Source organism: Arachis ipaensis, chromosome B10, assembly GCF_059453495.1.
Source record: "Arachis ipaensis isolate K30076 ecotype BB chromosome B10, ASM5945349v1, whole genome shotgun sequence".
NCBI lineage: Eukaryota > Viridiplantae > Streptophyta > Magnoliopsida > Fabales > Fabaceae > Arachis > Arachis ipaensis.
In genome coordinates, this window is record NC_142435.1 from 17,919,776 (window position 1) to 17,991,864 (window position 72,089).

At 35.3% G+C, this 72,089-nt stretch overlaps 4 protein-coding genes and 1 non-coding gene across 7 annotated transcripts in view; 2 read left to right on the forward strand and 3 right to left on the reverse strand.

The window, feature by feature from the left end:
* The window catches only part of LOC107620253 (uncharacterized), a 2,283-nt gene extending 1,812 nt beyond the window's left edge, over positions 1–471 (reverse strand). Inside the window, exon 1 of the mRNA XM_088489389.1 lies at positions 1–471. This exon is cut by the window's left edge and continues 200 nt beyond it. Coding sequence (XP_088345515.1) covers positions 1–471 — 471 coding nt within the window.
* Positions 472–4,717: 4,246 nt separating this feature from the next.
* On the forward strand, positions 4,718–4,790 carry TRNAE-CUC (transfer RNA glutamic acid (anticodon CUC)). Its single transcript has one exon. It is a non-coding gene; the product is annotated as a tRNA-Glu (tRNA).
* A 21,843-nt stretch (positions 4,791–26,633) lies between these two features.
* LOC107624171 (ENTH/ANTH/VHS superfamily protein) lies at positions 26,634–36,576 on the reverse strand. 3 transcript variants are annotated; one of them, XM_088506520.1, is made up of 2 exons: positions 35,403–36,558; positions 26,634–27,021 (listed from the first exon to the last, which is right to left on the reverse strand). In XM_088506520.1, exon 1 carries the CDS (start codon positions 36,464–36,466, stop codon positions 35,417–35,419), a length of 1,050 nt encoding a protein of 349 aa, XP_088362646.1. In that variant the 5' UTR covers positions 36,467–36,558; the 3' UTR covers positions 26,634–27,021; positions 35,403–35,416. The 3 variants fall into 3 exon arrangements, with proteins under 3 accessions (XP_088362646.1, XP_016182132.1, XP_088362641.1); XM_016326646.3 differs by lacking the exon at positions 26,634–27,021 and adding an exon at positions 33,811–34,270 and having other exon boundaries at positions 35,403–36,576; XM_088506515.1 differs by lacking the exon at positions 26,634–27,021 and adding an exon at positions 33,811–34,628.
* Positions 31,067–32,862, reverse strand: LOC148579292 (uncharacterized). The gene has a single exon (XM_088507113.1). It carries the CDS (start codon positions 32,860–32,862, stop codon positions 31,093–31,095), a length of 1,770 nt encoding a protein of 589 aa, XP_088363239.1. The 3' UTR covers positions 31,067–31,092.
* A 30,522-nt stretch (positions 36,577–67,098) lies between the features above and the next one.
* Positions 67,099–72,089, forward strand: part of LOC148579293 (uncharacterized) — a 5,138-nt gene continuing 147 nt past the window's right edge. Inside the window, exons 1-4 of the mRNA XM_088489408.1 lie at positions 67,099–67,150; positions 67,204–67,315; positions 67,422–67,540; positions 71,821–72,089. The exon at positions 71,821–72,089 is cut by the window's right edge and continues 147 nt beyond it. Of these exons, the coding sequence (XP_088345534.1) occupies positions 67,099–67,150; positions 67,204–67,315; positions 67,422–67,540; positions 71,821–72,089 (552 nt within the window). The remainder of the gene's footprint in view (positions 67,151–67,203; positions 67,316–67,421; positions 67,541–71,820) is intronic.

Here is a 72,089-nt window from a genome sequence, read left to right on the forward strand (position 1 = left end):
TGTATTTTTTCCATCATTGCGAGCACCATAATGTTTACCAAACAAGTAGCAAGACAAACAATAAGCAGCATCTTTTTCTGGTGAATATTCTAACCAACTTGAAAATTTCTTAAACCAAGAAGATTGAAAATATCGACAGTGATTGTTATTACCAGAAGCTGGATAGCAAATATTTGTTGGTTGGTATAGCCCAGCTATTATGTATGCTCTACAAATCTTATCACGTTCATTGACATTATACTGCCAAATTGGACGTCGCTTTCTTGGATCCCTTTCTAGTAAAGAGATATCAACATCTCTTTCTAATCTTGGTACTTTGATTTCATGTTGATATGTATTTTGAGTAAGATTAGAGAGCTCACTTACTTGACCTTCTTGTGAAATAGGATTAGAGGGTTGACTTGTTTCAACTCCAACATTATCAGTAACATTTCTCTTAAAAATTGCATTAATTTTACTTTGCTTTTTCATCATAAAATGTTCTAATTTCTTTTTACCTGAAAAAAAAACTCAAATAATTATATAATTACATGAATAAACAAAGTCTAAGTATATTTTATTAATTAAACATCAATAATAATAATTTTTTTACTAAATCACTATCAATTTCATTAAAAAATAAAATAAAAAAATAAAAGAGAATAAATCTTAAAAATAAGCCAATAATTTGTCTATGTAAATACAAAAGAATAAAATTATTCCATACCATAATAAAATAATGTACTTTATTAATTAATAATTTTATGTAATTATATAAAAAAATAAAAAATAAAATAAATACCTTGATTTCACTAGAGAGTAGAGACTGGGCAATGGCTCAATGATATGACCCAGCGAGGATAAAGGAGTGAGGACGCCGCGTGTAGGAAACAAAAGAATTAGAAAAGAATAGAAAACGTGAAGAGAATTAGTTTTAGGGATTTAAAAAATTTTAATATTTTATTTGTGTTAGGTTGGGCACTTGGGCTTCTGACTAGTATTACTATTTTTTTTTTAAAAACTGGGGCCAGGCCTTTACTTGTCCCCCATGTATCCGTCCCTGGTGGCAATTTTATTCTCATGTGCTTCCATTCCTGTATTTTTGAAAAGTAAAATATAATTATTAAGAACTAATTCAATTCATAACAAAGAAATTTAAATTTAGTTGTCGTATTATCTGTAGTAAATTGATGATAGGTGGTAGCTCTGGCCATTTGTCTGATTGTAGTCAATCTGATACTTCAACCAGTATTTGGAATTGGAGTTCTATCAGGATGGCAATTTATTTTCCTTGTCGAATCATCTCCTGATAACTTGCACGTCTTCTAGTTCGGTATTGTTATCTTTGTTCTTCGGTCATGTTCTGCCTTCTTCGCCTAGCATTATCTGTCCAAGTAGGTCGACGTTGACGTGGCTTTTTATTCCGTGAAATTTTCATTTCTATTTGTCAGAAAGATAACAATGATATGCAAAGAAGAAAAACTTTTGTGAGACCAAAATTGAAAGAGAATGAGTAATTTAATTCTATTAAGTATGATTGAAGGTGAAACAGTTTTTATTGAAAGTGAGTTAGTTTTTAAAGTGAGTACGTAGTAGTAGCAGTTTTTTTTTTTTCATTTTTAAAATACGTCGTGGATTGATGGTGAATCAGTTTGGTACTCTGTCGTGGGTAAATTCTTTCCTTGATTAAAAAATAATAAATATAGAGGATTGTAGTAAAACGTTTGTTATATTGAATCCAATGTTTAACAAAAAAAAAGAAGTAAAATAGTAAGAAAAAATTGGATACCAAATTTTCTTATTCCCATTATACATTGGTATAGTCCATTATATATTGGTATAGTCCATTATATATTGTATATTGTATTAGTATAAATTTAATTAATGAGTACACTTTTACGTGTAATTTTTAAAAAAAATAAATATTGGACATCAAATATTTGTAAACCATATGTTGTAGATTCAATTATTCTAATGACTTTAGTTAATAATGATTTATTTTTCTTTATACTTTAAATACTATTGTCCCATTGAAATAACTATTAATAAAATAAATATATTTTATATACTATCAGTTATTATACTATAATAATATATTGATCACTTATATACTATTATATTATGGGGTACTATGTATAAAAAATACTTATAAAAAATAGTAAATAATTAATATTTTGTTGACGTAATTTTATTTATATTATTAATTAAAAATAATATAATTAATAAAAAATAATAAATAATTTTATTTGTATTATGGGCTATTTTATTTATATTTTATTTTTATTTTGTTATTTATATTAATTAGTTATATTTTAATAATTTTTAAAAAATATCATGAAAAATTAAAGATAAAAATATAATTAATAAATTTAATTTTAAACTATCATGTATCTTGAGTATGTAGTGTCAGTTTTTTCTATTAGGAGTGGTTAAGTTTTTAAATTTTATTGTAGGTAAACCAAATTTTTAATAAAAAAGAAACAAAAACAAAAAAAGAAGAAAGAATTGGACACCAAACCTGTGTATCTCATTATATATTGGTATAGATTAATATGAGATGATTTAACATATAGAGTAATATGAGCACCTGTCTTTCAAAAAAAAATATATGAGCACCTGAGTAAAATTACTGTTCATCATGCTTATGTATTAGTTTTTAATGTATACTTCCTAACTAAATCTCTAACTAAAATAGTCATCCTATATTAAAATTATTTTTGAAATTTAAATTATATCAATTATATTTTTAAAATTGATAAAAATATATCACATTAATTTTTTATTTTTTTTACATACTAACATCGCTTGATAATGTGAATTATATATCATATTATGATTTGACCACGTGTAATTATATAATAACTTAATGATAATTGACACATGATATACTGATCTAGACTGTTATATCGCATGTCACAATATTATTTGTTTGTGTGTCAATTTATGTCTTATATTATAAATACATTCAATTAATTCCTAACTTTACACTAAATAACTCATTTTAATTTTTAAATCTAAACCTAATTTATTATTTGTTGAAGGCTTTACAGTTGACCTGACTTAGCCTATATAAAGAAAAATATTAGTGAGAATGATAAAAATCTCTCAAATCTTATTATTAAAAGAATAATAATAAGAGATGGTTAGTAGAGTTAATCATTGTGAACAAAATATTATATAAATTAAATCATTATACTACTATATAGTAATATTATAACCTTCAGAAATCTATATAAGTCATTATATAATTACGTTGCCATGGCAATTCAAAAATCTGCAAATTAGTAAAAGTTAGCATGACCCATCTATCATTCACATCTTAACTTATAGTTATAAGTCATTATTACATATGTTTAGCAATAACCATTTCAAAACCTAATATCCAATGTTTCAAAACCCGCAATTCTTTAACCATATAAAATAAACAACCAGCATGAGTCCATCAAAAAAAGATAGATACCGGGATACCACATATGAAAGACGAGTCCAATGCCAACAAGACCAAAAAAAAAGAGACAAGCCATATGTTAAACTATATCCAATATATCAACTAATTTCAAATCTTCAAGATGATTTCTTCTTCTCTTTCTTCAAGGCAAGCTCAAAAACCTTCCAGGAAAAAATGTATATTATTATATAATGATACAATTTAAAAATATATGAAAAAAAGTGATATTGTAATATGAAAATTTATAACTTCCATTTTTCAAATTATATTTGTTGGAAGTCAATTTCCTCTGATCTACAAATAAATATTACAATAAACAAATTTAAATTCAAATTCAACAAACATAACTATATGTTAAACTATATATAAACTAATAGCAATTTTAATAAAAAAAAATCCTAATCTTAATCTAAATTATCTAACTAGTAAAAAACAATCATAACCAATTCTACTTACTAACTAAAAATTAACATATAACTAAATCCTAAATTAACCAAAACAGAAAAAAAAATGATCATGAACTTGAACTTCAAAACCAGCTGCTGTTGGTGGAGCGTTATAGCAGTGCTGGAGGAAGTTCTGATAGTGCTAGAGGAAGCTCTGATAAACAGAGAGGAAGAGAAGATTTTGTGGCTGACACTGAATTGCAAAAGGGAGAGAATAAAAGAAGGTATTGGTTTCAAGAGAATGTGAAAGAAGAGAGGATAGAGAGAGAAGGGGATTCGAAATGAAAAGGGAAAGGATTTGTGCTTTGAATTTTAAGGCTAGTTACCGACAGATTTATTGGCAGATAAATCCGACGGTAACATTTTACGGGTGACTAAAACACTGCATCACACTAAATTAAGTTACTGTTGGATTTATCCGCCGGTAAATCCGACAGTTACTAATCCATACCAAGTTTCTCATTTTTTCTTTAATTATATATTATTAGCGACTTCATTGTCGAAATAGTGAATCTAATGGCAAAAATTTAATATGATGAAATAGTTCTTATTTCTGTCTATAAATCTAACGATAAATCTAATAATAACATGTAACACTAAATTTACCGATAAATTTAATGGTACTCATCGCTTTTCTTATCGTGATAAAATATTTAATTTATGACTTTACTACCATTTATAAATTCTTGGTACTAGGAAATTAAAGTTCTCTTTGCGCGACACTTAATTCGAATGTTTATCCAACCGAACCTCCTTAATTATGTTTTAGGGCACAATTTCTGTTTTCTAATGATAAAGCCAAATATTATACTAATTAAAAGATGTTTACATCTTGTAACATTAATCCGTTGTAGTCTAGTTGGTCAGGATATTCGGCTCTCACCCGAAAGACCCGGGTTCAAGTCCCGGCAACGGAATTTTTATGGTATTCCCCGAAAAATTGTATGGTGACAATACTAGTCCAATTCTTTTAGGTTGAATTAGATTAAATAAAGGAACCAATAGCATTGCATGATTACGATGGATACAAAAAAAAATGTTTAATGGTAAAATAAACTTTTGAAGAATTGAAGTCTTTATTATTTCATGATATGTCAAATTAAAGTACCATGATTAGCTTCGTAAAAGATGTGAGAATTTATCATCACCTCAAATATTCATACAATATGGTAATAGAAACATAAGGGGAAAAAAACAAAAAAGATTCACAATAACTTAGATGCTTATCATTACTAAAGTATTAGTTATGCTTATATTCGCAATTACTAAGGCATGACATCCTCCTACGGAGATCAAGAGGAAAGAGTCGCTCACATCTCGCGAGACAACTTTGAAGATTTGATGAAATATGATAAAATGGAGTCCAATGTTGTTCAAAATTAGCCTCGTGGAGTTCAGCAACAACCAAATAAATAACCATTCCGATCATCAATATTTCTAGTGTATATGCCACAATGTTCCCGGCCATAAGGATCTCTCTCTCTCTCTCGCAATTACATGTTTATGATGAATTGGGTTTTATACAAGTTTAAAATGTTCCTTACTATTTTTCTATTCAATATAATTCAAAAATTAAGATACCCCTCGATATGCTAAGAGTCATATAGAAAAAAAATGAAAAATTCTCATTATATATAGCAAAGTATTATTTAAAAATAGTTTACTTTTTTATAATTAAACTTATTTGCCTCTTTAGTTCACTGAATCCGTAATAGTCATTATATAATAATGGTAATTGAATTTTGTAACAACTTATTAAACAATATATTAGCCATAAGTTAATATTATAAACTAGCTAGATAACTATAGATGCCCCATCCATGGCCTATCCATGCATGAAAATCAATTTATCAATGACAAGACCTGTAATGGTGTCAAAAGAAAAAGTATAAATAAATATATTTATATGGCACGCAGTAAATTGGTTAATCTGGTGGCTAAATTTTTAAAAAGTTTAAAAATTTTAAAAATTTAGAATTGCACTTAAAAGACATGCGTCATCTCACTTCAACCTTTTATGGTGAGATTTCTCTTTCCAACTCTTTATGCCGTGACGTCGTGTCTTTCCCCTGAAACTCTTTACGTTGCGCCGCCACGCCTTCACCTTTAAACTCTTCTCGCTGTGCCTTCCGCGTGCAACTCTGCTCGTCGTGACGTTGTACCACCCCCTCTAAATTCTCTCGCCATGATACCTTCAAATCCTTCGGTGTCTTCCATCTCTCCTCCAACGACGAAGTTTGTACGTCTTCTTCTTCTGTCTATATCATGTTTTTTATTTTTTTTTTATTAAGTTCTATATGTTTTTTTGTATGTTTTCTTCTTTTTAGGTTTTGGATGATTTTTTGATAATTTAGATGTTTCTTTTTTTAGTTTTCGGATGCTTTTTTTTCTTTTTAATAATTTTGGATGTTTTCTTTTGTTATGTTTCGAATGTTCTTTTTTCAATAATTTTGAATGTTTCGTTTTGTTAGGTTTTGGATGTTTTTAAAATGATTTTAGATATTTCTTTTTTGCCTCTGGAGTTCACTGAATCCGTAATACTCATTATATAATAATGGTAATTGAATTTTATAACAACTTATTAAACGATATACTAGGCATAAGTTAATACTATAAACTAGATAATTATAGATGCCATCTGTAACACCCTACCACACAGAGTCCTATGCTTAAATCGTAAAACAAGGTGGCAAGATATTACGACCTCTAAAAGAAAAGACGTATCAAAATATAGTTGAAGGAAATTATAACTAGGAACCTTAATAAGAAGCTAAGCAAAGTCGAAATAGAAAGTCGCATCACACTCGTCTGGATAAACATAAATCAGATAAACAAGATCGAAAAGAAGGCTAAAATATATACATAAAGATCAGAGTTCCGAAAGATACAAATATCGAGCTCTAGACACAACGTGCGAAGCTAAGGCCGGCCAGAGTATAAATACATATATTTATACAACCCAAAATGTATCCCAAACTACAAAATAAACACTTGTTTCTCCAAGTCAACCTCTAAGAGGAACAAAATACAATATATACAATGATATATATATATATATATACACACACACACACATAAGAAAAATACAAAACACCAACTCCCAAAATAGTTCTTCGCTTCCAAAGAAACTCCAGAATGCTTAACGAGGTGCCTCTCGACCTGCATCTGAAAAACAACAACAACAATATATATATATATATATATATATATATATATATATATATATATATATATATATATATATATATATATATATATATATATATATATATATATATATATACGGAATGAGAATTGGGGGTTCTTAGTATGGTAAAGGTGTCTACATAGACAATATATAAGTTTCCAAAAAAGCCAGAGGCATTCCTAGAACTCCAACACTCAGATTTAACAGATTATACTAAACTAGAAATTCGGTATTCTATCTAAGGGATTCTAGTTCTAGTCTAACTCTGCACCTTCTGTTTCCTTCAAACCTCCTAATCACAGGATGGAACAACCTTCACACCTCCGCCAAGAGAGGGTATCTTAGATACATACACATACAAATCAAACAAAGAAAGCACAGATAAGTTACACATACCGCAGGTAGAGCAATTAGTAGATAAACATAGTTAAGTAGTTAGGCAAACCAAAACAATGCCGATCAAGCAAAACATACCAATGTATATGATGTATGCCTGTCCTACGGATGATGAGTCTCGTCTGTTGGTTATATAGCCAAATTTGACATGTCCGGTAGCTAACCTTGGATAGTTCCTCTGTGCGTGCATCCCCAAGCTAAAAAATATCCATGGAAAAATTCCAAGCTCAAATTTATATATATATATGCATGCCCATGGGAGAATTCGCCTAGTTAAAGTGCCCGATCACATCTTGCGATAGAGGTTCAACAGAGTATCGAATCTCAACTTGGAGCAAGTTGTGGCAAGCCACTGCGTCTACCAGGGAAACTCGTGTCTCAGATAATTTCAAATGCTCATCCCAAATAGATTTTAATTCATCATTTATCAATGTCATTATCACCATTAATTCATATCTCATTCAATCATAATTCATCATTATTATCATCATCTTTATCAATCACTTCTTATTCAGCATTACCAACACCTCATTACTTAGTTATCACTTCGCAAATTCTTCTCAATATCCCCTTAACTCATTTAATATATTAACCCTTGTTCCAAAGCTTAAAAAGTCGCAAACAAACCCTAAACAAGTATTAAAGAGGTTTGAAAAGTTAGAGAATATGTTTAATTCAGTTACTTCCTCAATCTTTGAAGGATCCACAACTATTCCTTGCTTACTCACCATATGACCCAAGAACTTCACCTCCTCTTTCTAGAATTCACACTTAGACAATTTTACGTAGAGCTTTCTCTCCTTTAGAATCTGTAAGACGATCCACAAGTGTTTCGCATGCTCCTCCTCAGTCTTAGAGTATATTAGAATGTCATCAATGAAGACAACGATGAATTTATCTAGAAAAGAATAGAATATTCGGTTCATATAGTGCATGAACACCGCAGGCCAAGGGCATTTGTCAACCCAAAAGACATTACAGTATACTCATAATGACTATAATGAATTTTGAAAGCAGTCTTAGGGATATCTTCATCTCTTACCCTTATCTTGTGATAACCAGACCTCAAATCAATCTTAAACAAGACTCCAGCTCCTTGCAATTGATCCATTAGATCATCAATTCTCGGCAGTGGGTATTTGTTCTTCATGGTTACTTTGTTCAGTTGTCTATAATCTACGCACAACCGCATGCTTCCATCCTTTTTTTTCACCAACAACACCGGTGCTCCCCACAGAGAAACGCTTAGACGAATAAAATTCTTACTCATTAACTCCTCCATCTGAGCTTTAAGTTCAGCCAGATCCAAAGGCGACATTCGATAGAGTGCAATTGAAATTGGTCCGGCTACAGTCACCAGTTCAATCGCAAACTCAATTTCTCAAGAAGGAGAAAATTCAAGTATGTCTTCGGGGAATATCTCAGAAAATTCACTTACAACCAGAATCTAATTCAAACTATGTTCATCGCCCGACACACTTGCAGCTAAAAGCATAAATCCTTAAATAGAACTTGCTGACAACCTAACCTAGTCACGACAGCCTCAGAGGCAGGAGTATGTACTTAAAAATCATATGCTAACATGGATATTCTCAATCCTAGCTCACTAGCTTTCTCAAATGATATAAATGAATGTGATGTCCCAGTATCAAACAAAGCAATTAAGGTTTATCACTAATTTCACAATTACCTCCGATCAGAGTGTTCGATCTCTTAGCACCATCCACCGTCGTAATGAATACGCATCCTACTGTTGAGCTCTCCCAGTTTTCTGACTCTTCCTCTCCGGACAATTCCAGGACAGATGCCTAGCTCCACCACAGTAACAGCATACACCCAAACTAGCTCTGCACAGAGTATTTGGATGACATGCTCCACATCTCCTACACGTCAAGTTGTTAGGAGGATTCTGAGTTTGCTTTCCCTTGTCTCATCCTTGGTTGTTGTTATTATTATTGAACCTCCAAAAATTATTCTAACCCTGATGTGGTTGTGGAACATAGCCTCCTCGCTTCAAATTCTGACCTCTAGGTGCAAAGTTCCTCCCTTGATCTCTCCTAAATATAGCTCGGTGATTACCTTTGTCTAAGGCTTCCTTCTTCAAATAATCTTCAGTAACTCTGCTTTTGTTTACCAGTTCAGAGAAGGTTCTAATCTCTATTGGTCCTACTGTACTCAGAATATCACTCCGAAGTCCACCTTTGTACTTTGTGCACTTCCACTCTTCAAAATTCCTCAGAGCACTCTGACACACCCTAGAAAACTGACACAATTCCTCAAATCGACTGGTGTACTCTGCCACTGACATTGAACCCTACTTCAACTGTAGCAACTCGAGTTCCTTTGCCGTCCTGACTAAGTTGGGAAAATATTTCTTGTAGAATTAAGATTGAAAGGCGTCCCAGGGTAACACAGCATTGTCTCACTGCAGAAGATGTCAACTTTTCTGCCACCAATATTGAGCTTCACCCATTAGTTGATAAGTAACAAACTCAACACACTGGTCTTCAGGAACTTGTTGTGCTTGCAAGGCTCGTTCCATTGCCTGAAACCAATTGTCAGCTTTCGTCAGATTTATGGTTACACTAAAGATTGGTGGGTTTATCTTCAAGAAGGTCGCTAAGGTCATCGGCCCATTTCCGCCGTTACCCCCATTTTTGTTATTAACCTGCTGACCGAGTACTTCAGCTGTGGCCTGCATAGCAGCAGCCATACTCTCCAGGGCAATCATAAAGTTCACGAGATTATTCGCAGTCATTTTGGGTTCCTCATTACCACTCCGACCTGTCCCTTGACCATATCAGCATCCACAAGACGTCATCTGGTTCCTGTTCACACCAAACAATCGATATCAAGGTGATCAGTATCAATATCTCAAGTCTAGTTTTTCGAAGTTCCAAATGCATGCTCATGAATAAGTATGCCATATATATCAACTAGATATCCTAATTAGCATATACACACATCCATAGTATGCCTAGAAGCATAGTCAGTCTGTCCCTTAGGCTTTACAGGAGTGAATTGCTCTGATACCATAATATAACACCCTACTACACAAAGCCTTACGCTTAAGTCATAAAGTAGAGGTGGCGAGGTATTACGACCTCTAAAAGAAAAGACGTATATACATATAGTTGAAGAAAATTATAACTAGGATCCTTGAAGAAGCTAAGCAAAGTCAAAACAGAAAGTCACATCACACTTGTCCGGATAAATGTAAATCAGATAAACAAGACCGAAAAGAAGGCTAAAACATATACATAAATATCAAAGTTCCGAAAGATAAAAATAACGAGATCTAGAATATATATATAAGCAAAATACAAAACACTAAGTCCCAAAATAGTTCTTCACTTCCAAAGAAACTCCAAAATACTCAGCAAGGTGTCTCTCCACTTGCATCTGGAAAACAATAATATATGTATGGAATGAGAATCGGGGGTTTCTTAGTATGGTAATGGTGCCCACATAGATAATATATAAGGTCTCGGAAAAGCCAGAGGCATTTCTAGAACTCCGACATTCAAATTTAACTTAAAGATTATACTAAACCAGAAATTCGGTATTCTATCTAAGGAATTCTAGTTCTAGTCTAACTCTACACCTTCTGTTTTCTTCAAACCTCCTAATCACTGGGTGCAACAACCCTCATCACACCTCCGCCAAGAAAGGGTCTCTTAGATACATACACATACAAATCAAACAAAGAACGCACAGATAGGTTATAGATACAACAAGTAGAGCAAGTAGCAGATAAGCATAGTTAAAGAGTTAGGCAAACCAAAACAATGCACGCTCAAGCAAAACATACAAATGCATATTATGTATGCCTGTCCTATGGCTGATGAGTCTCATCTATCGGTCATATAGCCAAACCCGACATGTCCGGTAGCTAACTTTGGACAGTCTCTCTGTGCGCGCATCCCCAAGCTCAAAAATATCCATGAGAAAATCCCAAACTCAAATATATATATATATATATATGCCTATGGGGGAATCCGAAAAGTTAAAGTGTCCAGTCACATCTTGTGACAAAGGGTCAACAGAGTATCGAATCTCAACCTGGAGCAAGTAGTGACAAACCACTGCGTCTACCTAGGGAAAATTGTGTCTCAGATAATTTCAAATACTCATGCCAAATAGATTTTAATTCATTATTTATCAATGTCATTATCACCATCAATTTATATCACATTCAATCATAATTCATCATTATTATCATCATCTTTATCAATCACTTCTTATTCAGCATTACCAACACCTTATTACTTAGTTATCACTTCGTAAATCCTTTTCAATATCCCCTTAACTCATTAAACATATTCACTCTTGTTCCAAAGCTTAAAAACTCGTTAATGGACCCTAAACAGGTATTAAAGAGGTTTGAAACATTAGAGAATAAATCTCAAAAATGTAACTTTTTCAAAATAGGGTGGTTAGGCGTATGCATACCGCCCGCGTACGCAGGTTTTCAAAATAGGGGGTCACTTGCGTATGCATGCACACCGCCGTGTACACACACGTTCAATATTGGCCATTTCCGCATACGCATGCCTCATGCATACGCGAGTGTGTTGAATAGAAGAGAAGTCTCGTATACGCATGCATGTTTCCGTGTACGCATGCCTTGTGTTTTTTCAAAAAGCTGTTAAGTTGCAGAAATTAATTTTACATACCCAACTTCGAATGCACATAACTTTTTTATTAAAATTTGTTTTTAGTCCATTTTTCAAATGTGGTAAACTTCATGGACCCAATTTTTATTCAAGATAAATTTTACAAAATTTGGGAGTCTGGAAGCCAAGTTATGGCCCATCAAAGTTGGTCAAAAATCAATTATTACTAAAGTTTACAAAATCTCTAACTTTCTAAAATTCTCAATTCCAAACCAATAATTTTACACCAAAACAGTCCAAAATATTTCTAATCATGTTCATACACTTCTCACTCAAGCTATAACATGCCAACATACAAAATTCATCCAATCTATTCAACAATTTTCAACAATAGTCATTAATCCTCAACAATTCATAATTCAACTTATCCTACAGTCAACTAGCCTAAGTTTTCACGTGACATTATACATTAACTACGAGAAACGAAAAGCATACATTGGCCAATTCCTTCTTAAACTCGAAACACCTCAAAATCCTCCCTTCCACACGCTCCAAGTCTCCAACTCCTCACCAATTGAATTCTTAGCTTCTAAGGCTCAAATCAGGCATCCAACATCCACAATTTGATTTCAATTCATACGATTTAATCTAATACCATACAATTTCACTATAATCAACATAGAATTACCAATTTCAATAATTTACAAGGGTTTAAATAGTTCTTACCGTACCCACGGATGTATTAGACGAAATTCAATGATTTTCCACTACTAGAATTTACCTAAACCATCAAAATCATCTAATTCCTTAATACTAAAATCCAAAAATTTCGAAATTAAAAAGAAAAAGGCTGGGTGAAAAATTGTCAATTCCTTACCACTTTATTTTGATGGTTTTGAACAGATCGATGCGGTGGTCGCGTGGCCGCAAACGATACGGTGATAGAAACTTCGGATTGGAAGATATGTGGAATTGAAGTTGAGCTAGGGCTTAGGTTTTGCTTTCTCCCCTCACCCCAAAGTTTCAGCATGTTCTTTGTGATTTGAGGGAGGAAATGGCTGAGTCAAGATTCTTATATGTTGGATCTTGGGTCCGGTTTGGGTTTAATTTGGCCGGTTCGGTCCGTTAGTCCGGTTTTGGGCTAAAATATTTTAAATTAGTGTTAAAATTCGTATTTTAAATACTTTTACTTTTCTAAACTATCAAATTTAATTTTCTAATTTCTTTGAATAATAATTAATTTATTAACTAATTATTTATTAATTTCCCGGAGTTTACACCCTCATCGATCGATGGCCTATCCATGAACGACAGTCAATTTATCAAGGATTAAGTACAATTTTGTTCCCTAAAGTATAGTAAAAAATTTTATTTGTCCCCAACCTTTTTTTTGCATACAAAATCCTCCCTAAGGTTCAGTCTGATTTTAAAATTATCATTTCTCTAATTTTTTAACAAAATTACCCTTCCACAATTTACACACACTGACTCCTACTCTCTCAAATCCACCATTGTTGAAGGATCACCATGTTCTCACACCCAACAACACTAATTTTCACAATTTCTCACATATACTCCAAGAATCAACAACACCAATTTCTCACACAAATTTCACAAATTTTCAGAGACCAATTCCAAAAGAGAAAAGGATGAACAAACAGAATCACCAACAACAAGAACAAAAACTAACAGAAGCTGAAGAAGAAGAATCAGCAACAAGTAACAACAAAAATCATCACCATATACTCAGAAAATTATGCAACGAGAGGCTGAAGAACAAAGCTTGAGGGAGCACAAATGGAGGGCAACTACCGCGATGAGAAGAGGACGACTCAGACCACCGCGAGTGTCTGTGCCCGCTCGCATCGCTGCCACCTGCGTGTGTGCCTGCCCGAGTCGCTATTGCCTGCATCTCTGCCCGCCCGCGTCGCTGTCGCCTGCATTTTTTGCGCCCGCGTCGCTGCCGCCAATGTGTCTTCCTGCCTGCATTGCTGCCGCCGACATCTCTGCCTGTCAGCATCGCTGCCACCCACCTATCTGCTCACGTCTCTGCTCTCCTTTCGTTGTAGTAAATAGGAAAGATGAGGGATTGGGATAAATTGGGGAACAATGGTATTTTTGTTTAAAATGATGATTTTAAAATCAAGTGAACTTTAGGGATAATTTTATATGCAAAAAAAAGTTGGAGAAGAATAAAATTCTTTGCCTATACCTTACGAACCAATATCATATTTAACCCATTTATCAATGGCAAGACCAGTAGTGGTGTCAAAAGTTGACAAAAAGGAAGGTATAGATAACCAACTATATACGGCATAAAGCTAGCTAATTGGTTAATGTAGCAATTAACTTTTTAAAAAGCATGATTTTTAAATTTTAAAAAATTAGGATTGTGCTCAAAAGACACGCACCCTCCCACTTCAACTTCTCCTGGTGCAACCTCCCCCTCCAACTCTTTTCGCCGCGACGTCGCACCTTTTCCCTCAAACTCTTCTTGCTGCACCGTTGCGCCCTCCCCCTTGAACTCCTCTTGTTGTGCCTTTTCACGCCCTCTGCGTGCAACTCTGCTCATCGTGACGTCGCACAACCCCGTCTAACTCCTCTCGCTGCAACACCAAGCTCTTCGCTTGCAATTCCTCTCACCGCGACGTCTTCTAATATTTTGGCATCTCCCTTCTCTCGTCCAATGACAACGTTTGTACGTCTTCTTCTTCTGTCTATATTTTATTTTTTTGAATGTTTCTTTTTATTAAGTTTTGGATTTTTTTTGTTATTATTTTTTAGGTTTTGAATGATTTTTTTTTAATAATTTTAGATCATTTTTAAATATTTTTTTTTAATAATTTTAGATGTTTTCTTTTGTTATGTTTAGGATTTTTTTAATAATTTTAAATATATTTTTTTAGACTTGGAACATTTTTTGTTAAGTTCGGATGTTTGTTTCTCAATAATCTTGAATTTTTTTTCGTTTGGCTTTAGATTTTTTTTTAATATTTTGGATATTTATTAATAATGAGAGAAAAAAAGGAAGAGAAAGTTTCGTATTTTTTATTTTGAAGGGTGTGTCAAACTTACTTTAGATGATGAGTTTAAAAATTTTTTTGTTTTTTAATTGACTTTCTTACGGTTCAACTAATAATTGACTGTAATTGGCTGCCACCTTAATTGGTTAATCAGTATGATTAATATTTGTACATAGATAATAATATCTAACATTAAAATCGGTTGGAAGATTTAAATGGATAGCCAATTCAGCTTGCTTGCATGCAATGCACTTGGAACAAATTAAATCTTCTCGACAATAATATCTCTTCATGTACCTGAGGCGAATAAGAGTTAAGTCTTAAAATAGTCCCTAAACATACACTCAAATTTTAAAGTAATTCCTAAAATTAATAATTACTCAAATTCGTCTCTGAACTTGTACTCCAAGACTCATAATAGTTCTTGAAACATTTTTCATTTATCGGAACTTTAAAACGATGTCGTTTTGAACAAAAAACAAACAAAAAGAAAGAAAACAGAAGCCTAAGAAAACGTCATCGTTCTTCTTTTTCTTCTTCAACACTGTTCTTCTTCTTCAACAGATCACAAAAATGAAAATCAACAACACAAAATGTCACAAAAAAATCTATTAATAAAAAAAGATCAATCAACTTAAATAGCAAGTATCAATCAACCTAAACAGCAACAAGCACAAAAAATAGCAACAACAAAAAAATAGGAATAATTACAGAATAGAAAATAACTAAAATTAACCATTGTTGTTATATTTAAACAGGATCAGCGGCAACAATCACCCAGAATATTAAAAAATAATGATTGAATAACTAAAAAAATTAAAGAAAAAAATCACCGTGGCTGAGAGAGAGAACCGTGCCAGAGGAGAGAAGAGGGAGACCAAGCGGAGATGGAGGCTAGCGAGCAACGGCGGCATCGAAACAGAGGCCACTGAAAGGCAGCGGCAGCAAAGGTTGAGGAGAGCTCTTGTGAATGTGAGAATATGGTTGGGGAGGAAGAGGGGGAAGGCATTGATAAACCCCAATTTTGTGGTTTATCTTGTGCTTATTTTAGGGGATTTTATCACCTTTTCCCACATTTATTCAATGAAATAGCATGGTTTTGTAATTTCCCCTTAATTTGTGCTTAAGTGTAAAAATATGCTTTTTAGGCCCTTAAATTGGTGATTTTAATTCACTTTAATTTCATTCGATGCCTTTATGTGTTTGTTGAGTGATTTCAGGTTCATAAGACAAGTATCAGATGGAAGAAATAAAGAAAAAAGTATGCAAAATGTAGAATTCATGAAGAAATGAGCTTTTGGAGAATTGAGGGCCACGCGCACGCGTCATGCACGCATACGCGTGCATTGGAGATTTTGCAAGCAACGCGCACGCGTCACCCACGCGTACGCATGACGCTTGGCACATGACCCACTTAAAAGTGAAATCGCTAGGGGCGATTTTTGAGCTGCCTAGACCCAATTCCAACTCATTTCTGAGTTGAAGATTGAGCAAGGGGGGAGCACTTAGTTGTAGAATAGCATCATGTAGTTTAGTTTCTAGAGAGAGAAGCTCCCTCTTCTCTCTAGAATTAGGGTTCTTAGGCTTATTTCTATCTTAGATCTAGGTTTTGATTATTGTTCTCATCTTGCTTTCTTTACAATTTCATACTTCTACACTTTGATTCTCTTAGTTTCCATGTTAATTTCCTTTTTTTTTTTGCCTCTTTTATGTTAATGAACTCTTGTTGGATTTGGTTTACATTTGATGAAATTTGATGTTTGATGTTTCTTTTATTGATGATTTGAGTTGTGAATTTACTTCCTTGCAATTGGTAGTTGTTAGATTTTAGTATTTTTGCACATTTTCTATGCTTTCCATTTATACCCACTAAGTGTTTGACAAATACTTGGTTGGGTTTTAGAGTAGATTTTGAACATTCTTGGCTTGGAAAGAGTAATTAGGTAATCTTAAGTCATGAATACCCAATTCATGTTGGTGATCTAGAGCTATTAGTTAATATGATTTCCATTGACTCTAATCTCTTACTAATTCCATTAGTAAGTCAATTAGGACCTTTGGATTGAGATTAACTAGTCTTGTTTGACTTTCTCTCACGGAAGATAACTTACACCTTCTTCCAACATTGGAGATGACGAAATAAGATAAATTCTTGTTAATTATTGTTATTAGTGACTAGGATAGAAAGCCTATATTCTCAATCCTTTTCATGAATGTCTCTCTTTATTACTTGCTTTCTTTACTTGTTTGATTTACTTTTTTGTCATTTAATTTCTTGAATCCTTTTATCAATCAAACCCCTTTGCACCTTCATAGCCAATAATTGACCACTTCATTATAATTCCTTGTGAGACGACCCGAGGTTTAAATATTTCGGTTAACTTTTCATTGGGGTTTGTACTTGTGACAAAACCAAATTAAATTTGATGTGAGAATTGTTTGTTGGTTTGTAGCTATGCTTACAACGAAGTTCTTATTTCTATAAGAGAAATTCTAAACCGACACTAAATTCTTCGCCCATCAAATTTATGGCGCCGTTGCCGGAGAAGTTGCAATGGTGCTATGTTATTGACTGTTGTATATACTGTGAATAGTTTGATTTTTGGTTTGTTTGTTAGTTTTTTCTAGTTTTAGGATTTGGTTTCTTTGTTTCTTGTTAGAATTTGTTTTTGCTTTCTTTTATCACCATGAATTCTCATCACTTTGGCTATGAGTTTGGTTCAAACTATGTTGTAGAAAATAGAAGCTTTAATGAGGACATGCATCAAGGATTTGAAAATCAAAACTTGACAAGAGTGCTAGGGGACATGACTACCCTCCTCACGGAGATGCGTAAGGACCAAAAGGCATTTTATGCCACCCAAGCCGTTCAAGCGCCACCCCAACATGACTACTCTTGGAACTCTTTCGGGTATAATTCTAATCCTAATGCATACCAATCTAATGTATGTGATGACCCCTATTGTGATTGTCAACCACAACCACCACATACATATGACCCCTTCCCTCAACATAGCCCTCAACAACCATACTCACAAGTCTCATACCACCATTCACCTCCACATGATCCTAAGCCATACCCATCATACCGACCACCATATGAACCATATCTAGAGCCATCACCATTCCAACACCAATACTCCCATGAACCACAATTTTCTCATACACTACCTCAAGACTCTCACCAATGTGAACCACCTTCCGACTATAATACCTTTCCCTCAGACATTGAACCCTCTCTTTCACCACCGCCCCGTAATGAAGTCCTTGCACAAGAACTAAGAGACCTTGACTCTCATATCCGAAAGCAACAAGAGGGGACGAAAAAGGAGTTTAAAGAGCTAGAAGCCAAAATGGCTATCATGGTAGAAGCCGTTAGCAACATGGTCTCATCCCGCCTAAGTCTATGCGATCAAGACACTCCCATTGTTAAATGTGGAGAAGCATCCAAGGAGCTTAGTGAGGAAGTGAACTTGAAGCTCCAAGGTGAGGAAGAGGAGTTAAAGCAAGAAGTGCAACAAGAGGAGAAGGTAGAGATTATTGGACAAAAGGAAGTAGTGGTTGGATATTTAGGATATATTGAATACATAGAGGAATCTCAAGTTAACGATAAAGAGGAGAGTGATGTCAAGGAAGTGGATAGAGAATTGAGAAAAATTGATCAAGAATTGGATTCCATCATTAGTGATTTTTTGTCCACATTGATCAATCCCCTCGATGATCTTGTTGAGCCTTCTTCCATTGGATTAGAAAGCAATGTTGAGGAGAATGTGCAACCTCCAAGGCATATTGTGAGTGAAGAATTGGAAGAATTGTGAGTGAGCCTTCTTCCTATATATGATGATTCCGCATCAACATATGATCCTTTTGAGCTTGATGAGTCCTTCTCCGTTATGCTTGGAATTGATATTGAGGTAGACTTCACTAAACCTCCTATTTATGATTTGAGTGATGGGGAAGAGATAGAAGAAGTTGGTGAGCGAGAAACTAAATTTAAAAAAGCTTGCAAAGAGGTGGAAGTTGCAAGGGAAGACCACAGGGGAATGGGTCGAGGTCACCCTCCCTAAACCACCATCATTCAACACAATATTCAAGTGGGTAAAATTTCTCTCCCTAAGCTTTACTTTCTCGTTTGAATATGGTTTGCTTGAAAATGATGGTCAACTTAGAGCCCTTTGTGGAGTTAAGAGTAGGGAAGAGTAATTGGACAACCTTGAGGCATTAATACCCAATTTGGATTGGTGATCTAGAGTTGTTAGTTAATATCATCTCCGTTGACTCCAATCTTTTGCTAATTTAATTAGTGAGTTGATTAGGATTTTTAGATTGAGATTAGCTAGTCTTGTTTGATTTTCTCTCATGGAAGATAATTCACACCTTCTTCCAATATTGGAGATGACGAAATAAGATAAATTCTTGTTAAGTATCGTTGTGATTAATGACTAGGATAGAAAGCCTATGATCTCAACCTTTGCTATGAATGTCTCTCCTTATTAATTGCTTCTCTTTATTACTTGTCTTCCTTAAATACTTGCTTGATTTACTCTTCTTGTCATTTGTTTTATTGCCCCTTTATAAATCAAACCCCTTGCATCTTCATAGCCAATAATCATTCACTTCATTGCAATTCTTTGTGAGACGACCCGAAGTTTAAATACTTCGGTTAATTCTTATTGGGGATTGTACATGTGACAAAACCAATCTAAATTTGATGTGAGAGTTGTTTGTTGGTTTGGAGCTATGCTTACAACGAAGTTCTTGCTTGTTTCTATAAGAGAAATTCTAGACCGACAATAATCATCGCTTTATCAGGCATCAAATTAAAAAGGAGAAGGGGAAGGGGAATGATCTCAGGTTGGAGAAGCAGAAGGGGAAGGGAAAGGGTTGGAGGAGAGAAAGGGGACGGATTGGGGATGGAGAAAGGAAAGGGAAAGGTTGGGGGAGGGAAAGGGGTTGGGAATGGGATGGGGAAGGGAACAGATTGGGAATTGGGAGGAGGGGTGGGCTTCTACGCTATGCTTCTTTCTTTTTTCTTTTTTATTTTTTTCTTTTTTATTTTTTTCAAATTGGGGGGTTCTACGCTACATTCTTTTTTCTTTTTTTTTTTTTATTTTTTTTTGTTCAAAACAACGTTGTTTTAAGGTTCCGATGAACGGAAAATGATTCAGGGACTATTATGAGTCCTGGAGTACAAGTTCAGGGACGAATTTGAGTAGTTATTAACTTCAAGGATTACTTTGAGGCTCGAGTGTAAGTTCAGGGACTACTTTGAGACTTAACTCGACCAATAAATGTGTTTAAGCAATGACTCCAAAGTTTCTACACCCAAAATTGGATTTTTCTTTTTAAATAAATAAAATAAAAAATAAATACTTAAATAGATTCTTATGTAATTTTAAATTTAATATTTTATTTTTTAATTAATTTATCTTATAATAATATATAAAAAAAATTCACTTCTCTCCCTTGAGAAATGTTAAAATAACACTCTCTTTTCCTCTATTTGTAAAATGTATGTTCTCCTGTCTTATAATTTTTAAAAAAAAATTCTTTAATTAATTTTAAATTTTTTGTATTTACTAATGTTAACTTTATCTATATTTTAAGAAAAAATAAATTATTTTTACAAAAATATCCTTTAATAAAAATTTTATTTTTTTGTCATTAAATTTTGCTTACCAAGATATCTGTTAATAACTTATTTTTTTATTGATTAAATTGTATTTTTACCAGGAGTGGAATGTAATGGATAAATTTTTATTGATTAAATTTTTATTGATAAATTATTATTAAAGGGTATTTTGGTAAGCAAAATTTAATGACAAAAAAAATAAAATTTTTGCTAAAAGGTATTTTTGTAAAAAATAATTTATTTTTTCTTGAAAAATAGATAAAGTTAACATTAGTTAATACAAAAAAAATTAAAATGAATTAAAGAAGAAGTTTTTTAAAAGTTATATAAAAAAGAAAATGTATATTGTACAAATATAGAGGAGAAGAGTGTCATTTTAACATCTCTCAAAAAAAGTAAATTTTTTTCTAATATATATTATTAAAAATTTAATTATCTTATAATAAAATTTATCCAACACATGTGTTAAACAATTGATAATAAGTAATAGAAGAACTAAATTATGTGACAATAATTTTCAGAAATTTTCAAAGTAATAAATCTCATTTATTTGCTTTTCAGAAATGAAAGAGACTCCATTTCAAATATTTCAGCGTGCGAAGCAAATTCATATTTTGGAGCCAAAATTTTACCATTGCATTCTGCATGATTTCTCTAAAACTCAGCTACACCCTACAACTTTATATGTTTGCAATATTCAAAGACGACAATCTCTTCTTTTGAGAGATTTTTTTATTAAGTATCCATCCTTCTGAGGTGGTCAGTATAGCTCATCATATATTCTATCAGAGTAAATTACCAATTTCGTCTTCGAATTATCAGAACGCTGACAAAAATAACCTTCACTTTTATTAACGACAAAAATACACTTAAAATATTAGAAAACGCTACAAAAATATCTGATCGTAAATAAAAATCTATTTCGTTAACAGAGTTGGCTGAACGGTCAAACAGATTCCATTACACCCATTTTTCTCCTTCTCTTTCATTCTCCCTCACTTCCTCCCTTCCTAAAGCAATTACAACAACAATAAACAGCATCTCAGTCACTCTTCCCTCCCCCAAACCTCCTAGAAACCGCTGCAAGCTGCAACAACAACAACATATTTCAGTCACCCAGAAATTGCAATAACGACAACAACATCATCTTCCTAGCTAGCTGAAACTCCTACAACAACAACGTCTTCCTCACTATTTCTCTCCTTAAATACGATTTCGCTTCTTCTTCCACAGTTTCTCTCCCTCAAATACGACAATGGTCTTACTCTTTGCTAGTGTCATCTTGCTCATCCACTTTTCCTTCTTCAATTCTTCTCTCTTGTTGCCTCTCTCTTTCTCTCTCCTTGTTGTTTTTCTTCTCTCTCTTCTTAACGATGGCGCCTGTAGTGATGTTGCCATCTCCTCCCATCCTCCTTCACTTTCCAAAGCAAGTACAACAACAATAAGCAACATCTGAGTGACTCCCTCCCTCCTCCAAATCTCCCAAAATAGACCTTATGTCTCACCATCTTCATCTCAACCACAACAATAATCAGCCATAATCAATAATAATCATCTATAATAAGCAAATTCACAATTTCTCATTATGCTTTTTTAATAATCTAATAAAAATAGAATCTAAAGAAAAAAAATGACAAAGAGAGGAGCTAAAAAGATATCTTCTCATCGCCTTGGAGAGAGGGAGTGTCCGCTGCTGGCTTACTACAAGAGAGGAGAGTAAGGCGCTCCAAGACAGGTTTCTAACAGTGATGGAGAGGTGGCGAGCAAACAGCAATGGCGATGGCGAATCTGGTAGAAAAGATCGGGAGATCTGCTGCGAGAGTGAAGAGGGTAAGGAACTGCGAGATCCGCTTCTGACGACAACGGAGGGGCGGCGAGCAAGAAGCAGCAGCGACAATAAGGTTCTGCCGTTGAAGACAAAGAGAAAGTGGCGTGGGTTGATGAGCAACTGTTCTGTGTGTTGGAGAAATGAAAGTGAGAAGAAGGGAGAAGAAAAAAGGAGAGAGGAATGGACTGTGAGAGTGTGAGACAGAGAAGATCCGAAGACAGCAGCCATAGATTCAGAGTGAGAGTGAAGAGGGTGAGGCGTAAGCTCTTTCTGGGAGGTTTAGGGGAGGGAGGGAGTGAGGACAAATGTCTTTAATGATTGGAAACACCATTTCTCATATCTCATATGATTGCTTGTAACAGAGAAAAAATTCTTATTTTCAATTACACTCTTAATTAATCAAATATGTTTTAATGAAATTTTTAAATTATATTTAAATTCGATAATTAAAAAAATCAATTTGAGAAGTATTTTTAAAATTATTACTCCAACAAATCTAATAATAATAATAATAATAATAATAATAATAATAATAATAATAATAATAAAATTATTATTATTATTATTATTATTATTATTATTATTATTATTATTATTAATAGCTGTTGAAATGTCATTTGAAATTAACAATTCTATCATGATAAAAATAATTAAACACCTATTTTAATTGGCCAAACCAAAAATGTATATTTTTTTATTCTCAAAAAAATATAAAAAAAAATAAGCAAAGAATTTATTTAAATATAACTAGCTCAACTCAATTTAATAAAAAAAAAGAGTATATAATTATTTATACTAATATAGAAAGAAAAATCTTTCTTATGACTTAGACTAATATATAACAAAAAAAGAGTATATGAGACTTGTATTATATTTTTTTATTATAATTAACTAATATACTTAATTTATTAATTCTATTTGTTTTTGCATTAGTAATAATCAGTGACGGATCCAGAAAATATTGATAGTGGGGTAAAATATATATAATATGATAATAATTTTTATAATAAAAATATTGCGTTTACATAAAAAATTAGCTATCAAATTATCTACTATAAATTTAAGTATAAATACATATATCATTTAACTTATTTTTAATGTATATTTTATATTTTAAAATTTGTATTTTTAGATTTATTCTGTACAAGTGATTATTTTATGTATACATAGCATAATTGTTGTTATAATTATATTTTATTATTGTAAAATATGATTAGGTTTCAAAATATCTAATTACAAATTAAAATACTAAAATAGTAATTTAAATAATAAAATTTAATTTAAAATTTAATTTTTTATATTTCATATTTTAAAACCTTGACAATATAATTAAAATGTCTTTTTTTTTATATATGCCGTTAAACAATTATTTAAAACTCAACTTTCATACAATTAGCTCTTGATGATATTATTCATAGTTGAAAAAGTTCATTTAATTAGTGTAGTTATTATGAAAAAAACTAAAGCTAATTTTAAAAGAAGAAATACAAATGAATAGATAATATTCTTTCGAGTCGATTTCTAAGAAAGAATATCAATCTTATTTAAATTTAAAACTTGATAATTATAATGGACATCTAATATGAAGTTCTTAAATTGGCTATCAAATATCGAAAGTTGAATAAAAAATTATTGTAAGGTCAAATTTAATAATTTAGTATGGACAAATAAATATTATTATTATTATATACTACTCAATAAAATTTCAAATTGTAGTGGGAGCGCTTGCCCCCACACCCTAAAGAGTAGATCCGTCCCTGGTAATAATAATAGTAAAATGACAATTAAATCTTTGAAGATTTCGACCTCGAATTAATTAATTCTTAAAGAAAAAAAAATACTAATTAGATCATTCACTATAATAAATGATGGAAATGTATGTTCTTCTATCAATAGATTATTGTATAAAACGAAACGAAATTATCTATGTATTTTATTATCTACTATAAAATATGTCCCATTACCGCCACATGAATATAACAATAATATAATTTTAGACAATAAAATAGTTACTATTTTTTAAATTTTTATATAATATTTATTAATTATTTTTTATTTATCATGAATTCTATTAAAATAGATAAAATTTTACTTTAAAAATTATTATTTACATGACAATTTTTTATAAATAAATACATAATAATAAATAACGGTATATATAAATAATACCTTTAAATTTTATACGATGAATTGATAGAAAAATATCACATAATTACTATATGCTATTATAAAGAACTAAATTAATACATTTTGTTCTTTAAAATTTAATTAGTCGAAGATCAAAATTTTTAGGAATCTGATTGTTACTCTAATACTAATTTATATATGAACCAAATGCACCGATAATAATGATCTCTAGTCTGTGCAACCGGCGGGCGGATCCTGAATTTTGTTGTTTCATTACAATAATATAAACTATTTTTAAGGATTATTATGTGGTAAAAAAAATTAAAATTTGTCAAAAAAATAAATTTAAATATTATTTTAATTATGAAAATATGTTAATAAAAGTTTTGTCAAAAATAGTATTTTTAACATATAAATAATTGTAAAAAAAATTTAAATTTTATTTTGATAAATATTGGCCATAAAAAATAATATTAGAAAAATTTGATAATATATTTTTTGTGATACTTATTAACTGTCAAAAATACTATTTATTTTGATACTTATTGACCATAAAAAATTCTCAACAAAAATTTTTTAACAAATAATGAGATGAGATCTTGAAACTGAAGAATAAACGGAGATTTTGAAGATGAAGAATGAGTAGTATGATCCCAAACTGAGAACAGTGTGATGCCAAAATTAACGGAGCTCAAGAAAAAAAAAGAATAATGGAGCATGTTGAAAACAAATAAGTGTCAAAATTGAGGAATAATTTTCTACAATCAAATTATAAAAAAAAAACACACTACAAAAAAAGAGAGCTATTTTAACATGATTTTTTTTAACAGCCATAGTTAAGTATAAAAGTTAATATATATTTTTGACAAATATTATAAATGTCAAATTCTTTATATTTTTTTGATGAATAATTTGATTGTAGAGACACTTATTTGTTTTCAACTTACTCTTTATTCCTTTTTTTTCGTTGAGTTCCGTCAATTTTGGCATCACACTGCTCTCAGTTTAGGATCATACTACTCATTCTTTATCTTCAAAATCTCAGTTTATTCTTCAGTTTCAAGATCTCATCTCATTCGTTGTTAAAAATTTTTGTTGAGAATTTTTTATGGTCAATAAGTGTCAAAATAAATAACATTTTTGACGGTTAATAAGTATAAAAAAATATATTCTCAAATTTTTTTAACAAATTATTTTTGACGGCCAATATTTATCAAAATAAGATTTAAATTTTTTTTTACAATTACTTATATGTTAAAAATACTATTTTTGACAAAACTTTTATTAACATATTTTCATAGTTAAAATAATGTCAAAATTTATTTTTTTGATAAATTTTAATTTTTTTTATATATAATAATTCTAAAAAATAATTTATACTGTTGTAATGATAAAGAAAATTTGATATTTGTGATATTTATTAAAAAATATATATTAATTTTTATACTTAACTATGATTGTTAAAAAAAATCATGTTAAAATAGTTTTTTTTTTTTTTTGTAATGTTTGTATCTGTCAATAATAGTGTTAGAATGTTAGGTCCTTGATTAATTAATTAATTAAAAGCGTCGTTTGTATCTGTAAACTGTAGAGAGAAATTAAATGCAGTAGTAGCCAGGTCATGTTTTTGGTGGTGCCAATTAATAAAACAAATTAAAGAAGAGATAATTATTTAATCCACCAATGATCGTTGATGCTGAAACGTGAAGGGCTTTGTGAACAGGACCGTTGTGCTTACATTTGGTGGATCCGGAAATTAGTAATTAGGAGTAGGAGGTGATGCCAACAATCAATTAATTTGCATTGTTGATATACTTATGTAAATGCGATTGATAACCAGATATACTATGCATGCATTAATCATTTCATAATCCATTTTTTGACCCCTTCCGATCTCCACCATTCCTAGCTATCCATTCCTAGCTAGCTAGCACAAAACTTCAACTAACTATTTTTTTTTTTTTTTTTTGAAATAAAGAGCTCAACACATAAGGTGGAACATTAAAAGACCAAACAGTATAGACCAATAACACCAAGTACGTGATAATTCCTAGTCCTCTACGGCATTGTCATCAACAACCATAGGGTTCACCACCAAACTATTCATCAGAGAACTCGAACGACCTGCTGATAATTCCCTCCACACTAGTAGCTTGATTTCTGAAGATCCTCACATTCCTTTCAACCCAAATTGTCCATATAACAGCATAAAAATCCATGAACCACCGCCTGCTGTCCTTCTTCCTCACTGAATCACTTGTCCAACTTTAAAAGTGCTCCTTTAGTGAACCTGCCATTGTCCAGAGCCTCCCAAGAGCAAACAGTCAAGCACTCCACACCTGCCAAGTGATCTCACACCCAATAAACAAATGAAACGCAGACTCTATAGACTTACAGCACAACACACACATGTTATCATTCGCTTCAATAACGCCTAGTCTATACAATCTATCCTTGGTATTTACTCTGCCGACTAACACAAACCAAGAAAACAGCTTGATCTTGGGAGGTACGAAACCTCTCCAAATAGCACTAGTGAAACTATATCTCGTGATGTCCGCCGGAAGAATTTCTGCTTGCATCACCTGCACAAAGGAGTTAGTCGAAAATAAACCAGATTTATCAAAATTCCATATCACACTATCCTCTCTCTCACTTGTGAGCTTAACTGTTTGTATCCTCTCATGAAGCTAGTTTAGTAGCTCCAACTCCCATTGGAATAACTTTCTCTTCCATTGAAAGCTCCAACTCCACTCTAACTCATCCCAAAACCCACAATTCCCTATAATAGATCCTTTCAGGTTTGAGACCGAGAACAGTCTTGGAAACACATCTTTCAACAGACCGCCAGGTAACCAGTTATCCTCCCAAAACCGGGTTGTTCCACCATTCTCTACCTCCATGGACAAGCCTCTGATCATCCTTTCTCTAACATGCGGCTCTCTGATTTGTAATTGGCAGACCTCCTTCCATTGACCCCTTTTGTAGGTATCGACTGGCCACTCAGCATCTCAGATGGTTTTATATTATTACAGGAGCAGACAACTTTCTTCCATAACAGACAGTCCTCTTTCAAAAATCTCCACCACCACTCAAAAAGTAAGGCTGTATTTCGAACCACTGTATCCCCAACTCGCAAGCCTCCTGCCTTTTTTGGAGCCATAACTATTTTCCATTTTACCAGCGGTATCCCATACCTTCCATCCTCTTTACTCCATAAGAACCGTCTTTGTAGAGAGATCAACTTTTTCGCCACTGCCTTAGGCATCTTGTACAAGCTGAGATAGTAAACGGGCAGGCTATTAAGAACCGATTTAATGAGGACCAGCTTGCCCACCTTATTGAGCGTCTTAGCCTTCCACAGACTCAGCTTTTCTTCCACCTTGTCTATCACAGGTTGCCAGGTCTTAACGAGCCTCGGATTTGCCCCCAGAGAAATGCCCAGGTGTCTGACTGGGAGAGATGCCTCCTTGCATTCCAGCAAATGACACATCCGCCGTGTCCAGCGCCGCTCACAATTAACCGGGACAAATCTAGACTTCTCAAAGTTGATACTCAATCCAGACATCAGCTTAAAACATCTCAACAACTGTTTGTAATTTCTGATAGTCGCCTCCTCAGCAGGACAGAACAGGATAGTATCATCAGCAAACTGCAGGTGTGACAGCTCAATGTTGTCCCGCCCAACCAAAAGTGGGGAAAGACGCTCATTCCTCACAGCCTCTCTAATCATCCTGTGGAGAACATCTACAACTAGAACAAACAGAAAGGGAGACAGAGGGTTTCCTTGTCTTAGGCCCCTTTCCATCTTGAAAGGCTTAGAAGGGGAGCCATTGATAAGAATCGCCATAGATGCGGAGCAGACACATTCCTTTATCCAAGCCCTCCATCTAAGGCCAAATCTCATCTTTTGCAGAACAATATCCACAAAGCCCCACTTGACCCTATCATAAGCCTTTTGAAAGTCCAATTTAATAACCGCGGAGCTCTTTTTCTTTACCTTCAGTCACTGCACAATTTCACATGCAATCAGTGCCCCATCATGGATTTTCCTGCCCTTCACAAAAGCACTCTGGGTCTCCCCAACTAAACCCGGCATAACCTTTCGCATCCTCCGAACCAACACCTTAGATATGACCTTGTACATACAACATACCATACTAATCGGTCGGAGATCTTTTATTTCTTTGGCTCCTACAAACTTCGGTGGTAGCGCCACCCAAGTGATATTTGAATCCCTAGGCAGTACCGCTGACTGGAAGAACCCCATCACTACATCAGTGAACTCCCTACCTACTTCATCCCAGCACTTCTTAATGAAATTCATATTATACCCATCGCTGCCTGGTGCCTTGCTTGACTCACAATCCCAAACTGCCTCCTTTATTTCTTCCAGAGATGGCATCAACTCTAACTCTGTTGCCTCTTCCTTACTTATCTGCTCAACCAACCCATCCCGGAACCCTATAACAGGTGAAGTCTCCTGATGATACAAGTTTTTATAAAAGTCCCGTATAGCAACCTTGATCCTGGCTTGATTCCGTACTAACCTTCCATTAAGCATTAAGGCATCAATTCGGTTGTTCCTCCTCCGAGCTGAGGCTAAATTGTGAAAGTAGCGGGTATTTTTGTCCATCTCCTTAGCATGCCTAGACCGTGACATCTGCTTCCAATAAAGCTCCTTTCTAACATACCACTTTTTACACGAGCTCACCAGTGCCTTCCTTCTAGCTTCCATAGTCCCATCATACTCTCCATTGCTCACCAAATCATCGACCTTCTTGATTTCTTCTTCAAACTGTTTAATCCTCATATCCATGTTTCCAAAATTCTCCTTATGCCATTTGCCGATCGGAACCATCAAGCCTTTCAACGTGTCCATAAATTGAATATCACCTAAATTCCTCCACCCCTCCTTTACCATCCTTAGGAATCCTTCGTAAGAAAACCACGAATCTAGGCTCCGAAACGGTCTTGGTCCCCCTCCCATTCTTGTCACATCCACAATCAACGGACAATGGTCTGATAAACCTCGAGGCCCTCCTCTTAACCTTATATCCGGAAACTCTTCTAACTACTCCAAGCTAACCAGGACCCTGTCAATGCGACTGCAAGATTGACCCCTGAACCATGTGAACAATCTATCAGTTAATGGTAGGTCAACTAACTCCATATCCTGGACCCATGTTTTAAATTCCGCTGCAGACACCGTCAAAGAACTAGCTCCTTTCCGCTCTTCCACTTGCGTTACCTCGTTGAAATCCCCCATATAACAAACCGGTATCTGACAAAGCCCAGATAAAAAACTCAACCCTTCCTACACCACCAGCTTCTCTTCCCTCACATGCGCACCATACACTAGGCAGAAGGCACAAGGGAAGTTAGTTTTTAACAGTACACCAACCACACATAAGTATCTATCTCCTTTATAACAGTCATTCATCTGAAACACTGTTCCATCCCACATCAAAATCAGACCCCCTGACACACCTTCCGACCCTACAAACTCCCACCGAACAGCATTATTTCCCCAAAGTTGGGTTACTTTAAATTTAGTCAAGACTGCTTTCTTCGTCTCTATCAAGCCTAGCATATTCATATTAAATTTCCTCCTAAAGTTTTTCACCATACTTAATTTGCCGATACCAGCCAACCCCCTAATATTCCAAGAGCTAAATATCATTTTAACACATTTATACACACCTTTTTCCAATTTTTGGGACGACTTCTCCGAGCTTTTTCTTTCTGCTTAGCTTGTTTTTTCTTCTGAGCAATTACTTCATTCTGAGCTTGCAGTATCGCCATAATGTCATTTTCCTCATCATATTGCACTGCTCCAGACTCCATTGCAAGCTCCCATGCCTTTCTATTTTCGTCCATATCCTTAGCATATTTGGTTTCTGGAGTGTCAGACACCGTTTCCCTACCAACATCAGAGCTGTCATATCCCAGGCCATCTGAATCCGCCACTGCTTCATCCCCTCTATCTTTGCTGCTGCAACCTCCGGTTCACCTGAACCTCCCTCACCACCCCGACCACCCTTCAATCGAATCCCCTCAGCACTGTAGCAACCAGGCCCCGAACCAAAACCCCCTCCAGACCCGATCGAAACCTCTCCCCCCGGTTCCCGCACGGCACTCGCCGCAGGTAACCCATCAGCGCCATTCCCCCAGATCTCTCTTCCACTCGGAACTTGGCTCATCTTAGTGAAGCCGGGCCCCCCACCAGTGATCAAGTTTCCCTGCGACTCGTGGTCTCCATCAGCGCTCACTACAAGCGTCGCCGGCCAGACCCGACCTCCACCGCCATCCGCATCCTGGCCCCTCATACCTGTCTCGCCGTTCGTCATCGCAGGATTCCTCAATCCCGCCCTCTCTCTCTCTCGGCACAAGGAATGATCGCGCCTTCCTCAAGCTGACCCCCAGTCCCAGACGCCGTTCCGCCATCCGCACAATCCTCTGGTCGCGACGAGCATCCCAGCATAGCCAACTTGTGGGCCTTTTAGTTGTTGGCCCAACTGCACACCCTTAGCCATTGTGAGTGATAAGTTGGCCTCAGCTCTAATTTGATGGCTATTGGGCCCAGTAACTTCCCATCCCATTGTAGCCTTCTTTAAGAGATCAGCCCTATCGCCCCTACAAACTCTACCATAGTCCCAGGAAATGGTTTGCTCTGAATTAACCTCCTCATTGCTAGCTGGAGATCCCGTATGATCAGCCGTTTCATCTGTGAAATTGATTTCCGTACATCTTGCTGCTACCGTTTTAGAAACTAGAAACCCGTTGCTCCACTCATTCAAATCCTCAGGTTGAATTACCAGTCTACCCTTCTGCTGATCGTCCCCTCTAGCCGCCAGAATCAACCAATCCGCCTGAGCATCCGATCTCAACCGTTGTTTGTGGCTTCGACCAACCCCAATGTGACCTAAATTGTTCCCAAAAGAACGACCCGGACCTACAAGGCTATCATTGTTCCTTGGCAGAACATCCGTCATCCCACTCCGTGCTACTCGAGATGCATTACTCCCAGCCTCCGTAACAAGGACGTCAAAGCCCTGTGTTCCTACCAAAACACGAACCTTTTCATGAATGGCGTCAAACCTATACGTATCAACGAGGATATGTCCTGCGCGAAAAGACAGAAGAGACTTTGTATCTTCATCGCAACACACCACATCACCCCACTGACTTCCAATCATACGGAATGTATCTTCAGTCCACACCTGCACCGGAAGTCCAATACACTCAAGCCATACCCTTCTCTCAGCGCATCGCACATGCATCTCCCACCTGCTCACGCTACAAAAGAACTGCATGAAACTGTTCATCCCATAAGCCAGTGTGTCCTCCAAACTGCTCACGCTCTCAAAGGTCAACATGGCCTTGTACGCCCCCATGTCACTCACTCTAACTACATGAGGCCAATCCACGCTAGCTTTTTCCCTCAATGACCGGAAGTTAATAGGCGTTGTTGTACTTCCAATAATACTCTTCTGCAACCAAGCCAAATTATCCGGTACTGCTGTGACTTCCACTTCCTTCGTCCCTCCAATCCCAATGACATCCTTCACAGTATCCACTGATTTCATTTTTACCAACGGATCCCTGTTTTGAGCGGAGCTATCACCACGCTTACCTCCGTCTTCACTGGCACACCCTCTTCCATCCACCTGATCCCCTCCCCGACCATGAGCGCTTCCATGATCAGCTACCCCCACAACTGCATTCCTCCTTGATTCTTCAATATCTATTGCCTTCTTTTGCTTTGACATCTCTCTCTTATACTTAGCTTCCCCCACAAAGATCTTGTTTCCTCTTAATCGCATGTGATTCATATTCGAAATTGCTTTCAATGCCCCTCCTTTCGTTGTGTATCGAATGAACGCAAACAGATAAACAAACCCATTTCTCATCTTCCTCGATAGGTATACATCATTGATCCTTCCCGTCCACGAAAACAACTCAAACAACTGGTGCTTCGATATATCACTGGGCAGCCTGTCCACAAAAACAGTGAAAGATTCCTGGTCCAACCGGAAAAACTGTTCGCAATTCCAAATCCTTGGATCATTACCTAGTTGTTGTGATTGCCTAGTCCTACCCCGTCCCGTGTTTCCCCACCCCGCTCTCTCTCTCCCTCTCGCTCTCTCGCTCTTCATTTCATAGCATTGCCCTTTCATAGCATTACTCTTTCAACTAACTATTAATAATTTAATATTTCTTTTTCACAAAATACTATCTATTATATATATTTTTTTAATCAAAAGATGGGTATTTTAACAAGTATATAATTTAATTTATTATTTGAATTTTACATCCTATAGATTAATGTTACAGGATGAGTAAAATATTGCCTAATAAAATCTAATGAGATTCCATTGTTTAAATTTAGAAATGATAGATGAGGCAAATTATTTATTTATTTTTTATCTAAAACGGGACCCAAAGTTTAGAAAAAAGAAAAATACTAAACAAGAGTAGTTATGCAGAGCTCCACTCCATGCTCATCAAATTATTTATTATAATAGAATATAGAGTAAATAGTCAAATTGATTCCTAAAAGATCACTCATCTCTAAATTGATCTCCGAATGATTAAATTAATCAAAACCGTCATCAAAAGATTTAAAATTAATCACATTAGTCCCTCCGTCTATTCTGTCACTAACATTAAATTTTACTAACATGACACGTTAGCTTGACCACCCAACCCGAACCCGGATTCTACCCGCATCAAACCAATCCCAAACCCAGCAAAAAATAGGATTTCTTTCTTCCCACATTCGGCAGCTTCTTCGTCTTCTACCTGAAGCTCCACCACGCCGCTGCCCTGCAAGGTGTTCCACGTCGTCGTCAGTCCGTACCTCTACCACGACGCCGCTCGTCCTTGCCCGCAGTTCCTCCCTGGCATGAATAGGTAGCTGCTGCTTCGCTGAACACCCTTTGCCCAATGTTGCAAAGATCGTCGTTGCTTCCAACTCCTCTCCATCCTCTTCCTCAATCACCGCCCTGGCTTCTGGTGGAACGTGGTCTCTTCCTTTGTTGCAACTTACACCGATCTACTCTGCTTATGTCGGTCTTCCTTTGTACTCTTTCATGGATGCCGCCAAGTTAGAACAAAGACCATTCAATCGAATCTTGCCAAATTAATGGCACACTAAGTTAATAAATTTACAAACTTGAGCGTTCATTGTTGTTGAATAAAATCCTTGCTTACTAGAAAAAAATCAAATTTTGATCGGTAGGTGATTCCATTTTTTTAGCTGTTCCTATTGCTGGGATCTGGATTGAAATCTCTCAGAGGGTTTGATTGGGAATGAGCATCATGAAGTTATTGGATCACTGGAAGAGTTACTTTAGGTCTTATTCATATTTTTCTGACATATTTGAGATAATTGACCATGCGATCATGGTGGTGGCTTCTGATTCCCAAGGAGTTTAGGCTGAGAAGGGACTGTATTGCTGAGATGCTCTCCTCTTACAAGCAAACAAGATGCATGGGTTGTGACAGGGTTGAGCTCTTTGTCCCTAGTGCTGGTGATAATGGTGGTGGTGCTCGTAGTGGTGATGATGGTGATGATGATGGTGTCTACAAGAGTAGTGGTTTTCATCACAATCGGGATGGTGTTGTTGAGTTTGAAGCAAGGAGAGCAAGATGAATAGCTCAAGAGATGATATTGATGATCATGGTGACATGGATGTGAATAAAGTACTTAGCAATTATAATTTTAGTGAAGTTGAGGCATTGATTGATGAAATGGAAGAACAGTCAGATGCAGTATTGTTTGAATCATTGAGGAGGCTGTAATTGATGGAGGTAGCAGCTGTTAGAACCGGCATGGAAGCCGAGACACATAGAGGAGAAGAAGAGTATGTGACCACCGAGTTGGGCTGTTGGGTTAGGCTTCAATTTTCTAATGGTTTGGACCCGTCCGTGAACCTGAATCCTAACAAAAAAAAAAAAAAACACTAACATACCATGTCAACAAAATTTAACGCCATTAGTGACAGAATGGACAAATGAACTAACGTGAGTAATTTTAAATCTTTCAAAGACGATTTTAATTAATTTAATCTTTCAAAAATTAATTTAAAAATCAAATCATCTTTCAAAAAATCAATTTAACTATTTACTCATAAAATATACTTTATTCTATTCTATCAAAACTTCCATTTTTCATCCCTTTACATTTGGAAGTTGTAATCTAATTATGGATGTATCCAAACAATAGAATGGGATAATAACTCAATTTTTGTTTGGCTTCGTTTCACTCCTTTTTCACTCGTTGACAATAATTAACATAGAAAAAGTACAAGTAGACAATAAAAATATTAAACAATGTAAATAATAAATATATCGAATGTTTAATTTACTAGATATATGAATGATTATCATAATATTAAAATTTAGGTAGATAATTTAAGAATGTATTATATTTTTACTTTATTAGACCAATTTTAAAATTTATTATTCATATTATTAACACAAATTATTATCTACCTAACAAAATCTATTAAAATATTGCTAGCCCACTAATACTATCAATCAATGAAAAACATTGCTAAGGTAGACAAGTAAGAAGCAGAATTTATAGTTACAACACAACTCAATGCAATCACACAACGATGTATCCCTATCCCCATCAACATCAGATTATTGGATGCTAAACCAAAATAAAATATAAAATAGAAAATAGAAAATGTTATATTTACAAAATTACCCTTGAGCATCAGATCAGAAGAACCTTGAAGAGGGAAACCGCACCAAATCAACCGAATTCAGAACAACTCTTCCGTCAAGAAACCGATCCGATTCCGTTTTCCTCTCTGGTCTTCCAACTCTCTTACCCTCTTCTTCCGTACACAACACGTTCTTCCCAGCCACTTCCTTCAACTCTCTCACACATTCCCAGAACCTTTTCTTCTCTCCCTTTTGCATCAGACATGAACAACACGCAACAAGTTGTTCTCTGCACTCTTCCAACCTCTTCAAAATGCAAACAAGCTCAACTCCTTCACCAAAACTCAACAAACCCATTCTCTCCTTGAACTCGTTCACCCTCGCCGAAACCTCACTCACCGCCATAACCGCGTCTTCTTCCACCAACCCAACAACCTCATCCACAAGCTTGTTCTTGCTGTAATCTTCTTCAATCTTGTTGTTGTGATGGGGTTTCTTCGTGATCCCTTCGATAAGAGCCACCAAAGAATCCAATTCTCTTAACAAATCACCGTTAGTGAGACAGGAAACCCGCTCTTCTTTGTTCTCACGCGCCGGCGAAGAAGGAGACGGCGGCGACGCCGAGAGGAAGAAGAATCCGAGGGTTCGGGAGGCGCATAATATGTTCTCTATGTGGTGGGCGTACCATCGCACCCAGGAGGAGAGCTCCCACGACGTAGTGGAGCTCCGGTCGCGGAAGTGGGAAAGGTTAAGGTAGTTTCTGCCGCCGCGGGAGCACGGGTACGCCGTGGAGAGCTGGTCCTGGAGGATGAAGGTGCCGTGGCGGATGACGTGGTGGGCGGCGAGGAGGCACTTGAGGGCGACGGCGGAGCTGTGGGTGGAGTGGAGGCGGCGGAGGAGGATGGAGATGGCGGCGGAGGCGGAGGAACGTGGTCCGTCGGCGGAGGAGAGGAGGGTGGAGAGCTTGTGGTGGGCGGGCGGGGTGGAGGGGTCGTGGCTGGTGGCGCGGAGGAGAGAGAGGTTGGCGCGGTTGGAGAGGATCGCTGCTTTGCTTTGTGAAGCTTTGTCTTTGATTATGCCAATGATCTCCCTCAGTTTCGTCATTTCAATTTCGGAAATCTCACTCAGATATCGTCTTTTACGTCCCTATACAAATGCTAAGGGACATGTCAAGTGTATATGAGCTGCGTTTGGTTAGAGTAAGAGTAAGACAAGACACTTGCAAACAAAAAAAAAATCATAAATATATAAAAATTAGTATTTTTATATTTTATTTTATAATAAATTAAATATAACAAAGTAAATTATAAAAAAATTATTTTATTTTTTTATACAAAATTTTTAAAAAATATATAATTATAAAAATTAATAAAAATAATAAAAAATAAAATATATTTTTTATTAATGTCTTAATATTTTTTATACAAAATATATTAATTTAATATTTTAAATATATTATTTTATATTTATTTATCTTTTAAATATAATTTTATGTATTTATATTCTTATTTTAATAATTTATACCTATAAATAAACGCAATCTAAAAAGACAAGTTGACCAAGACGAAGGTGCAAATAAGGAGTTCTAGGTGATCTTTATTAGGCATTAGATAGTTGAAATATAAATATAAATGTTGGAGACAGCGCGCTACAATAAATTAATTAATAATGATCCATAGTGTCAATTTCAAGTTATAGGTGTAAGAAAATTAGTGATGGAAAGAGCGTTGGGTTGGAATTTTTCGTTTGATTTCTGATATATTGATTTTATAACTCGTTTGGCTTTTGTAAAATTGGTTGAATAAATACTTGGGTATTCCACTTTAATCAAGGCACTCTTGAGGGCTACTATTCCATTGATGTGGTCTCTAGAAGAAGACAAAAAAAATGAAGTGGGTTCTCATAAATGGCTATGAGAAAAAAATCCTCTAAAAAAATAATATTAATAAAGTAATAAAGTGATATTTTAATTATTTTTAAATTTATAATATTTATTATTTATGAGTTTTATTATTTTAATTTGTATTTTTTTTTATCTAAAGTAACAATATAATTTTAAAAGAGTCAAATCCTAACTATGATAAGTAATATTAGACATTTAAAATTTTTTATAAATTAATTCTAATCAAATTTAATAATAAAATTTAAAATATTATTAATCATAATTGATGTTTATCATGTTAGACCAACTTAATTCAATTTCATTAATAAAAATTTGAATGCGTAATTAATAAAAATCTTATATCTAAGCACTCATAAGTGTGAGCGAACCTTTTCTTTATAGTTGAATTGATTTTCATGGTAATTAATAAAAATCTTATAGCATGTACATATTATTAATGTTAGTCCTGTTTAATCGTATTGTAAACAAGTAGGATTACAAACCCTGGTTGAAAGAGAAAGTTAATTAAATTAGTGTTATTGTGTGAAAAAGTGGCGTAATTGCACTTTCACTTTGAATAAATTGGTTCCGTAAAGAAAAGGTTTGTTAAGATTTTAGTAAGAATATAAGCATGGAAAGTCAATGAAGGATGGCTCACTGTTTTTAGTGTATGCATTTTGCACTTTTTATTTAGTGTATATATGCATTTTGTTCAAACATTATTATCATTTTTTTTTATCAACTCATCAATAATAACGAGTCATTATAATTTTTTTTTTAAAATATTATTTATACACTAAAATCAGTTATTAAAATTAGTTATTAATATATTTATGTATAAATATATGTATAATTTAATTTATTTTCAATGTGTATTTATATTTTAATATATTTTATACTAATAGTTAATTTTAATAGTTAATTTTAATACACACATAGTATAGTCATTACTCCCTTTTCTTTTTACCTAAGTTAAGATTTTATTCATTTCAATCAACTGAAGTAAATATATGGTCTAATAAGATCCATAACTCTGCATAGCGATTGATTATTGATTGGGAAACATAGCCTAATAGGGGAATGGAATGCGTGCTGGGAAGGGATCAACTCCATTTCAACAACTTTGCGCCCTTTTAGTATACTCCTCTAACACCAAGACGGTGAATTACCTATCTCCGTATCTATAATATTTGTATAGCGAAAATACTTGCCCTTAACCATTCTAAATAAGAGTATATTTGGCTGCGTTGCAATCCTCCAACGCTGTTTACCTAAGAGAGCCAAATTTTGAGCTTTTAGATCCTTGAACCCCAACCCCTCTTCGTTCTTAGGCATCAATATTCAATCCCAACTCATCCAGGCTATTTTCCTTTCATTCCTTTGCTGTCCCCACCAGAACTTGGCAAGATTGTCATAGATTTCCTGGATAAGAATGTCAGGGAGTTTAAAGCATGCTAGAGTATAAATCAGTATCGCATCTCCAACCGACTTAATTAGAACATGCCTTCTACCTGAAGAAATGAGCTTTCCTTTCCAGCCTTCCACTCGTTTCTGAACTTTATCTTTAACAGCGCCAAAAGTAATTTTCTTTGATTTCTGAACAATAGAAGGCAACTCCAGGTATTTATCTTGGGTGCCTACATGATTGATGTTCAAGTTTCCTGCCAACTCCAATCTAACATCGTGAGGGGGTGTTGTTGCTGAAAAACACAACAGATTTATTGAGATTGACCTGCTGACCACTAAAACTTTCATACCAGTCCAATAGGTTAAGAATGTTGACACAACTATCCTCGGAGGTTTTACAAAAAATAATTGAGTCGTCTGCAAAGAGTATGTGAGTGATCATAGGGCATCTCCTATTAATTTGAATATCTTGGATCCACCTATTTTTCTCTGCTTTGTGTAACAAGAAGGAGAGGCCTTCCGCACAAAAAGAGGAAAAGATAAGGAGAGAGATGATCACTCTGACGGATGCCTCTCGATGGCTTAAAAAAATCATATGGTTAACCTTCCACAACCACAGAGTAAGAAACAGTGGTAACTAGCTCACATATCCAACCCACCAGCTGTGAATCAAAATCTTCTCTAATATAAACCACAAAATTTCACTCCACTCTATCAAAGCTTTGCTCATATCAAGTTTGATGGCCATTTCAATCTCCATGCCTGTCCTTTTAGTTTTCAAGTAGTGCATACATTCTTGAGCCACTAGAATATTATATGAAATGAGTCTTTCCTTCAGAAATGCACCTTGATTATGGTTAATATATTTGTTCATAACACTTTAAAGCCTGTGGACCAATACTTTGGAGATAATCTTATAAACCACAGAAGACAGGCTAATTGGCCTCACCTGAGTCATGTCTCTAGCATTTGAGATCTTAGAGATTAAGCTGATTTGGGTGTGATTGAAGCTCCTGAGTATTCTGCCACCTAAAAAGAAGCTCTTAAGTGCTTTATAAACATCTCCTCCCACAATATTCCAAAAAAAATGAAAGAACTTAGCGGTGAAGCTGTCATCCCCATGTATACTCTAGGGGTGCACACTAAAAGTAGCTTTTTTCACTTCTTATAGAAAAATAGGCCTGATCAGTTTTCTGTTCATAGCTAGGGACACCTTTACTTCTAAAGTATCGAATTTCATACTCGGATCAGCAATAAGGAAAGTCGAGAAAATATCTCAGAAGTAAGACTCAGCCACATTAGCAATCCCCTTGTTGGTATTAGCAATAGATCCATCATTTGTAACTAGGTTCCATATCTTGTTTTTCTGGCAGCGAACTTGAGTAAATTGATGGAAGAACTTAGTATTGCGGTTCCCTGCCTGGAGTCACTTGATTATGAATTTATCTCTCCAATAGCTCTCCTCTTGATTGTAGGCCTCCTCTAATTTTTTCTCTAACTTAGTTACCTCAAAGCCCCTTTGTATCCCCGTATTTCTAAGGTCCTCTAGTTGTCTTTGAATTTCCTCAATTCGCACCTTAGAGTTAGTCTGGGATATTTGCTGCCACTGAACAATAGCATGTGTACATTGTTTCAACTTATATGCTAAGATAAATATTGTTGAACCCTCAATGTCCGACCTCCATGCACTCTCCACTATTTTCTTCACCTCTTCCACCCTGCACCGTCTCTCTCAAAACTTGAACCTTCTTTTGGATCTCTCTTGGAGAGGGTTAGTGTTCAGTAGTATTGGAGCATGGTCTGAACCATCTTCGTTAAGCCTAACAACTGCTGCAGAGGGATAAAGACTAGACCACTCCATTGCTGCCATCATATGATCAAGGTGCTCCTAGATCAGATCTTGGTATTGTCTTCTATTGGACCATGTGAACAGTCTACCTACCATCCCTAAGTCTATCAGAGTGTTGCTGTTAATAAACCCATTAAATACTATCATAGAAGAACTTGAACCACTAGAACCCCTGTCTTCTCTTGAGGACTAACAATTGCAATGAAATCTCCCAAGATGAGGCATCTATGGTGGAATTGTTGAATACATTGAGATACTTTCTCAAACTGTTCATTCTTTCGTAGCGCCGAGCAACTAAGATGCACTTCTATTAGACCCCATTCCTCTTATTTGATTGTGTCTTTAACCTTCGTTGTCATAAAGTAGTCACTTAAGGTGATAATCCTCAAATTAGTACCCTCTTTCCATGCCAGCGCCATACCTCCTACAGTGCCAACTGGATTGCAAATGAACCAATCTTGAAACCCACACTGTCTCAGCTTCAGTTCAACTTGGCGAGGTTGGTTCTTGGTTTCATAGATGAAACCAACCTCGGGGGAGTGGAATCGATAGATCTCTTTAAAATTATGGATTGTCAGGGGTATTCTCAAACCCCAACAATTCTATACAAGTACCTTTATGGCCCCGTGGATGCCATTTGTCGGTTGGCGCCCTCCACTTCAGCTTCCTCCATTTGAATCTCTCACTGGCAGATTTTCTTCTGTTTTTCTGGACTCTCCTTACCATCATTCATTCTCTTAACTCCACTGACAGCTTTATAATTCTTTGCTTTTCAGCGCGCTAGCTGTTTGAGATTATCCATTTTAACAGATTGACCACAAGCTTTACCTCCCATCAATCCTTCGTCCTCATTCACAGTCACCATCGCATTCTCCTTATTTCCCCTCCTACTGGCATTAGACCGTATTTCATAGTTTTCTTCTAAATCCTCTGCTTTTTCATTTAATGAAGGTTGTTTAATCTTAGTTACGGATCTCTCTGAATCTGACTTGTTATTTGTGACTGGTAGTCTTAAAAAACTATTAAGTAGCTAAGATGGGATTGGTTTCTTCTTGGGCTTAGTCCTTCTTGGTTTCTAACACCTTAGCAATGTTATCTCCCACCTTCTTCACCACCTCCAATATCTTGAAGCTTTCCGGCAATCCCCATAGTTGAATCCAAATTGGGAAGGATTGGATTTTGTTCTTACTTACCTAGTCAGTATTACACCATCTTCCAACCTGGAGAACATACTCCTTAAAAAGTCATGGGGAGCCTTTTTCAACCCTTAGTAAGTCAGTTTCAGATTTGAAGAAAAATTGAAATTGATTAACCGCTCTTTTCACCACCTGAAAACCAGCTGGATTTTTTCATATCACTTTCATAGCGCTCTCCATTGTGCCAACCGAAAATTTTCTCTCAAAAAATATTCTTCCAACAAGGCTATTAGCACAAGCCTCTTTACCCTTCTTAATATCCTCTTCTTCCAAGATCTCCCCATCACTGTCGTTATTCTCTTCTCTAACATTATCCTTCTGAGCCTCCATCAAATACTCAAACAATAGTTTTAGTCCACCAAATTTTAATTAATTGCAGTAGAAACAAAATTCAGAGGGGTGCAAATGAGACATAAAGAGAATAGTATTGAGATCAAGATTAGTGTTGAGGGAGTTTGACAAAGATAACTGTTGATCTAGACGGCACAAAAGCTCTATTACGAAAAAATCATAACAAAGCATTTTTTTCTAAACGGCAGATATTAGTAACTAAAAAATTATAGTCACTATTCTTTTGGTGTCCAATGAGTCATTATAATTGATTTAACAAATGTGTCACTCTTATTGAATTAGAAATATATTAATCTAAGTATATTATAAAGTCATGTAAACATTACAAAAATAATGCAAGTACCGGTCGGTAAAATTTTACACATGTCGAGTTGAAGTCCCATCTCTTATAAAAGTGAAGCTTTTCAACTCCAAATATAAAATATGATGTAATTTTATCGGAAAGTGAAGTTATTTTTAAATTTAATATTTTTGCTCTTATTTTGTATAATTTTTTTAAATTAATTTTCATTCTCATTATTTTATCTTTTATTATAATAAAAAATAATATTATTATTAAGTTACAATTAGAGTGGAAAGTGAATCAAATTGAGTTCAAGCAAAACAAATTTAAATTTGATCCAAAATAATTAAACTCAACTCATGGCTTGATTCATTAACTATCAAGCTTGTTTAATAAAGTTCAAGTTCAACTCACCAAAAACTTTTAAAATAGTTCGAGTACTCAAATAATATAAATATAATTCATAATTTTATATAAAATTATAACTTTTATATATATATATATATATATATATATAATTTGAGTCAATTTATGAATAAGTAAATTGAATTTATCTAAATATAATTTTGATTCATTTAATATTCACCAAAATTCAAATTCTAGATTGGCTCACACTATTATAAACTTATTAAAGGTTCTTAATGACTTGAGAAAGGGCGATATATCCTGATTCAGTCTCTAAGTGTAATAAAACTTACATTCAGTCTTTTTTACGAACTATAGTAGAATTTTCACTAAAATCAAGAATGATTACAATCACTAATTTCAAAAGAGTCACACTCTTGTCACTCACCTAATTAAGCTAACCTACGCTCAGTAACCTCTAAGTGCTAACCTAACTTAGATAAGGAGAACAAAGTACATTCTAATCCCAGTATGCTTTCGAAACAATCACTCAAACAAAAGTATAAAATGACTTTTATGTGAACGAACTATTTTTGCCTTTTGTATCTCTCAATATGAACTTAATTTTAGACAATAAAAAAAAATTAAAACACACTCAAATGATAAGAAAGAACACCAAATCAGCAAAAGCTGTATCTCTCAATGTGTTTTAGTTGGTTGGCTTTTTCCTTGAATGATTTCTTCATATATAGATAGCATGATCTCTTCCTTTTTTTTTTAAATAAAAAGCTCAACACAACAAGGTGGAGCATCAACGGAAAAGTACTAAACAGAAAAAATAAACAAATTTCTAATCATCTTTGGCAAAAGCCATCAACAATCCAAAAGATCAAATATCACTCCACTTTTTGTAACTCCTAATCGACCTGTTGACTACTCCTGCAACACCCGTTTTTTTATTCCTGAAGATTCTATTATTCCTTTTTACCCAAGTGCTTCAAATGATAACAATAAAACCAAACTCACCAACATTCTATCAAATGGACTGCATGATTGACTCCTGAACTACATAAACTTACGGTCATTCAGCTCTATATCCACCAATTTCATATTGCTCATAACAGTTAACACACTAGCGTCTTTCCTTTCTTCCAACTGCACAACCTTATTGAAGACACCCATGTAGCAAAGAGGAACTTGACATATTCTCGATAAAAAAACTCAACTCTTCCCACACAGCAAGCTTCTCTTCCCTTGTATACGCACCATACACCAAGCAAATCGCACAAATAAAAAATAATGTTTGTCAATTTTTCTTCTATACACAACCATCTCTCCTCTTTGTGATAATTACTCAACCTAAACATCATATCATCCCCCATTATTAATAAACCTCCAGAAGCACCTTCCGATCCCACAAATTTCAAATTCACCGTATCATTACCCCAAAATTGCACTACATCAAACTTAGTAATCACCTCCTTTTTTATCTCTATGAATTCTAACATATTCACATTATTTTTACGCTTAAATTTTTTACCATTTTCTACTTTCCAACACCCCCTTAAACCCCTCATATTCCACGAACTAAAAATCATTTAAAAACTTTTTTACATACCTTATTCCGATTTTTGGGGCGACTCCTTCTTACTTTCTCTTTTTGTTTTTCTTGCCTTCTTTTTTGTGCCAATACTTCATTCTGAGATTGAAGAATAGCCATAATATCCTCATCCTCGTTATATAAAACAGCTCCTAATTCGACCGCCAGATCCCAAGCAGCCCTATTTTCAGCCATATCTTTATCCCAACTTTCTCTGTGCTCATCTTGATTAGTTTCACCGTCTACATCCTTCTCTGAGTCCCCCGAATCTTCCAAGTTTCTTACAGCTCCTTCATCCTCCAACCCAGTTTTCTCCACCACTGTATTCTCATCCTCTAAATCTGAATCTTGCACTACATCACCCTCATCAGACGTATGCCAACATACTGCTTACCACTCCCGTCCAAACTAGCGTGGATCTTATTAATTGCACTTGGTGGAATGTTTTCCTCCGCTGTACTGTTCGAACAATTTTTCGCATCTCCGCCAATCTCCTTTCCGGATTGATTCTGCTCGTCGGGTGCATCAGGGGCTTCACGCTCCTCCCTGTCCTCCACGCTATCAAACTCAACACGGACATTATCACCTCCGCCACCACCAGCTGATTTCCGCACTACTCCCAGATCTGCCTAGTCAACGCTGTTCACCGTGGCATCAACCCCTTCGCCGAACTCCATGACCAGCCACGCCCCTCTCTTCACCTTTGCCCGCAGTAGCCAGGAAGGAGGCTCTTTTAAAACGCACAATGACGTACTCTCCGTCGCACCACACAGCCACTTTGCCGCCACATCCCACTAACATATTGGGCCTTATATACTTCAACCCAGCCCCAACTGAACTTTTGTTCAATGCCAACTCAACCCCTTTTTTCCGTTTATCCCCATATTTCCAAATCTCTGTTATTTCAGAGATTGTTTCGTTATTAATTGTTTGAGATCCCATAGATTCCGCACTCACCATAACTAACAGATACACCCAAGGATTATCCATTCGCGTTTTCTAAAAATCCTCATGCCACTCATTCAAATCCTCAACGACAATTACCTTTCTCGTAGCCCTGTGGCATCATTATCACCGCATCCCATCCCAATTCCAACAGTTCTCTTTGAGCTTCTAGTTCTTCACTTCTATGGTGTTCTAAGACAACTCACCCTTTCTGGTTTACCTCAATATCCTTTTCTTTAAATTTTTATGTTTTCCATTAGGAGACTCCTTGAAATTTTCATCGTGGGTAGTGATTTTTTTTCAGACATCAATCCTCCTCCTATACTTAGTCTCACCCAGAAAGAATTCTTTACTCCTTAATCGCATTCTATTCATCTCCTTGATAGCATTTAATGCCCCTCCTTTTGAAGTATATCTGATAAAAGCAAACAGAATTCAGCCATACTTCTCCTTACATACTAAATAGATGTCATTTATCCTTTCTGTCTACTTGAACATATAAATATGATTCATTTTTCGAAATATTGTCTCATAAATTATCTAATCGGAGATATACTTCCCAATTCCAAATTCATAGATCTTTCTTAATATGGAACTGTCTAGCTTTATCCCGCTTTACATTAGACATAGATGGATTATAAAGTAAGAGAAACACACTTCAATTTAATTCAAACCAAGGGAAGGGATTGAAGAAACAACTTATCATCATGGTGAATGTCGCGCATTTCTTCTTCGGTGTAATAGGTGCGTGACTCACAACCTCCCTTGCTCGATCTTCTTTTCTTTCTTCAATTTGTGCGCATGCTTGAAATTAGCGGATGAGTGTTTAGACGCGAAGGGAGCGGCGTGGAGGAGGAAGGCGCGTCTTTTCAGTTGATTTTCTTGAGAAAAAAAAAAAAAAAACTTAGGCCTTTGTGAGAATTCAAGATCCAAAACGGTGAAGATAGAGTCGTTGCACTCATTAAAAAGATAGTCGTTGACTTTAAATGTGAATAACCTCCTTATTTCGCTTGATTACAATGTGCACTAGCTTTCTATGAATATATAATCGATCTTGCTGGTGAATATATCAAACATGTACTGTTTTGCTTGAATTTAATTGAGATCTTTGAATTTTTTTTTTGAATTTATTTTTAGAAAATTGCCAACTATATAATGAAGATCAATCTTTAAGAATAAATCTTTTTTTCTTAATATTAAATATGATCTCATGAAATTTTTCCTTTTTTGTTGTTTTTTTATTTTAATAAGAATATATCACAATAAATACTTATTTTTTTAATATATTTCTTGTTAAAATTTAGATTATATTAAGATTTTTTTTGCAATACTTAAAATATATAATTAATATACTCAATCAATTATATTTTAATAAAATATTTGTCATCATTAAAATTGTTGGATATTCTCTTAACACTGAAATTATCAAATTATAAGCAAGTCAATGTGAGGCTAACTTACTAGGAGACTTGACATATTTCCAGCTCCATTCACAATATCCATTCTTTAATTGATTTTACACTCCATAACCTGCTAACGCATTCAAAAGGGAACAAAACAGTTGACCAGGTCCGGGTGTTTCTTCTAGAATTGGTCTTGAACTGGTAAGCGCGCCTTCATTCTTGGTCCTTATGCTGTAAACCAAAAGAGGGATATTGGACGAGTGGATGGATTTTCCAACACTGTATGTAGACGTATTGACACAATTTTTTTTATAGAGGAGATAATAAGAATTAATATTTTTTTGTGAAAAAATAAAGAATTTATTAGTGTTATTTTAAATGCAAAGTAAATATTAAAAAAAGAATGATATTCTAATTTTTTATTTAATTAATTAGAAGCTATAACCTAAATATCTCTCGATACTCACCTAAAGGTCGCGTGTTCGGATTTTTCTATCTTCGGTAAAAAAAATTAATTTGTTAATTGTTGACAAAAATATCAGAAATGACATTCACGGTAAACGAGATCTAAAATGACATTGAGAGTGGTACTTATAAAAATATTCCAACGTCTAAGGAAAAGAGTTAAAGATGTAGAGAATTAAAATTTTTTAATTATATTCGTTAAAATTAATTATTAATATAAAATATATATTAAAATATAAATATACTAAAAATAAATTAAATAATATATAAATAAAATTAATTTTAATAACTAATTTCATAAGATTTTAAAGATTTCTTGGTGAGGTAATCATATCTGTAGGGAGTGTTGAGCTCCCTTTTTATAGAGATGTCCATGTTGTGAGGTTATTCTTGTAAGTTGGTAGGAGTGAAAACATGCTAAATTAGGTCAGGCTTTGATCTTAACAGGTCTGATCTGTCATGTAATCAATTGGTTTGAATTTGGTTTGTAGCCTGTTATAATTTTTTTTAAAGTACTAAATCTGATCTATTATTTAGACTGGCCTGACCTGAAACTTATTAAAAAGTCTGATAATTCTTTTTATAAAAATAAAAATATTATTTAAAAAAAAATATTTTTTAATAAACATATTTATATGTAATATGTCATATTTAATATTTATAAAAAAAATTTGAATTTTAAAATATTTAAAATATATAAAACTATTTATAATTAAATATAATAAATTTAAAATATCTCATAATTTTGTTAATAATAATAAAAAAATATTTATATATGTAATTATGTATTAACAGATCCAGGCAGGCCTGACAGACCAATAAGACTAATTAACGAGCCTGAACCTGATTTATTAATATAATAAAATTTTTATAAAAGTCTGAACTTGTACTTATTTTATAACAAGACAGGCCAGGCCAGGCCAAACACAGACTAAGCTACAGTCCCTAGCAGGCCGTCTGACCTTTTTCTACCCAGCTGGGTATTCAAATTTCATAAGGTAATTATTGATATTCATCTCCCAAGTATTTTTTTTTTTTAGGAACAGTTGTTAGGTGGTAGGGCTTAGGCGAGTTTGGACTATGCCGTATTGGACCGGTTAATCGGATCTAATAGCCCGGTCCAGAACACTATTCTTGTTAAACTACGAGAATAAAATTTTAATAAAAGGTAGTAATTAAATGTAAATATTTTAAAGGGCAACATTGCCATCAGAGGTGAATATAACATGGGTGACACTGATCCCAAAATTTCTGGGTGCTAAGGAGATTAAGGATTTTCGGCCAATTAGTTTGGTGGGATGTGTGTATAAGGTGATTTCAAAGGTGTTGGTGAGAAGAATGATGTCAGTTATGCCGGACTTGGTGGGTGAGACTCAGACTGCATTTGTGAAAGGTAGAAAAATTCATGATGGTGCTCTCATTGCCTGTGAGACAGTTCATTGGCTAAAGGCACAGAGAAGGAAAGCGGCGGTCATTAAGTTGGATTTCCATAAAGTGTATGATAGAGTCAGATGGAGTTTCGTGGATATAGTGTTACAGAAAATGGGATTTGGACAACGTTGGAGGAATTGGGTGAAGGAGTGTGTCAGTACGGCTACTATGTCTGTTCTGGTGAATGGGTCACCATCCAAACCGTTCAACATGGAAAGAGGCCTCAGACAAGGAGATCCTCTTTCTCTATTTTTGTTTGTGTTGGTGGTTGACATGTTGAATCGGATGGTGGGAGAAGCTGTCAGGAATGAGCGCATTGAACCGCTACTGGTCGGAGGTGAACATATCGAATTATCGCACCTACAATTTGCAGATGATACGATATTGTTTTGTCCCCTGGTGACAGAGACAATAGTCAATTATAGGAGACTGTTGCGGTGTTTTGAGTTGATGTCGGGGCTGATCATCAATTTTGAGAAGTCAAGTTTGATATTGGTGAATTGTGAGCAGGAATGGATAGATCATACTTGTGATTTTCTGGGGTGCAAGCAAGCGGTTATACCTGTTAGGTATCTCGGGATTTCCTTGGGTGTGAATCCTCGGATGGTGAAGACTTGGAAACCGATAATTGATAAGGTGGAAGAAAAACTCAGCCTTTGGAAAGAAAAGGTTCTAACCAAAGCGTGCAAGCTTGTTCTTATTAAATCAGTATTGAATAGCCTACCTATCTACTACCTCAGTCTATACAAGATGCCAAAGGCGGTTGCAGATAAGTTGATCGCATTGCAAAGGCGATTTATGTGGTGTAAGGGGGATGGTAATAATGGCATTCCGTTAGTTAAGTGGGAGGTGATTCAGGCACCGAAAAAGGCTGGGGGTTTGGGGGTTGGGGATGCGGTGCTTCGGAACACAGCGCTCTTATTTAAATGGTGGTGGCGATTTTCTAAAGAGGAGTGTCCCTTATGGAAGAAGATTGTATGCTCGTGCAACAACCTGAATCCTGATGTAATGCTAGTAAATCAGCAACTACCAGTTAAAGGAGGGCCCTGGAAAGACATATGTCATTTAAATATAACAGAGCAGAGGATAAGAGACAAAATGCTTACTGGCCTGGCGATGGAGGTAGGAAATGGGAGGAATACCCTATTTTGGGAAGATAACTGGCTGCAAGGTGGCCCCTTGAAGGTGGCGTTTCCAAGACTATTCTCTATTTCGGATCAGCAAGGATCGATGATAGGGGATTGTGGATTTTGGAATGGGCTTGAGTGGATATGGAACTTCTAGTGGTGGAGAGAGCTATTCCAATGGGAGCTGGAACTGGTCCACCAACTCTACGAGCGGTTAAGGCCAGTGAAGTGGTCAGATGGTAAAGATGATAATTTGGTTTGGAAGTTTGATAGTAAAGGAGTTTTCTCTACCAAGTCTGTTGTGTAGGTCATACAATCGGAGTCTCTGTCGGATGAGATAACGAGCTACAGTTTCACAAGTGCAGTTTGGAGAGGAGTGATACCACCGAGAATTGAGCTTTTTGGGTAGTTTGTACTTATTGGTAGAGTGAATACTAAGGAGAGGTTGAGTAGACTAGGCGTTATTAGGCCCAGTGATAACCTCTGTGTACTATGTAAGAAGGAGATAGAGTCGGTGGAGCATTTATTTCTCCTCTGTGAGCTAACATGGCAGGTGTGGTGCAGTTGGTTGAGGTCGTTTGGGGAGGTGTGGCCTATTCCAGGAACCATAAGGGAACTATTTGAGTAGTGGACCGGTAGGTATAAGCGGAAACAAGATCAGAAGAAATGGTTGCCGGGGTTCTTTGCAGTTATTTGGAACATTTGGGTGGAACGCAATGCTAGGATTTTTAATAATCAGGAAACAACTGTGGAGTTCGTAATAAGGAAGACGGTTCTGAGCTACAACGAATGAACTGAGAGTGATTCTTTTGGTGGTTGATGGCATTGCCGGAAGTTACAGGAGTTTTATGGCTTTTTTGAACTACTTGTTGTTTCTTTCGTTGCTCCACATTAGTGTGTTGAGCTTATTTTGATTCAAAAAAAATATTTTTTACTTTAATTGTCTTTACTAATATTTTAGAATATGTTTTAGTCTATAAATCAAATATTAAATCAGTCGTTACGTATTTGTTTATGTTTATATTTGTTATTTTACGTATTTTTCATCATCATTAAAATGAGTAAATATTTACGGAAGAATAATCAATTTTCTTGTTATTATTATAGAATAATTAATTTTTTTACATGATTATAATTAATTAATAATTAATTTTTGGTATATATATATATATATAACATTATTGAAGAATTAATGATATTTGTGAGTTGAAATCCATTTTGATTGGCCTTAATTTCGACCCCTAAATTTATAGTTACCCAATTAATACCCCAAAATATTGAATCGTGCCCCACGTTTGTCCTTGTCGCTAGTTCCGTTAACAGAAATCTGATGTGGCACGTTAAGTCACCAGAGTGTGTATCCATGTGTCACCCAACTTTCTAGAGTGGATGTGTGTTGAGTGAATGATGTGGCAAAATTTGAATTAACTCAATTTAACACTTCCATAGATGATAAAACCCTAATTTGCAGCCCTCCTTTCCAAATACGCTGAAGACTGTGTTGGAGAAATGATGAGTTTAGGAAGCCAAACTGCAGTGAGTTCTGCACGATCACGTTCTCATGGGGCTTCCCTGAGGAACCTTAATGGTGGGAGGTTGGGAAAGATTCCTGATTGGTATGGTTGTGGAATGCGTCCAGTGCTTCGATGGTCTGGGACGAATGCCAATCCTGATAGACCCTTTTATTATAATGTAAGTTCTTAATGTCATCTTCTTCTTCTTAATGTGTTGCTATTGGTATTTGTGTTTGATGAGTAATCTTAAATTTTTTTCTTTTTGTTGGTTGTTGCGAAATTGGCAGAGTTCTGGGTGAATATGGTGTGGTTTCTTTATGTGGACAGACGGTGAAGAAGAACAGAGTTTAGTGGGTAAAACACAACCTACAAACAGTGATGATAGTTGGAAGATGAATTTAGCATGGAGAATTGCTTCAATGGAAGTTGAAATTAGGTGTTTGAAAATATGGATTAGTATTTTAAGTTTGGTTATTTGTTTAGTTGTGTTTTTGACTGTTATGTATGGTGTAAGTATGATTAAATTTTGATTAAAAGTGTGGACCTAAAGGTGTGTACTCTGAGGGTAAATGAAAGTATTGTATTCAGATTTCCATGAAAAAGAAGCATGGTATTAGCTTCTCTAGTACATATGTCATGTTGCAATAGTAAAGAAGTAAAGCTAAATATTAAACATATTGGTATCATTCATAAACCTGAAATAAAGTTCTACATTTAGTGAATATCCAAAAGCATTGCTTGCCAACAACTAAACAAATATCCAGAAAGTCATGAACAAAATACATCCAGAAATTCTTTAACAAAATAGCCAAGTATTTGGATACACATAACCATGTTCCAGTGACACAAGATAAACATAATTGAGAAAATAATTACCCTAACTATAATAGTCTATCACAACTAAACATCATTCATTTCTTCCTAGGAGATTTGAATGCTGGCTTCACTCCTGGTGTTGGGACAAATTTCATGAATTCAGCGATCCTTAAAGATGTTCCAGCACTTGCTCCTTGCAATGGGTCAACACTTGATGATCTTGGGGCTGGAGATGCTTTTGCCTTATTCTTTTTCATTTTCAACTCCCTGGGTCTTGCTGCAGCAACTTCAGAATCAGAATCATCATCACTTGAATTCTCAAAAGCCTCGGATCCAGGCCTATAGAGTTCATCTTCCGCACTCTCATACAAGTCAATACTGTCACTACTTAATGTCACGGATGGGACCTCACCAACAACCTTCTTTCCTTTGGGTGCAAATCTTGAAGCTGATCGTGTCACTTGTTTTGGTAGTGGTATTGGTACCTTCTTGACAGCACCTTTCTTTGGGGTAGACTTTGAATTCTTTTTGACACTTGTTGGAGACTTCTTTGTAGAGGTGGGTGGAATAGACTTCTCAGATTTATTGATTTTTGGTTTAGAAAAAACATGGCTTGGAAAGAGGCATTGGTTTAGGCTGGGCTGGAGGTGTGGAGGTGGGCTGGGCTGGAGGTGTGGATGTGGGCTGGGCTGTAGGTGAACAGTTGGGTTGGGCTGCAAGCTTTGACTTGGGCTGGGCTGCAGGTTCAAAGGTGGGTTGGGTTGGATGATTTGAGTTGGGTTTGGTTTGAGGTTTAGAGTGGGGCTGAGTTGGAGGAGCAGAGTTCAGTTGGCCTGGGGGTGCAGAGCTTGCTTCAGGGAATGTGATTGTATTTTGTTCAAGGGGTGTGTCTGGAATACATGAAGATGGATTTGAGGTAGTGTCAGATACCATGATTTTTAGATTCGGGGTCATAGGGACCAGTTGTGGAACCTCATCACCTTTATGTTCAGAATTTCCATGCTCAAAGTACACATGCACTACACCTTCATTATTCTTTGCGTGAAAGCACATCTCCAAGAGCTCCTTGTCATGTGAGAGTGTTCTCAATTCAGTCTTCAAGGGCCTCCCAAGAGCTAGCCACCAGCACTCCTTCAAGTTGTCATATCCTAGAACCTTGTAATAATTTCTTATTGAGAACACGTCCAATGTATCTTCCTCTACTCCAAATAACTGTTCAATTTGGTCTTCGACATACACGACTTCTCCATCTTCTTTTGTCTCAAAACTTCCTCCATGGTGGATGACAATTGTTATATCATCATCCATCTACATTGCAAAATAACAAAAATCTCAACAATAATTTTAAAAAACAAAGCATACTGACTTAACTAACTTCAAACTCCAAATAGGACAACATGTCATCATTCATTTTAAAACAACAAATTTTTTAAACACAAGTAATAACACACACATAATAACATTTTTCCACAGAAAACAAAAGATAAAATCGACATTCTCTTCTTCATCAAGGAAAAAAAAACCCTAGCATCATTCACATGCAACAATTTTCAATGCCCTAAATATAACCAGCACCTTGCTTCGACAATAACAATGCAATACAACAACCGAAACAAAAGCCAAAAACAGAGTATTAAAAAATTTGTGAAAAAAAAATGAAACTTCACTTCCTAACCTGATCTTCGTCGTTTCTTTCCGCGCCCATGTTAGTTCGTCAGCAACCTCACCCAACAGTTCAATACACCACCAATGTTACTCTGATTCTTCTTTTTTACAGTCAAGCATGCCAGAAGAACAAAAACGTGGAGAAGAAGAATAGAAGAAAAAGAGAAGGAAGAAGAAGGGTCAAGTTACGTCTGTGTCTTCATCTACACGTTGGCCCAATTTTTTAATCCAACGAATCCCTTAAACGACGTCACATTGAGTTAAAATTGGGAGGGAACATAAAATGACGTCGTTTTAGGATTTCTTACGTGTCAACTTAACGTGCCACATTAGATTTCCGTTAACGGAGATAGCTACAAGGACAAACGTGGGTCACGATTCAATATTTGAAGGTTTTAATTGGGTAATTATAAATTTTAGATTCCAAATTGAAGCTTCTCAAAAATTTTAGGAGGCAAAATGAGTATCAACTCGATATTTGTTTTTCTTAGTTAAGTTTATAAATAATAGGTTGTTAAATAAAAGTATTTTTTTATTATATGCTCATCTATCTGATTCATCATCTTAATTTAAATAGCACACTTCTTTCTATTTTATAAGTTTCATATATTTTTTTGGGTGATATATCCTAATCCTAGGAGAAACGTAATCACTGACGACCGATATTATAAAATGGAAAATCAGCTGCAAGTGGACCCTTGGGAGTTGAAACTTGAAAGAAGATAAGGAAGAAGTAGAAGTACACATGCTTTCTGTACACACTTCAACCAGTTTAATACAAAATCATTTTCTTTTACAAGTTAGTATAACTAAGGCATGTAACATGTGATATTATTGGCGAATTATGTTGGCATACCATAGCGATGCCAGGACTAGTATGCTAGGAGAATTACAAGAAAATCATCTATTTAATAATATTTAGTTAGATTATATTTAAAAAGAATAATCTATTCATAAAATAGATTACACTTTTTTAGTGTGTTATTTTTTATAATAAAATAAGAAATATAGTTATCACATCATTTAAAAAATATTTTTTAAATAATAAAAAGATCACTTATAAAATAATTTTATTTTAATATCAATAGATACATTTTTTTATAAAAGATATGCTTTTAAAGGTAATATAATATTTATGTTTTGGGTGCGCTTCACAAACGTCATCTAATATTAAATACACGTAAATTTAGCGATTTTTTTTATTTTTACGCTAATACACAAATCTGCGCGCCTTCTCCTTTTTTTATAGGATTTTCTTTTGTTTTTATGCATCATCACCATCATCACCTTCATCTTCACATCTCTTCTTTACCGTCGTTGCTCATCTTCGTCGTTGTATCCTTTCTATTCTTTGTCATTAGATAAAATTTTGTATTTCATTCTATCTTTCTTTCTCACTCATTCTCTCACTTGTTCTTTTTTTTGGATGTTCAAAAAAGTATGTGACTATTGTAAGATTTTGAACTTTTAAAAATTTTATTACAAATTAATTTTAATTTATTTTATTTGTTTAAGACTTTACTTTCAAAAATTATTTGATTAAAGATAACTAAATCAAGTTTTGATAAATTGAGTTTAAATTAAATAAGGTTCTTATATAATTTTTATAATAATTAGAATTTAACATGTTTAAAATTTAAAAGTTTTAGTAACTTAAAAAGTAATGAGAATTTTATATGATATAATTTAAAAAAATTGAGATTTAAAATTGAATATTTTAATTTTATAAACCAAAAACAATTTTATTGAATTATCTCTAATTTTTAAATTAAAATATTTATTAAAAACTAATTAGTAAGTTTATAAATAATATTTTAAAAATAATTTTAATAAATTACATTTAATTTTAAATTACTATTTTATTCTCTAATTTTATTAAATATTTATTCTACTCTTATTTTTTTAAACCAAATTCTAACCAAAAGAACAAATATAATTATATAACTATATAAAATATTTTACGCCATTAATATATTAAAATTAAACTTATATTTATTATTGTTTGATCTAATTTTCATCTATAAATAAAAATCATAAGAACAAGCTATTAGCTACAACTTTTGCTAGTGAGTTCATTTTTGTATGTGCAATGCAATAAGTATCATAATATAGAGAAATTGTGTTATAAATGATCAAGTATTATATTATGAGTCTCTTATTCTTATATAAATTTCTATCTTTAATTTTTTATTTCTTTCTTTTCAACCAAAGAATTTTCCTATTCTTGCTATTAGTCAATGCATACGTGACTTTTTACATGGCAACGATGATGATGACAAGTTGATTCTAATAAAATTTATTTTAATAGTTTGCCTATGTATTAACTGAAGTTTTACAGTATGTCAAAAATTATTTGGGGAAAGCAAAAAGCACCTAACAACATTGGTTATATGAAAGAATAACCTCATCAAGTATGATTTCTTCCATTTTTTCATAATTTGTTAGAAACGATCTGCAGTGAACCTTGTTTCTCTTTTATTGATTTTTCCAATTGTTTGCTTCGTTGGATCCATCCTATCTACCGTCTATTTTTTTTTTTTTTTGATTTTTCGTCGGGGCTAAACTACCCAAAAAGAAGAGACTAAGTAAAAATTAAGTGGGGGTATAGAGACTTCTTGTTTCTCATTAGCTAAAAGACTGATCACTTTTCTAGAAGGTGTATCCCAAAAGTGAAGGCCTAACTGTAAATCTAAATTTTTACGAGTAAGACAATCAGCACATCTATTGCCTTCTCTATAAATATTTACAAAACAAAATTTTCAATTCTTCTGTCTCCAAATATTAATGTTTCTAATCAGGGCATTTGGGTGTCTGTTGAGATCTTTTTGTCCATTCAAAGTTGAAATTACTACTTGTGAGTCACATTTCACCACCAATTTTCTGATTCCCATAGTCCAGGCTATCTCCAAGCCTTTGGCCACTCCCCACAACTCAGCCTTATATGCTTAATAGCGACAATGAAGTAGGAAAACCCACCAATCCATTTTCCCCTTCCATCCCCTAAGAGTCCATGATGAACGGATTTTTATTAGTAAAGAATTCACAATAAATTTTCGTTGCAAGTATAGTTTCTAAACCAACAATAATCCTTTCATACAAAAATTCGTTTGTTACAAGTAACAAACCCCAATAAAAATAATAACCGAAGTATTTAAACCACAGGTCGTCTCTCAAGGAATTGCAGGGAGGTGTAGTTATTATTGGTTATGAGATTGGATCTTTTTGGGGTTTTGAATAAGGAACAAGAAAATAAAATGGCAAGAAATTAAATTAATAATTAAGAAAACTCTTGGCAAGGTATGAAAATTAGAAGTCCTATCCTAGTTATCCTTATCAATTGTGATGAGAATTGTCCATCGCTCCCACTTAGTTAACCTTTGACTACGAAGGAAAGTCAAGTGGATAAATCAATTTGATTCCTCAAGTCCTAGTCAACTCCTAAGGAAAGACTAGCTTTAGAGGGATCCAAATCAACTAGCAACTTTCAATTATCAATCAACAAGGGAGTTTGATAACTCAAGAGTCTCTAATTACTCAATTCAAGCTAAGAGTATAAAAATCTAACTTAAAACCCTCCCAAGCATTTTATCAAACACTTGGAAGGCACAACATAAAAACATAGAAAAGCAATAAAAAATAATAAATTCCAAACAACCAATTGCAAGCATCAATAATATAAATTTAAGAAAGCAATCATAAATATGAAATACCTCAAATTGTATTAAATAGATAATCAAATCTAACATGAGAATTCATAAACTAAAGTGGCAACATAAAGTAATCAACAAGGAAAATAGATAAACTAAAATACTAGAACAAATAAGAGTAGAAGAGAAACTAAATTGAAATAGAGTAGAAATCTAAAATTGAAAATAGCTAAACCTAAGAATCCTAAAACCTAGAGAGAGAGAGAGAGACTCTCTAGAAAACTACATCTAAAACCTAAAATTATGTGAATGAAAGTTGTATCAATGAATGAATGATTCCCCCACTCTACAGCCTCTAATCTGTGTTTTTCGGACTTGGAATTGGGCCAAAAGGAGCTCAGAAATCGCCCCCAGCGTCTTCTGCAATTTCTGCACGTGGCGCACGTTACGCGTACGCGTGCGTCATGCGTATGCATCGCTTGGTAAAAATCCTTGTCACGCGTACGCGTCAGTCTCGCTCGCCTTCTGCGCCAGTCACGCGTACGCGTCGTGTACGAGTACGCGTCGCTGCCAGTTTCTCAAAAATTTATTTTCTTGCGTTTCTTCCACTTTTGCATGCTTCCTTTCCATCTTCTAAGTCATTCCTGCCCTATAAACCCTAAAAATACTCAGCAAACATATCACGGCATCGAATGGTAATAAGAGGGGATTAAAATTAGCAAATTAAAGGCCAAAGAAGCATGTTTTCAACTAAAGCATAGAATTAGGAAGGAGAATGTAAAACATGCAATTTATATGCATAGGTGTGAGAATAATGGATAAAATCCACTCAATTTAGCATAAAATGTACCACGAAATAGTGGTGCATCAAATCTCCCCACACTTAAATATTAGCATGTCCTCATGCTAAACTCAAGAGAAGCTATAAAGGAGTGAAGAGGAATGGTAAAACACTAAAACTTATGAAATGCAACCTATCTATATGAATGCAACCAAATGCAAAAATACTTCTACCTGCTTGGTTAAAAGTAAACAAATTCTCCAAGACAAACATAAATCAGATTCCACTAATTCAAATGACACAATAAGAAACAAGTAAACTTGTAAGAAGATAGCTCATGAAAGCCGGGAACACAAAATCAAGCATTGAACCCTCACTGGAAGTGTATATGCACTCTAATCGCTCAAGTGTCTAGGGTTAATCCACTCTCCTCTTCTCTAGTTATACTTTCTAAAACTTTGTTCTTCATCTAACCAATCAACAAAAATTTAGTGTACAAATGCAAACATCATGAGGTTTTTTCAAGGTTGTAATGGGGTTAAGGTATGGGTGAGGATATATGTATGGCCAAGTGAGCTATAATATGAATCTTTGACTAACCTAAGTTCTCACCTAACACACACACTCTATATAATTCTAAAATCATGCCTAGCTACCCAAAAATCCCACTTTTTCATCACATACTCATGTATCAATTTTTTTTTAATTCCATCACCTATGCATTGATTTTTTATTGAACTTAGTATTGGGGTGATTTCATCCCCTATTTATTTATTTCTTTTTCTTTTATCTTTTTTTCTTCAAACAAGAATGAAAACATAACATACCAATGCATATGATTTTTCTGGTTTCACATGAGTAAGCACCCAAGTTTCTAATATTTGTCAGTAAAAACACAACACATTCTCATCAACCCAAGTTCCCACATTTTCCCACACTTAGTTGACACATACTATCTTAAGCTAACCAAAGATTCAAATCGGGTAATTAATTATTTTTTCGCTTAAGGCTAGTGATGTGGTAATATAAAGAACAAATGGGGATTAAAACCAAGGTTGTCAAACTCGCGAGTCTAGGTAAACTCGTGGAGCTGACCTAGACTCGACTCGTAAACTCGACTCGTAGACTCGTATGAGTTTACCTGTTATAAATTTTTTATAAAAAATATATATATCATGTATAATATATATATATTTACTCAAATATAGGCACTCAAACTTAACAATTTTAACATAAAAAAACATAATAAATTATAACCAATTAAATAACAAATTCAGATTTCAGGATTCAATTGACAAGTTATCCACTAGTCCACTATCAAAGTTGATAAATTTATAACCAATCCAACACAGCTATTAAAAACAAACTAAACTACAAATTAAATATAATGTAATTGATGTTAGCTGAAACTATCTCATTTCTTTTAAGTATTGTAATATAATACAATTCATGTTAGCTTCCTTCCAATCATTAACTATCTACCGACAATTGATGCTTATATGGATTAGCATCTGCATCTATGTGAGGCATGTGCACTGACAACCTGCAATACAAGCATAGCATAGCATATCAATTCACAAGAAAAAAGAAAAGAGAAGCTTCAAAAATAAATAAATCCCATAAGGCCATAACAGAAGGAACGAAGTCATATAAAACTTGGTATATTTTTAAGGTAGAAACTTACAACAATTATTTTCATGTGAAATTAATAGTTGAGAACCAGTAAATAAAAATTTAGTTAAACTTGTCAAATTATCTAACAATTCTTAATTATGAATTTTATATGAAAATAAATACACGTGAACCTTCATATTTTAGTATGCTTTTGTAAAACTGATTCTAAGTAGAATCAGTTATATGAGTTACACAAACATGCTTTGATTGGGAATGAGTAATGACAAGTAAAAAGATTGAGCAACTATACTTAAAGCAAACTGGCATCTAAAATCTAAACACGAATCTATGCATCCTCCAAATAAAGTTCTTCTTTCCACCTCATTTTCCATAAAAGCAAAGCAAATTCAGCAACTAGAAGCATGATGAGTGCAATGATAAGGAATATGAGACAAACATTATCTAAGAACTCAACCAATTGAATTTGGAAGGACCATTGTGCAAGCACGGTCAAATTTGCACACCCCAACAAGGTTAAGAGCTAATAAACAAATTAAAATATTGAAAAGTTCTAAGCTTTCAAAATCATGAGCCAACTTTACAACATGGACATCGAAAAACAAGTAACAAATTACAAATTACAAGAAGCAGCTATTAAAAACAAACTAAACTAACCCTAACATTTCAGAGTTTTAGTATTTCAGTTTCAGATATTCAAATTCTTCAACAAAAAATAACTAATTAAATAACTAACAGTCTAAGTATCTAACACTAATTAAACTATTAAAGCATCAGTTTAATTTTTGATACATTATTAACTTATTAAAGCATGTTTAATTTTTTTTTCATCAAATTTCAATTACCAATTTCATCATTCATCACACCAGATGACCAGAATTTAAACTAAAAAAAAAATTAAACTATTAATATCAGAAGTCAGAACCAAAATGGAAGAACCGATGGAAGCTCAGGCAGAACCGAAATTATTGATATTTAAATTTGGGGAAAAATTACCTTGGAGAAGGAAGCTCAGGCAGAACCACAGAAGTGCAGAACAGAGGGCGAGGAATGCAAACCAAAGGTGAGGAACGAGGGGAAGAACAGAAGTGCCGTGAAGCGTCGAGGAACCTTCAGCGTCGCCGTCATCCTTCAGCTTCACCGACGAAGTGAGGACTGAGGAGTGGACATGAACGACAGTGGCAGCGCTGCACCACGAGGAAGAAGATGGCGCGGGATCCGTCCAGCCTTCGGCGTGGTGGCGCAAACAACGGTGGATGGCGGCACGATGGGCTTGGAGAAGAGAGTGAGGGCTTGGAGTCTTGGAGAAGAGAGTGTTTCTCTGTTCTGTGTGTTAGCGTGGTTTGGCCGTTTGGGATTAGGGTTTTCTTACTTGAACGAAGCCCTTTCTCTTTTTCTTTTTCTTTTTTTTTTTGGCCCAAAACGACGCCGTTTTGGCAAAAATGGGCTCCCAAATTAAACTCGCTGACTTGCCCTCAAACTCGCGAGTTTGACCGATTCTGTCCGAGTCTAGCTGAGTCTACCCGAGTCTACCCAAAAACGAGTTTGTGTCCGAGTTAACTCGATTCTACTACCTAAACTCGTAAACTCGTATGAGTTTACGAGTTAACTCGCGAGTTTGACAACCATGATTAAAACGGCTCAAAGTGGCAAACAAAGGTAAATGAAATGGTGGGCTATTTGGGATAAGTGAGCTAACAACAAATGATGGTCTCAATCATATGTATGCATGTAAATACACTAAACAATGGACATATAGAATGGAACAAACTATAGATTGCAATCATAGGGAAGAAAACACACAAGAATAAAATATTATGGTTAAATAATGTAATCATATAATTAAGCTCAAAATCTCACAGGTTGTGTGTTCTTAGCTATAAACCATGTTCCAAATTACAATTTTCAAATAAGTTTAACAAAAAAATTTTAATTTAGATTAGTGAAATGCTATAAAAAGGTTCTTGAAAAAGAACTTATCACTCCAACCAAGTAGCGGTAGAAGAACATGCACAAAATCAAACAAACATGCAATCAAACATGCAAATACAACAACTAATTTAACAAAAAAAATTAAACATTGGTATTGAAATAGGAAATAACTAACCCACAAAAGTCGGTATCGACCTCCCTACACTTAAAGATTGCACCGTCCTCGGTGCATGCTAAGATGTGCAAGTGGACGGGTTGCTCCAACTGATACTTTTCTCCATAGATTGTGCAGATGGACTTGTCTGTCGCCCCATTGAGAAGCTTCTCTTTTTCTTTCTCGGTGGCCATCCTGAAAGAAGAGGAAAAGAAGAAAAGTAACCCAGAAACAAAGATAGAAAACAAATAAAATATGGGTGGGTTAATGCCAAATAATGAGGGTCCCAATTACATGGTAGCTACAACATGTATGTGAGAAAATAATAGAAGCAAACGGCATATCAATAGTACAAAAATTGCAACAATGGGGAAGAGATAGTAGGTAATGAGAGACGATATAAATTCATGTCAATGCAAAAGAAATACAGGTATCATAAAAGATTGGCATTGAGAGATAAATAATATCACCTAACAGTGTAAAACAAGTCACTAAGCACCAAAATAATGCAAGAAAAGATGCAATAGTTGAATAAGAACATTCAACACTGAAGAAAAAGTACCAGATTTAGAAAAGAAAAAGAAAACATGCACAAAATTAAAATGCAACGAGTGAAGGTATGTAAATACAATAAGGAAAATAGAATGAAAGAGAGTAAGGGTGAGAGGTTAAAGAAATGAAGAAGAAGAAAGTAAGAAAGGAGGAGGAAAGAAGGGAAAAGGATAGAAGAAAGGGGAAGGGAATGAAAAACGGGACGCGACGCGTACGCATGCATCACGCGTAAGCGTGAAAATTGAATTAGCCATGCGACGCGTACGCGTCGCCCATACGTACGCATGGGTGGCCAAACATGAACACTGACGCGTGAGTGTCAGTCACGCGTATGCGTGACTACTCGCGCGATTCCAGCGCCATGGCATCACAACTCTCTGTTTAAGCACCCTTTTACGCCGATTGGCAAGCCCACGCGTACGCGTCACTGACGCTTACGCGTGGATTGGCGAATACGTAGAGGACGCGTATGCGTGAGGCACGCGTATGCGTGGGGTGGCTTGTGCGCCACGCACCCTCCCGCGTGTCTCCATCACAACTCTCTGTTCATTTGTGCATACACATACGACGCGTGCGCGTCGATCCCCCTTTTTTTCTCTTTTTTTTTATATATATGCAGAATGCATGTAATTATGCAGAAATTATGAATGAACACTGATAAAAATAAAATAAAATAAAACTAATAATAAAAATGAAAGATCGTACCATGGTGGGTTGTCTCCCACCTAGCACTTTTAGTTATTGTCCTTAAGTTGGACATTTGGTGAGCTCCTTGTCATGGTGGCTTGCGCTTGAACTCATCTTGGAACTCCTACCAATGCTTGGACTTCCAATAAGCTTCATCATCTCCAAATAAATTTGCCAAGCCTTGATGAAGTTCTCCACAAGTTTCGAGCTACCAAAGTTGATCCTCTTGTATGCCGGGATCCCAAATCTTGTTTCTACACCCGTCCTTAAGTTGATCATCATGATTCCATCCGGGTGGTTTAGCCTTGAAATTTTCATTTAAGCACTCAAACACCCTCCTAGACCCAATGAATGGAGAATTATACCAATCCTTGCAATTAGGCCTGGAGCTTCCAACCATAACAAACCTAGGATGGTGTTGCCAACCACTAACCATCTCCCTTTTACTCTTAAAACCGCAGATAGCTCTAAGTTGTCCATCCGTTTCAAGCAGATCATATTCAAATGGGAAGGTAGAGTTTAAGAATAAGAATTTTACCCACTTGAATGTTGTGTTGGATGGTAATGGCTTGGGGGGAGGTATCTCCAGTGGCGGCCTTGCTAATGTATGCTTGACTCTCTTAGGCTCCTCTTTGATGATCTCCACCTCTTGACAAGCTTCTGCAATATTAACCTCTTCCTCTAGTTCACTGGGAGAGGGTTCAATTGTAGGTAAAAACTTATCAATTATTGAATCCATCTTATGATTATCCTCCTCCAAGTCTTCAACCATGACATGCCTTGGAGGTTGTACACTAGCCTCCTTGACATTAATTTCAAGCTTCTTGGAGGAATACTCTACAACTCTGGATTCCCATAGAGGTTTGGCATCTCCTAAGTCTTCAACCACTTCTTCCTCTTCAACTATTACAGCTTCCTCCACTTGTTCCAATACAAAGCCACATTTCACACTTTTCACCGGAGTTTCTAGTGTCTCCTTCATGCTACGCTCTTCTATTGATTCTCCACATGTAGCCATGGGAGTACTTTGAGTATCAAAACACAGAGAGGCTAAATTACCTACTACCTCGGTCAAGGTAGCTATAAACTCTTGTGTCGTCCTTTGCATCTCTCTTTGCCCTTGAAGAAGAACACTCAGAGTGTCATGCATTGAAGATTGGGGTGGATATGAAGGTTCATTATTTGGGAGGAAAGGTTCATGATAGGAGGGTGGTTCATCATAACAAGGATGTGGCGGTTCAACACTTTCCATCTTTTCTACTTGTTGTACAACACACTTCAATCCCTTGTTCTCAAGTTGAGATTCTTTAGCCAGGAGAGCTTCGTGTGCTTTCTGGTTTCCCACTTGCTCCAATTGATGAAGGATTGCTTCAAATCGATCCAGTGTTTCCTTGAGACGATCCCTGGACTCTTGTTCCGCTTGGATAACATAATTAGGATTATATGACTCTTGGATTGATGGATATGGACATGGTGTATATGGAGGTGGTGGTTCTTGGAAGTAATTGGGTTGGAATTGGGGTGGTTCTATATATGGTTCATATGGCGCATAAGGTGGTTGGTATGGTGGATAAGGGTTAGAATCATATGAGGGTGTTTGGTAGTAGGGGGCTTGTGAGTATGGCGGTTCAAGGCTACGTTGAGGAGGGGTCCATAGGCATATGGTGGGGCTTGTTAGTAACTTCAAGGGGGTCCACCATATCCATTGTCTTGGTACGTATCTTGGAATGACTCTTGCTCATAGTAAGTTGGTGGAGGTTGTTGATTGTCACGAGTAGGTCCACCATAGCTATTGTCTTGGTATGCATCATAGTATAGTTGTTGGTCATAGTGCATTGGAGGGGGTTGTTGCCAAGAGGGTTGATCAAATTCTTGTGACTCCTCCCATCTTTGATTGTCCCAACCTTGATGCGTGTTCTCATTATAGCTTCCACTCCCTACAACATAATTTGAACCAAACTCATAGCCAAAGTGGTGAGAATTCATAGTAACAAAAGAAAGTAAAAACAAAAACTAATAATAAACTAATGAGAATAAACTCCTAAAACTAGAAACAACTAACAAAGAAACGAAAAAGCAAAATTATTCACAATATTCACAATAACCAATAATAAGGCACACGTTTGCAATTTCCCGGCAACGGCACCATTTTTGATGAACGGATTTTTGCTAGTAAAGAATTCACAATAAATTCCCGTTGTAAGTATAGTTTCTAAACCAACAATAATCCTTTCATACAAAAATTTGTTTGTCACAAGTAACAAACCCCAATAAAAGTAATAACCGAAGTATTTAAACCTCGGGTCGTCTCTCAAGGAATTGCAGGGAGGTGTAGTTATTATTGGTTATAAGATTGTATCTTTTTGGGGTTTTGAATAAGGAACAAGAAAATAAAATGGCAAGAAATTAAATTAATAACTAAGAAAACTCTTGGCAAGGTATGAAAATTAGAAGTCCTATCCTAGTTATCCTTATCAATTGTGATGAGAATTGTCCATCGCTCCTACTTAGTTAACCTTTGACTATGAAGGAAAGTCAAGTGGATAAATCAATTTGATTCCTCAAGTCCTAGTCAACTTCTAAGGAAAGACTAGCTTTAGAGGGATCCAAATCAACTAGTAACTTTCAATTATCAATCAACAAGGGAGTTTGATAACTCAAGAGTCTCCAATTACTCAATTCAAGCTAAGAGTATAAAAATCTAACTTAAAACCCTCCCAAGCATTTTATCAAACACTTGGAAGGCACAACATAAAAACATAGAAAAGCGATAAGAAATAATAAATTCCAAACAAACAATTGCAAGTATCAATAATATAAATTTAAGAAAGCAATCATAAATATGAAATACCTCAAATTGCATTAAATAGAGAATCAAATCTAACATGAGAATTCATAAACTAAAGTGGCAATATAAAGTAATCAACAAGGAAAATAGATAAACTAAAATGCTAGAACAAATAAGAGTAGAAGAGAAACTAAATTGAAATAGTAGAAATCTAAAATTGAAAATAGCTAAACCTAAGAATCCTAAAACCTAGAGAGAGGAGAGAGCCTTTCTCTCTAGAAAACTACATCTAAAACCTAAAATTATGTGAATGAAAGTTGTGTCAATGAATGAATGATTCCCCCACTCTACAGCCTCTAATCTGTATTTTTCGGGCTTGGAACTGGGCCAAAAGGAGCCCAGAAATCGCCCCCATCGTCTTCTGCAATTTCTGCACATGGCGCACGTCACGCGTACGCGTCGCTGTTAGTTTCTCAAAACTTTATTTTCTTGCGTTCCTTCCACTTCTGCATGCTTCTTTTCCATCCTCTAAGCCATTCCTATCCTATAAACCCTGAAAACACTCAGCAAACATATCACGGCATCGAATGGTAATAAGAGGGGATTAAAATTAGCAAATTAAAGGAAAGAAGCATGTTTTCAACCAAAGCACAAAATTAGAAAGGAGAATGTAAAATATGCAATTTATATACATAGGTGTGAGAATAATGGATAAAATTCACTCAATTTAGCATAAAATGTACCACGAAATAGTGGTGCATCAGTCCACCACAACCTGCTCTCCCCGTTCCCCTTTCTATGGCCCCATCCAAATTCAAGGTAATCCAATCAATAGGGGGAGGGTTCCATCTAATGGCTATTTCTTCTCTTCGATGAGCTTGCATTATTCTTCTTCTCTTCTTGAAAGCTTCTCGGCATGTCTCTACTCTTTTCAAGATTTCCATGTGTGTTTTCGGCGGTCTTTGGTAACCAGTCTCACGCACCTCCCGATTTCGCCATCTTCAGAAGCTCCAATAAGCAATATTGAACATATCTATCTAGTTCATATTTTGGTTTACTCCCAGGTTGTTGTTGAAGTTTATGTGAATCCATTCCTGAAGGTTGTTGGTTCTGAAGAAAATCTGAGCATTTTCTAGTTTTATTAGGTTCATCCAAGCTCTGGACACTTTCGGACAATTACGAAGAACATGAACAATGTCTTCAATTTGCCCATTGCAGATCTAGCAGCTCTCCAATCCCCCAAACATCCTAGCTTTTCTCTGGTTGGTAAGGATTCTGCCGTGCATGACTTGCCACATGAAAGTCTTGGCCTTTTGTGGGCCTTCCCATTTCCATAGTTTGCTCCAGGTGTTCTGTTTTGGTTTTGACCAATTTTCCAAAGCTTTGAAGGTTGCTCCCACCATGAAATTTTCATCCTCGGTGTGTCTCTAACCTATTCTGTCATCTCCATATTCTTCTGCAGGTGGGAGGGTGGCTATTATCTTGTGTACAACTTCTTCAGGTAGAAATCTCCTCAGTTTGTTATTATCCCAGTTTTCTTCATTGTCTGTCCATTCCCATATAGTGCTTTCAAGATCAGTAATATTCTGCATTGTTTCACTTAACAGGTTTGCAGTCCCTTCGACCCAAGGATCAAGCCAAAAATTTGTAGACAAGCCATTTCCTATAATGCAAATGGTATTCTCCTTGTATGTTGGCCATAATTTGACCAATTCCTTCCAAAGAGGTGAGTCTGAGCTTCTTGCTACTGGTTGGGCTGTATGAATATTACCGTTGCAATATTTATAAGATATGACTTTGAGCAGAGAGTGTTAGGTCTTTCTCTGAGTTGCCATAGGATTTTCAATAGGAAGGCGTCATTCATTGATTTTAGTTTTCTTAGACCAAGGCCTCCATCATGTTTAGGAGCACATAGTGTCTTTCAGTTGATATGGTGCAACCTTCTTTGATTCTCATTATCACTCCAGATGAAGTCTCTTTGTAGTTTTTCAATTTCTAGGCATACACCCCTTGGGATTCTTCCATGTTGCATCTCAAAATTGACGCTTGGGCTTATGGCAGATTGCGCAAGAGTAATTCTACCAGCTAGGGATAGGCATTTGCTTTTCCAACCCTTTAACTTGTTTTAAACTCTGTCAATGATTGTTTTGAAATTATCTTTTTCTCTTCTGTTGTTGTTTATGAGTGCTCCAAGGTAACGTCCTAGGGCATTGCTTTCCTTGAACTCGGATCTTCTCAGAATTTCATTCTTTGTTTGGGCTGTGACATTTTTTGAGAACACTATAGATGATTTAGCTTGGTTGACCTTTATACCTGCTGCCTGATGAAAGAGTCTCAGAATCTCCTTAATATTACTGATTTGATGGGGGAAAGCCTCCGTAAAAAGTAACAAATCATTTCCAAACATCAAATGTGAAACTTCTGGTCTGTCTCTTCCCACTCTAATGGGATTCCAATTTCCTTTTCCTACTTCTTGTTCTATGTATTGGGATAGTTTATCCATACATATCACAAAAAGATAGGACAAAATTGGATCTCCTTGTCGAACTCCCCTAGTAAGGGAGAAGCTACGTAGCTTGTTTTCATTCCAAAGAACCTTGTAGCTCACTGATCTTACTCCATTCATGATGATGTTTATCAATTTTGTTGGCAGATTAAATTCCAGTAGTCTTCGGTTGATGAAGTCCCAGTTGATTCTATCATAAGCCTTTTCAAAGTCAATTTTAATTGCTATATAGCCTTTTTTTCCTCTCATCTTTCTCATCGAGTGCATAATCTCTTTAGCTATCATTATGTTGTCTTGTATGTTTCTTCCCGGAATGAAGCTGGATTGGTGGGGTGAGATCCTATAATTTAGTATTGGTTTTAATCTTTGAACTATGATCTTGGTGAGGATCTTGTACTGAACGTTGCAGAGAGCTATCGGTCTAAATTGAGATATGAATTCTGGATGCTGATTTTTTGGAATGAAGACCAACAAAGTAAAATTGGATTCTTTGATTAGGTCCGGGTTGTTTCAGTAGCTTCTGATGTGTTCACACGTCTTCTTTCGTAGTAGGCTCCAATTGTTTTTATAGAATATAGCTAAAAAACCATCTTCTCCTAGTGCTTTTAGGAAACTTATACTTTGAAGTGCATTCTTGATTTCCTGATCTGTAGGGGTAGTTTCCAAGATCCTGTAGGTAGATGGTTCCATTTTAGGTAGTGATATGTTAGTTAAATCAAAAGGAACAATATTTACCTCTTCTTTGTAGAGCTTTATGAAGTATTCTTCAATGTGCTTTTTCAATTGTGTTTCCTCCTCAATCCAATGTCCCTGTTGGTCTCTTAGTTTCAGGATTTTTTTTTCTTCTTCTGATAATAGTCTTGTTGTGATAAAATTTTGTATTTCTATCTCCTTCTGTGAACCACTGTTCTCTGGACTTTTGAAGCCAAAATATTTCCTCCTTATCGAGTATCTCATTCATCTTCGTTTGAAAGGAGGATTCAAGTTGTTCCAAGAAGGGGTTGTTTCTGTAGGAATGGTGCCTCTAAATTCCTGCCAGTCTATTCAAGATTCTTCTTTTCTTTCTAAATATATTACCAAAGACTTCTTTATTCCATTTTATTAGCCCCTCCCGAATATTGTTCAGGCTACTCGGGAGTGACATTTCCTCGTCCCAGTGTTGCTGCATGATGTTCTCATAATCTGGGTGGGTAGACCACATAAGTTCGAATCTGAACGGTCTATCTCCTCTTCTACTGCTTTCTCCTTCATCTGATATGAGCAAGGGGTGGTGGTCCGAATTAATCCTAGGAAGGACCTGAACCGTAGCATTCTGATAGGTTAAGTTCCACTTTGAATTGGCCAGCACTCTATCAAGTCTTTTTAGCACTCTGTCTTGTCCTTCACGCTTTGGTCCTCTCCATGTGAATCGTGTCCCAACAAAACTGAGGTCAATAAAACCACAGTGATTAATTCATTCCTTAAATTTTCTACAAGCTCTGTTATTTGTATCACCCCCTCCTTTCTTTTCGGTTGGATCCTTGATCTCATTAAAGTCCCCCGTGAGCAACCACGCATTGTCTAATCTATTTGCAATATTTTGGAGGAGGGGCCAAAAGGATTTGCGATTCTGAGCTGGAGGGCTCGTATAAACAGCAGTAAGATAACACTCCTCCTTGTACGGAGCCTCAATTTTGGTGTGAATGTATTGAGAGTGAGATTCTAGTTTAGTTATCTTCAAGTTGTCATTGTTCCAACAAATCCATATACTCCCAGCGAAACCCTGTGCTTCTTCTATAATGAAGTGATTGAATCCCAAGTTTCTAATGGCATTTCTAGCGTTATCTCCACTTATTTTGGTTTTCATGAGCACAACTATTTCAGCCTTGTATTGTTTAAGTAACTCTTTGAGAGTGCGTCTAAAAGCGCTATTAGCCGCCCCTCTAACGTTCCAGGATAGGATAAACATATTCACGGAATGTTTATTGTAGTTGCATGTCTACAGCTTTATTGTCTTTGGGCTCACTAATAGTTGGTGTTTCGAAGTCCACACCTTCTATTAGGTTTTCAATCTCTTTTTGCATCGCTGTCTCCATGCTATCCTCCTGGGTACGATCTGCTTTTTCTGGATCTGGAGGTCTCCCTTCTTCTATAAAATTTTGATTTAATTCTGTCCATTGTATCTCCTCTAGTTCAGTGCTTTGTGTGTCATCATTTGTCTCATTTCAGTTTTCTCTGTGTGTTTCCTCTACTGGTCCTTCTTGGTTGTGGCTGGAGGTCTTTCCTTGTGTAATCTTAATTTCTTTATATGATTCTATTGCTTTCCCTTTGCTCTGTGCTATTTGTTTAGGTAAGTTTTGAGTGAGAGTCCCATTGTTGTTGTTTTCCTTTAGTTTTTCTTGGTTCTGTTGCATTTGGTTTTTCCCCTTGTTTTTCTGTGGGGCTGCTTTGTGTGTAGTTTGCTTGTTAGTGTCTCTTTCTTCCTCCCTTTGTTGTAGTTCTTCCTCTTCTTACTGGGTCTCCTCTACTTCTAGCACCTTGAATCTGGATGAATTTTCATTTTTCTTCTCCTTTTCTGCTGCTTTGCTTGTGCCTTCACTGTTTTTGTTTCCTTCCTTTTTTTGGCTCTCTCCTAGATCTTCTTTGTTTTTGGACAATCATCTATGGACCAAAGTTGTTGCTGGTGTGTTGTATTGTTTCTTTGCCCTTCTCTTTTCTTCTTGCTTCCTCTTCCTTTGCATCCATTCCATGAGTGTTTTGCCCTTTAGCTTGCTGCATGCTTGTTTCTTTATGGTTCTTGTCTCTCACCTGTATGTGCTGCCCTCTCTCTGAGTCTATCTCTTTTTCTAGGGTGCATTATTTTTGCTCATGGTCTATTTTCTCACACAGGAAGCATATCTGATGTATTCCTTCGTATTCAATCTGATAAAGTTTACCATTGATCATGTATACTCCCAAGAGTGGTTTGGTTAGATCAACTTCCACACATAATCTAGCAAACTTACCCCTGCATAGATTGGAAGTGTTATAGTCAACTTTGCATGTCTTGCAAATCAGATCCCCTATCTTTTTCAAAATTTTATCATTATACAGTTCTTTGGGCAAACCAGGAAGTCTGATCCATGCTGTTATCTTGTCTATAAAAGTTAAGAGTGGGTTGAAGTTTGGTTCATAGAGCCTGACTACTAGATAGTGATCATATATTTTTCATGGTCCGTCAAGAAGAGTGTGGTCGAGGTCTTCTTGAGCATAAAACTTGATGAGGTAGAAATCGTTTCCCAAGTCAATAACATCAATACCTCCAAATCTGCCCCACATGATCTCAAGCCTTCTTTTCATGATAGCATAACTTATCTTTCTTCCTAGTAGTTTAACAATCAGTGATCTCCACTATGACTTCCATAGTTCTCTTTCAACCTTTTCACTTATGACGATGTTAAATAGTCCTTCTTCCATATCTTGAAATGTGATATATGACTTCTCTATGTTGTTCTGATTCTCATTTGACTTGTCTTTTGCAGGTGTTGGGGCTTCTTTCTCCTTGCTGTCCATTCTATTGTCTTCATCTTCCAAAAGATCATCTTCTTGGGGGTCAGCTTTGCCTACTCTGGATGAGCCCCTGACCATGCTTGCATATGTTTTCCTTGCTTGTTCTGTCTCCTCCTGTATCCAGTTTTCTACCCGAGGGATGAGGACAGTAGTTCTAGTGAAACCTTCGTTACCTTGTCTGACCTTTTTCACACTGCGTTGGAGGAGGTCTTGTTCTTGTTCCATTGGTTGGTGGTCGACC

Excerpts from the sequence above, each read along its gene's own strand:
- LOC107624171 (XM_088506520.1), bottom strand. The coding sequence starts at position 36,466 with ATGACGAAACTGAGGGAGATCATTGGCATAATCAAAGACAAAGCTTCA.
- LOC148579292 (XM_088507113.1), bottom strand. The coding sequence starts at position 32,862 with ATGAAAGGGCAATGCTATGAAATGAAGAGCGAGAGAGCGAGAGGGAGA.